The sequence below is a fragment of the Lygodium microphyllum genome, chromosome 6 (genome assembly GCF_053477565.2).
Source record: "Lygodium microphyllum isolate KBCC chromosome 6, Lygodium_microphyllum_v1.1.10, whole genome shotgun sequence".
NCBI lineage: Eukaryota > Viridiplantae > Streptophyta > Polypodiopsida > Schizaeales > Lygodiaceae > Lygodium > Lygodium microphyllum.
Window position 1 is genome coordinate 47500280 of NC_141140.1, and position 72089 is coordinate 47572368.

Sequence of the window (72089 nt, forward strand, 5' to 3'; positions counted from 1 at the left end):
ATTGGATGACATCACTTCATTAAGCAATCTGTACCTCACACCACCCCCCCTATCCACCATGCACCACCAGATGCTATATTCTATCCAACCTACTACCACACCAAGTATGCCCAACATGTTTATTATGCTAGGTAAACTACATATCATCTTTCCAATCAAAAATCATGGCCATACCCCTTAGTTCACAAGCATTTTCAAAATGCTGCCAACTCTTTTTCCATCAAGGACCTGGTGCCATTACCATGAGATCTATCAGAGCCATTCAAGGCCATGTTCCAGACACCCCTACTAGGGCATTTACTCCATCCAATTTCCATTGTAGAAATTCCCATAGTCTAGCTCTCTGGTTAGAATTATTAGGGGCATAAACCAAGCACACAACAAGCACCTCAGTGTAATAGGAGATGTTGACTTATACAGCTCCCATTACCTTCTCTAAACTCCAAGTAAGCCTTCAACTCATCCTTGACTAGCATCATGGTACCTGTTCTCCCTCTGGATGCAATGTCAATAAAAGTCTTATAGCCATCTACCACAAAGTTGTCATAGTCATCCTCTCCCTGCTTAATCTCCTGCAAGGCAATATCATGGGGTTTATGTTTTTTAATTAATCCATAAGCCACCTTCTTGTTGCGAAGGTTAGAGGAAAATCAACACACATTCCAAGTACAAAACTTTAGCTTAGAAGAGAGTGAACTTCTCTCATAGAAGTGAGGGAGGACCTTCAGTGAATTCATGACCATCTAGAGGGGCGTACACATTCCTGTCAACCAAATAAACCCTTGCAAGGCTTTTAATTGAAGGCTTGTGACTCTTCTTCTTGTCACCCTTTAGAGTCTTTGAGAGGCGCCTTGCCTACCAATTCAGTCTGTTTGCTAGTACATTAAACAAAAATTAAGAGTCACGTGTTTCAAGAAACAAAACAAAACAACTTTGCTCAATTATTTGAATTTAGTACACATCGCATGAGATATTATGTATATATAAATAAATATTCCAATGTGGCAGAGTATACAAAATGTTTTGGGCTTCCAAGATGTTATGGCGATGTAACACTCATTACAAACCTTGCATCGTTAATCTAGTAAACTATGGTGGAGTCCCCTTGCCGTGTCGAAGCCGAATGATAAAATTCATGTCTTTATCTGTGATTGTGACATGCATGGATGGCTGCAAGCTGTGTATCATCGAATAAGTCAATGAGAAACCCTCTGTAGCTGTTTGTAGGGCCTCCATGGCTGCAGCAGTCCACCTTCCTGCTAGTAGGCCATCCCGTGCTCATGCCCAAAATCTTCCCATCCCTTTCAGCTCCGAGTCTTGCATGACTTCTCGAACAACTTTATGAAAAGAACTTTTCAGGATGAGAAGCTCATATCCGCGTTGGATTCTCCTTATCTCTCAAAGGGCGACAGTGCCCAGTTTCCATCTCCTCTTTTTCTGTGGTGGTCCTTGTGCTCTATGGGGAGCACCTGTTGCTGCACTAGAGGAGGCTCCACCTCGTGCTCCAAGTGGCAGGCCTTGGCATTATGTCTTCCCGAGGCCAAAACAGCAACATGCTTGCTTGGTGCGTGCCATACAAGCTCAAGGAGGGCAAGATGGAGAAAAGACAGAGGTTGGGGGTGTGAAAATGGAGAAAGCAAAGAAATCAAAATGTGAAAATGAGAAGAAGAATGAACTTTTAACCCATTTAAATCCCAAAACCGGGTTAATGCAGCTTCATACGCACTGTCCATCATGTGATCGTAAATCCATAACCTTGTATCGGAATGCGACGAAACTTCACACACACACTTGTTAGGTGGCCAAGAGCCCAAATTAATGTCTTTTTGAAAAAGAAAGTGCCTGCTGCAGACCTCTGGTCCGAAGTCTGGCGTCTGGACCAGGGAATTGCATGCACTTTTTTTTCAAAAAAAAAAAATTGGGCTCTTGGCCACCTAGCGAGTGTGCGTGTGTGTGAAGTTTCTTCACATTCCAATACAATTTAGTATTTTAAAAATTATCCCACACCAAAATTATGGATGGATTGATAATTGAGAAATCAACATCGCGACTACTAGCCCTTAGAAACTTTGCACCACATAAACTATACAGAGGCATTAGGAGTAAATTCTACAACAAGAAATGGAAAATTTTTGCATGTTATTCCTATTGAAATTGACAGTGCTAACAAAAACTGTAAGTAAGAATTGAAAATACAGTGAAGATGCACAATCAAAGTTGAGAGTGAACGACAAGTGTAAAATTTTAATTCATATTTTAAGGGTGCATACAATAGTTTTGCACTGGGACATAGTCATATGTCCAATGCACGAGGATAACACTATGCCAAAAAAGATAACATTGCAAACTATGTTCATTCCATTCGAATGAATGCATCCTTCACTGCTTGAAGATTTCTTACAAGTTAGAAGTCGTTGGGAGTTACAGTGATACTGATGCCAGGAGGCATATTCCACGGTGGATTCCGTGCCACGGTGGATTCCGTGAGGTTTTACGGTGGATTCCGTAAACTTAGATGACCGGGGCTCATACGCAAAGAGGATTCTTTGTGCGAGAAGTTGATGGGGACGCCTGTCCTTTTCGGGCGTTTCATTAATTTAGTGTGTACATGGGTGATTCCATAGCGGGTGATTCCGCAAAATGCATATTAAATTAATAAACATTTATGAGTTTAGAGTGCGCACTCGTAATAAATTAAGGTTAGGATTTATTTCTAACCAGTTGATTTATTTATGTAGCTGAAGACTGCTAGGTATTCACTTTTGTCGGTTTAATTGTATTATTTTACTAACGATTGTGAATGCTTCAGTTGATGTGTAGAGATAGCAGCAGTGGCGGAGGAAAGCATTGGAGTCTAGCGGGTATTCGACATTTGGACTATATTTTGATAGGCGCCACGCCTATATTTTGTTATATCTATTGAGACATTGATTATCGATTATTATTTTGTATGCGCTTATGCGCCCGGATATGTTATTTTTATTTGGACATTGAGATTGGGTGTGCCAGACTCTATGGGCACCGTCCATTAGCTTTATTTTCCTATTTTTGTAGAAAGCAAACTCAAAAGCTAAAAGCTTGTCATATTTTTGTAATTGGGCTATTATTGAGCATGAAGATTGGAAATATACATAAAATACATGCTTTGTGAAGCGCTCATACAAGGCATGGGGGAGATTGAACCCAATTTGTCTCTTGCCTCTTGTCGTGCATGCTTTTGCATGGGTTTTTGTGCAAAAAGGTAGAGTACTTTGTTCTTGGGGACCTTCCGGGATTCACCACGTGAGCTATCTGCGACCGATCTACACACCAGTGGTATCAGAGCGGAGCAGAGATCAAGAGCTTCCAATCGCTACCAATCTCGGGCGAAGGCGGAGCTCCAGGAACAAACGGGCTCTACAGTCAATCTCGTCGCGAACCATCGACACAGGCAGACTTATGGCGATCAAGAACCCCTGTTTCCACTGTCAGATCGCGAAGGACCAAGCTCTGCAAGCGGAGGACCACGCATTCATCTCCAACAACAAGTCGTTGAAAAAACAGTGAGAAAAGTCTTAATCCTCTTCACTAAAAGCTTAATTACAAAGCTTTAAAAGCTTAAAGGAAGCTTAAGCTTCCCCAAATCTCCTCGGCGTATCACAAGATAGGCCCGAAAATATCGCGCGACCAAAAAATGCCCCCCCCTCCCCCACGAAATCAACGACGGCCTGTTAGACCTCCTTAAGCTTCATAAGCTTAAGCTTAATTACTTAAGCTTAAGGCTTTCTGCAAGTTACACAGGTCCGACAAGTTCGCAAACTCCAGGTCTCGCACTTCTGAAGTTAAGTTCCGCAAGTCGATAGTAATCAAGTTCTGCAAGTTTTGCAAGTCGACCTAAGTCCAGCAAGTCAACAACTCTGCAAGTCTGCTAAGTCTGCAACTCTGCAAGTCAGACTAAATCAGAACTGATTAGTGCTTAAAACTCATAGAAGACTTGTTCGTATGCAAAAACTCTGAACTAGAAAGTTGTTCGCAGCAAGCTGTTCTACCTATCTACAAGTTCGTTGAAGTACTTTCAGCAAACGGAGACAGAAATATTGCAAAATTTCTGAAAATTAAAGAAGAAATACCCAAAAATACATAGCCTTGTAACCCCAAATTTGAGCTACGCTCATCCCGCTAACCTGATTTTGAGTGAGAAAGGTTTGTTGAGTTTTACAGGATGACTACCCCACATATGGATGATCCTATGGCTGAAGACGACCTACCCGAGCCTACCATGGAACAAAAGCTGGATCTAATCATGCTACAATTGGAAGAAGAGCGAAGAGCTAGGCAAGCCTTGCAAGCGCAATTAACAAAGCTACAAAGATCGTCCACCGATAAAGAAGAACCTCAAGCTGAAGATTTGATTCGACGTACCATCGACGCCACTCTTGAAGCACAAACCATTCGCAAGGAATCCAAGATAAGTAAACGAAGTTTCAAGTTCCGCACTTTCAATGGCATAAGAGAAGGAAAGACTGTTTTATCATTCATTAGCCAGTTTGATGACTATTTCCATGAGGAAACTTATCCAGAAAAAGATAAAATCAAGTGTGTTACTAATCATCTGATAGACAGAGCATCACTTTGGTGGACTGTAGTCCGCAAGAGTATAGAATGTCCTGCTACTTGGGAAGATTTCAAGAAGAAGTTCATGCAAAATTTCCTTCCACCGCAATTTCATGAGAAGGCTATCAAACAATGGGATTTACTTCAACAACGAGATCGTGAGCCTATTCCACAGTATACAGAGCATTTTTGGAATGCACTCTTACAGCTACGCATGCTTGAAGACGTACCAGAGACGACACATAAGCGGAAGTATATGTCTGGACTTCTTGGACATTACTACGCTGAAGTGAACATGTTCAAGCCTGCTACCCTTGAAGACGCCATCTCCTTAGCTCACGACACGAAAGATAAGTTACGCGGAAGAGATCGACGACCACAACCATTCCAAGCTAACGGTAATTATGGATCTAAACAATTCAATTCCAATTTCAGAAGGTTTAATCCAGGACGATTCTCATCACCATCTTTCCGTAAGAATTGGCCTAAACCACCTGCATTACCATCCACTGTCAATCCAAATCCAAAGCCTATTCCACAAACAAATCCAAATGTACCCAGACTCCCAGCCATTGCAAATAATGTGACCAAAGCTAAGCCAATAGTATGCTACAAGTGTCACCAGCCAGGGCATCTCGCAGCAAATTGTCATTCAAAGAAGCCATCAGCACATATCAACTACCTTGGAGCCATGGACGAAGACGAGCATGAGGATATGCCGGATTTCACTGAAGAAGAGGATGATATTACTACTACTTCCGACACTTTACCAAGTATGCCTACTTCACATTCATTGTTGACTATGAAATGTATGGTGCATGGAAAAGAAAGAACTATATTGCATGATGACGGTAGTACCCATGACTTTATTTCAGCAAAATTGGTAAAGGAATTGAAATTGCATACTGTACCTACGCATTATCGCATAAAAGTTGCATTTTTAGGCACTAGATACAATGGCACACAAGAAGTACAAGATTTAGAAATTCAAATTGGTTCATATATTGAAAGAAGAAATTTCTTAGTTGTCCCATTACAGTCAAGCGACATTATTTTAGGAATGCCATGGAGACACCAGCATAATCCAAACATAGATTATTCTACGCACACAATGAATATTAATTTTCAAGGAAAATCTATTACATTATTTGGTATGCATGTATCTCATATTTTTCCACTACTTTCGCATACTCAAGCAAAACGTGCACTACGCAAGAATACTAAATCATATCTCATTTGGGTGAATGAATTGCACGCAAAGGAAAATCATATGCACCCTAGGCATAAGGAATTTCTTGCACATTTTAAGGACTGTTTTGCAGAAGACCTACCACCAGGTTTACCACCATCACGTCCAGAAGACCATAAGATTGATCTAATACCTGGCACACAACCACCTTGCAAAGCACCATATAGGCACAATCAAATAGAGCAAAAAGAAATCCAGAGTCAAGTTGAAGAATTACTAAATAGAGGCCTAATTCGACCTAGCAGTTCTCCATTCGGTGCACCTGTGCTCTTAGTCAAGAAAAAGAATAATACTTATCGTATGTGTATTGACTACCGAGCATTAAATAAGATCACTGTAAAGAATAGGTATCCTATACCTAGAGTTGATGACCTTATGGACAAACTGCAAGGATCTTCTATATTTAGTAAAATTGATCTTAAGTCTGGATATCATCAGGTGAGGTTAGATAGATCCGACATATTTAAGACTGCATTCAGGACACAGTTTGGCCATTATGAATTCTTAGTCATGCCATTTGGATTAACTAATGCACCTGCTACTTTCAGTAGAATGATGAACCGTATTTTTCTGAAATATCAATATTGTGTGATTGTTTTCTTTGATGATATTTTGGTGTTCAGTCAAAGTGAAAAAGAGCATTATGAGCATTTATCCTTAGTTTTTCAATTACTGAAAGAAAATCAATTGTTTGCAAATCCTGAAAAAAGTGAATTCTTTAAGACAGAAATAGAATATCTAGGTCATATTGTATCAAAAGAAGGAATAAAAGTTGATCCTAAGAAAATTGACGCAATATTGCATTGGCCTGTTCCTAAAAATATACATGAATTACGCTCATTCCTTGGTCTTGCTAGTTTCTATAGGAAGTTTGTACGTAATTTCTCATTACTTGCTTTACCATTAACAAAACTTCTTAAGAAAGAAATTGTTTATCAATGGACTGAAAATCAGCAGAAATCCTTTGACTTACTAAAACGTGCATTAACCAATGCCCCTGTTCTACAATTGCCTAACTTTAACAGACCATTCTTTCTAGTTGTGACCGATGCTAGCGGATCAGGAATAGGAGCCGTATTAACGCAAGACAACCATCCAATAGCATATTCTAGTTCTAAGCTGAAACCCTCTGAGCTCAAATATTCCACTTATGACAAAGAACTATTAGCAGTTGTACAAGCATTAAAACAATGGAAGCACTATTTAATGGGTTCAGAATTCATGATAAAGACCGACGAGCAAAGCATTAGATATCTACTTAGCCAACCCCAAATTTATGACCGTCATATCAGATGGGCTTCCTTCATTCAAAGTTTCCATCCTATCATTCAATACCAACCTGGAAAAGAAAATGTAGTTGCTGATGCATTGAGTAGAAGACCTGCAATTCATAACATTTCCATCATATCTTTTGATTCTTTAATTGCTATGAAAGACACATATCACCAGGATATTACTTTTCATTCTGATTGGCAAAAATTAGTTCACAATAATTTCATTCCTGTTGATTCATTGTCATATAATGATGGATTTATGTTCTTTGAAAAGAGACTGTGTGTTACTATTCCATTCCGATCTTTTGTTTTGAATGAAATTCATTGTCCCCCATATCAAGGTCATAGAGGTATCATTTCTACATTACGCATGTTAACTGAAGATTTTTATTGGCCGCATATGGATGCAGATGTATCAAATTTCGTTTCTGAATGTTTGATTTGTCAAAGAATAAAGAGACATCATGGTAAACAGTATGGATTATTAATGCCTTTATCTATTCCATCTAAACCTTGGGAACATATTTCTATGGATTTCATTACTGGTTTACCAAATACTAAATCTAACCATGACATGATTTGGACAATTGTAGATAGATTTAGTAAGCAAGCATATTTCATTGCATGTAAGAAAACTTTAACAGCATCACAAGCAGCACAGTTATTTTTGAAAACTGTTTTTACTAACCATGGATTGCCAAAAGTGATTATTTCAGATCGAGATTCTAGATTTTGTAATAATTTTTGGATAACACTGTTTGCAAATCTAGGCACAAAGATTGATTTCTCATCTGCATTTCATCCAGAAACAAATGGACAAACAGAAGCCACAAATAGCACCATTCTAGATCTTTTACGTGCATACACTATCTCTAAACCTCAGACATGGGATACTCATTTACATTTATTACAGTTTGCTTACAATAATACACCGCACACATCTACAAAGAAAGCACCTTTTGAAGTTATTTATGGATATAGATTATCTACACCTGTTGCATCTTTGTCTAATAGAATTCAGAGTGCTGATGATATTGCTGTTATGCATAACACTATTTTTGATGAGGTAAAGGATATGATTGCTAAAGCCCAACAATCATATACCAAACAAGCCAACAAGAAAAGACAAGCTATGAATTTCAAAGTTGATGATTATGTTTGGCTTAGAATAGAAAAGCGTAGACTGCAAAGTGTAGATAGACACCCAGTTGTCAAATTAGCTCCTAGATTCTATGGACCATTTAGAATTATTCATAAGATTAATGACAATGCCTTCAAGTTAGAACTACCATCTCACTGGAAAATTCATAATACATTTCATATTAGTCTATTGAGACCATTTAGAGGCCAATTACCTATCCACCCTGTTTATGAAAATCCACCTTTATTAGAGGAAGAGACTGAAATACTTGAACCAGAAGCCATCATAGACACTGACTACATGACCACTAGAACTAGCCGAAGGTATTCTAGATATCTAGTGAAATTTAAGAACCATCCTGTAGAGGAAGCACAATGGATGCACGCTAGAGACTTAAATGCTTTCCCCACTCTGTTAGCTCCACATTTAGCTAATAGCAATTGTGGTCAATTGCTATCCCACCCCAGGGGTATGATGCCAGGAGGCATATTCCACGGTGGATTCCGTGCCACGGTGGATTCCGTGAGGTTTTACGGTGGATTCCGTAAACTTAGATGACCGGGGCTCATACGCAAAGAGGATTCTTTGTGCGAGAAGTTGATGGGGACGCCTGTCCTTTTCGGGCGTTTCATTAATTTAGTGTGTACATGGGTGATTCCATAGCGGGTGATTCCGCAAAATGCATATTAAATTAATAAACGTTTATGAGTTTAGAGTGCGCACTCGTAATAAATTAAGGTTAGGATTTATTTCTAACCAGTTGATTTATTTATGTAGCTGAAGACTGTTAGGTATTCACTTTTGTCGGTTTAATTGTATTATTTTACTAACGATTGTGAATGCTTCAGTTGATGTGTAGAGATAGCAGCAGTGGCGGAGGAAAGCATTGGAGTCTAGCGGGTATTCGACATTTGGACTATATTTTGATAGGCGCCACGCCTATATTTTGTTATATCTATTGAGACATTGATTATCGATTATTATTTTGTATGCGCTTATGCGCCCGGATATGTTATTTTTATTTGGACATTGAGATTGGGCGTGCCAGACTCTATGGGCACCGTCCATTAGCTTTATTTTCCTATTTTTGTAGAAAGCAAACTCAAAATCTAAAAGCTTGTCATATTTTTGTAATTGGGCTATTATTGAGCATGAAGATTGGAAATATACATAAAATACATGCTTTGTGAAGCGCTCACACAAGGCATGGGGGAGATTGAACCCAATTTGTCTCTTGCCTCTTGTCGTGCATGCTTTTACATGGGTTTTTGTGCAAAAAGGTAGAGTACTTTGTTCTTGGGGACCTTCCGGGATTCACCACGTGAGCTATCTGCGACCGATCTGCGCACCAGATACGCTTCGCATATATTGCACAACACTGAGCATCAGTCATCAAGTCAACTAAAAAGGCCTCTATAGCACACTGTAGAGCATGAAGACATTCTTTTGTGAAGCGATCAGGTCTATCCTGACCTTGTACCAAAAACCACCTCCTACTTTCTGTGCGGTAGAGGTCTTGCACAATCTCATGACGAGAAGCTCGCCTTCAGAATGATGAGATCAAATGAGCGTTGATACCTGCTAATTTCTCTCAAGGCCGTTGTACCTGGCTTCCACTTGTGTTTCTTGTGGGGATGCTGAGGAGGACCCTTGTGAGGGCGACTTGAGGAAGGTGGATTAGGTTGAGAAGGGGGTGCATCTCAGCTAGTAGATGCTCCAAGGGGCTGAACATGATATGGGGCTCTGAGCAAAAGCTTATTTGCAACTACCTTAGACCTAGCCATCTTTCCTGCACAAGAGATGTGAGAAATCAATGAATAAGATAGAAAGTGAAACCCTCTTTTATATAACCCTAAACTGTGAGACTCATTCACATAGATACACACTCTTTCTTTTTCTCTTAAACTATGAATTGCATTCACACTGACTCACATTGTTCATCTTACTATCTTAGCTCTTTTCGAACCCATTTGCTACCTTGGTGAAACCTTGTTTCTAGCCACTTGGCATGGTTTTCTTTGGCACTTGAGGCTTCATAACGCACTCTTTTAGTGACACGACGTGATTTCATCATGTCTGTAGCCAATTCATCAGCACTTTCATTTGTTCTCTTTTGCGAGAGTTTAGCTTCATTCGCTACTATAATCCTATACCACCAAGATAGCAATTGGATCATTGGATTGCTACCATTCACTCTCCACCATGATCAGTTTTTCTTTGGTATATGCACCATGCACTATCCAATATGAATTTTTCATCCCTTGTGTGGACCAAATTCCGATGCTTCCCTTTTCTACAAAGTATGGCCCATGTGCCTCAAGGATATGCTACAAAGACACATATCACACATGAGTAAAACTATATCAATATTTTATACAATTCATACACTTTTAAAATATTAACTTAGTACGCACCATGTAATGTGTGATAGAGATTTTGCCCCATGTTTTCATAGAAGCTGTGCACAGCATTGATAAATTCTTGCTTATCTTCATTGTTAAACACTATCTTGCGAAGTAAGGGAGCCAATTTGTTAAGACTTATCCAAACCTTAGATTTGGCCAATCTTGTTTTTCCTCCATTACTTCGATCAGGAATTGCAAAATGTAACTTTTTCCACCCATTGTAGTCCTATGGCCTATGAACCATGACATTCCCTTCCTCATTGATGGGTACTGAGAGAAACTTCCTAGCCTTTGCTCCTCCAAAGCAAGGCTTTTTTGGCAAGTCACCAGATTTTCCTGATCTCTTCTCATCTTTTTCAATCGTCACTTGATGCTTGTGTAGCCCAATTTTTGATAGCACTCGCTCCACATTCCTACACTTTGCAATGGCTTCTTTTTCTAGATTTGTCCTATAAGCAAAGCAAATGTATTCATATACAAGTTTCTCCATGATTCTAACAAAAGCATGCAATGAATAAATGTGAATATGATCCAAGGGAATGTTGAAGATGGGCTTCCAAAGTGGGATCTTCTCTATTGTGTGTCAGTGCAGCACTTGTCACCTTTCACTAATTCTTATTTCCGTCCTTTCCTTCCACCCTCTCTGTCAAGCAGTATAGGCATGGATTCTTTGTATTTGCACCATTGGAGATTCCACACATGTGTTTTAAAGTTTTCAAGTCTCCTACAAGATGCCACTCAACCAAGTATTGACCATACCCTTCAACCAAGATCATCTCACTATGTTCCTGGCAATCGATGATGCTTGGAATGTTTGTGTGCATAAAGAATAGCTACAACACCTCAAATGTTTCCTTAGAAACTTCAAATGTAGTGAGCCACCACACATGGCACTCAGATTGAACACTAAAGTTCCCTGGGTTGTTCTTGTCGAATTGCAAAGCTCTATTCATCAGAGTTACACTAACTCTTTCAAGCTTTACTCCTTTGATGACCTCACTTTCATCTAATTTTATAACAAACTGCAATTTACCATTACATTCCTCAACAAACATATTGTAGTACATTACCATTGCTGAATGTACATTGTTCAAATCTGAATAGTAATTATTGAGCTTGGTGAACTTCACCTCATATGCATTTTTTGTCCCAACCTTTAGTATTTCCACACATTGAATAGTCATGGGATCTCCTATCAACTCCAAAACCTTTGTATTAAGTTGCCGTCGGGCCTCTATTAACTTTGAAGGTTGAGGAAGAGGCACGATTCTATTTCTCTTTAGCACATGACCAAACCCAGTCTTCACACCTTTGAATATCTTTGAGTAAGTCATTGTGCTAATGCCAGCCCTGTCACAAATAGATTGTGCATCCACAGCTGAGAACTCATTTGACACATCTTTTAATGTGCACTCAATCACATTTTCCTTCACAGCGTTAAACTTACGTTTGCTCAAAGCGTTTTCCAATGTACTTGCCTTCAGCAATTTACTAATACACGATCCAACCTCACCCTCACCTAGGTTCTCTTTCTGAGCTACTTTACATGCTTTGATATGTCGCTTCCCCTAGCCACTATTCACAATTAACTCATTGATTGGCTTCTTCTTTCGTTTGCGCTCCTGTGTTAGCTTGTTGTTGATCTTTCTCAAGTCTTCCAATTGTGCATTTGCCTTCTCATATGAGATACCAATGTCATGGATAGTGTCTTGCATTTTGAAATAATTTGATTGTTTTGTTGAATTACGGTGTCATTTAGTTGTACCACTTGTCCTATGAGCTGTTGTATATGAAGTTGATGTGCATCGATCACATCATGGCAATTTTTTATGGTTGCTTGGCAAGTTGTAAATACTTTGAATGCCTGATCATTGAGCCGCCTAGTATAACTAAGTAACCCATTTTCACCCTCGCACACATACTTCAGCATATTTGTGATTCTTGAGAAAGTTGGAGGTCTATTTTTTAAGGGGTCAATTGGGTAGATTCCCCCATCAACCCACAAATCCACATGTTTCAATCCCATTTGCCTGTAACTCTGCAAAACCTGATTGTTGACACTAGTACGTTGGGTTCTTTTGAATAATGGGGCATATTCAATCTCTACCTCAATATGCAGCTCCTTCTTTCCTGTATTCATTTTAGTATTAATAGAAATGGGAGCCTACTTGGTTGTCACAAGAGGTAGAGTGGAGATGTACAGAGAGGCACACAAAGGTGCCAAGGGAAAGGAGGGTGTAAGTAATTCACTTTGTTAATGAAGGTTGCATAAACATAGAGAAGAGGTCACAATAGAGCCATGAGAGAGTATAGATATGGGGGGAAATAGCTCAAAGGGTAGGGATGTCCAAGACTTTTCATATTTTAGATATTTCTATTTTGCCTCCAAAAACATCTCCAAAAAACACAAAATTTGACTACTTTGTTTGTTTTTTTACCAAAAGCTAGGATATAAAAAATCCCCAAAATATCTTAAAAGGAACTTCGGAAATTTCATTTTCCTTGTTCTCAATTAAAACATCAATTACCTCGTATCTACTAATCATTTTGCATTGAAAATGAAGCACCACACTCCTGTAACTAACTCTTTTTTAATATAAAATTTGGTTGAAAAAGACTTCTTGAATGAGGAGAGAGAGGGAATCTGAGTATATCTTTGTAGATAATATAAAAAAGGAAAAATGAGATTGCAAAAGTGGAGAGAGAGGAGGATTATTTTACTATTCTTCTCTCCTCTTTTCTTTGTTTTAAGGAGGAGAGAGGGGGGGCTAAAAGGCCCATTTGTGAGTTCATTTTTTTCCTAATGCAAGTGGTTCTTGAATGTTAGGCAATAATAGCCACACAAAAGGAAATTGTGAACTATCAGGTTCTTACTATCCAAATTGAATATGTAGGAAGGAAGCATGATGATGTCCTTCTTGATAGTGGTTTTAGAGTGAATATACTTCTTGAAGAGACATATTTAACCAACAGCCAAGGAGAATTACTACCAACTCCATTCTAGGTGAAGATGATAGACCAAAGGAGGCTACAACCATTAGGTATCCTCAAGAATTAGCAAATAAAGGTGGCTGGCCTGAAGTTTAGGGTAAGTTTTGTTGTATTAAGAATGTCAAAATTTGGAGATTATTATCACATGCTCCTAGGAAAACCATGGTTCAAACTTGCCAAGTTGAGGCAAGACTAGGGGGTTAATTATGTATGCATCCTCAAAGAAGGGATCAAATTATTTATTGTTAAAAAATTAATATTGAGAGGAATACTTCTAGACCTATGGTACAGACAATCCATCTTGTTGAAGAAGTGGAATATCATAAGGATGAACTATTTCTTCAAGCAAACCCTTCATTAGTTCCAATACTTGAGATAGATGTTGACAATATTATTTAGGGGTATCAAGAGCACCTTGGAACTGTTCAAAATGCACTTCCTAAACAACAAATTGTTCAACCTCTTGATTAAACTTGGTCAAGAGTACAACATTTTGAAGGTTCTTTTGGTAAGAGAAGATTAAATTGAATTTTAGGATAGGTCAAGAAGTGAGTAGTACAAAGTGGTTTAGGATCATGGAATTAGCCATCTTGAATCTAGGCAACAAGGAAAACATAAAAATTGGAAAATCGATGAGGACCAATATATGGACAGATTTAATGTGTTGGATGAGGAAGGATAAAATGCCATTATTTAGGTTGAGAAAAGATATGAACACACCATGAGAAATTCTACAAGAGTGGTAGAGGATGAAATGCAAGAAGTGAACTTGAATTTGGAAGGAGAGGCTAAACCTATCAAGGCTAATATACATGTGGAGGAGAACTTCAAGCAAGATCTCATTAAGTTGTGCAAGGTGTTTCAGGATATCTTTACATGAGAATATATTGATATGAAGGGGTTTGATCTAGTAGTATGTTAACATAGAATCAATCTAAAGAAGGATGCTAATCAAATCATCTAGAAGAGGTATAGGATGAACCCAAACTATGCTAACTAGGTCAAGGAAGAGATTGAGAAGTTGTTGAGAGTCAGTTTCATCAAACTAGTTAATGGGAAGTTTAGAGTATGCGTGGACTACATGAAGCTAAAGGTAGCCACAATTTCAAACTCTTTCCCAATATTGTTTACTGATTCTTTACTTGATGATGTAGTAGGACATGAGAGGTATAGTGTTTTTTATGGATTTTTAGGATATAATTAGATCCCAGATGACATGGATAAGATTGTTTTCATGATTGAAGAATGGAGAGCCTATGTTAGTACTATAATGATTTTTGGCCTTAAAAATAGACCTTCAAAGTTCCAAGGAGTTGCACAAAAGACATTTCACCCATGCTTGAAAACCTTCATGAGAGTGTTTATAGATTACTTTCAAGAGGAATAAGCACCTAAAGAATCTTAAGCTTTGCTTTGAGAATTGTAAGAAGTTTGGCATGTCCCTAAATCCATTCAAGTCAATTTTTGTAGCAAAGCGGGGAGTGCTCTTGGGCCATATACTATCGAAAGAAGGTATAGCAATAGATCCTAGAAAGATAGTAGTAGTACAAAAGGCCAAAGCTCCATCAAATATAAAAGAAGTCATGAGATTTATCAACCAGGTAAAGTGGCATAGTAGATACTTGAGGTATTTATCACATATCTATTCTCCTCTTACCACTTTAACCAAGAAAGGCATGCAATTTTTTTGGAGGGAAGATCAGGAGAAAGCTTTCATTATGCTTAAGAAAATGCTAGTGGTGGCTCCAATACTACAGCCTCTTACATGGGACCTACTTTTCCATGTATTTATCGATGCTTCTGATGTAGCCATGGGAGTTGTGCTCATGCAAGGAAAAGTACCTAGTTGGTTTAGATCAATATATTATGCAAGTAGAAGATTAAGTATTGTTGAAAATTATTATTCAATGACAAAGAGGAAAGCATTAGGGATGGTTTATTCTTTGCGAAAATTTATGCATTACTTGCTAGGTAATTGCATGATATTCTAGGTGGACCACCAGTCTCTTCTTATTTCTAATCAATGAGCCTCAGTTAATAGATGGACGTTTTTGTTACAAGAGTTTGGGTACAAAGTCATTTGCACTCTAGGGGAGAAACATGCAGTGGATGGCTAATTATCTTAGTAGGTTGAAAAATGATGATATAGAGGCAGGGGTTCCTAATCAACTACTTGATGCTAAACTCTTTGAAGTTCTGATTGCTATAGACCCAAATTCATACTATGACTAGCTACTACATGTCTTGTTGGTAGGAGCTATGCCTACACACCTTACAGCAGCTGATAAAAGAAGGAAGTTAGCAGGGAGGAGTACATCATTTCAAGTTATCATGATTGCATTATATAGAAGAGAAGTTGACAATGTAGTAAGGAGGTGTCCACCTGAGTATGAATGGCCAGCAATCCTTCATGAGGCCCATGCCAAACTATTAGGAGGTCGCTTTTTTGGGGAGATTACATGCATGAAAATTTTACACGACGCAGGTTCATGGTGGCATACTATCTTGAAGGATGCCCACCAATATGCCAAAGAGTGTCTACAATGTTTAAAGGAGGGTCACCCTCTTGATAGGGATAGGATGTAGAATCATTGTCTATTACCACTTGAACCATTTCAAAAATGGAAAATAGATTTTGTGAGACCTAACAAGTTGGCTACAAAGAGGACATGTAATCAATATATTCCAGTCTACACTGACTACTATAGAAAATGTGTAAAAGCTCAGTTTGAGAAAGACAATTAGGCAGCTAGTGTAGCCAAGTTTTTATATTCCAACATCATAACTAGGCTTGGATGCCCTATAGAGTTGGTTAGTGATAGGAGCAAGCACTTTTTGAATCAAGTTATTTAGGAATTGACAGCTTGGCACATGATTTCACACAAGAAGCCTAACCCATACCATCCACACACTAATGGGTGGGCAAAGAGTTCCAATAAAATTCTACTTCACATCTTGAAGAAAATAGTTGAGGATAATAGAAAGGATTGGGATGCAAAGTTGGATTTTGAATTATGGACATTCAAAAATGCATATAAGGTTACAATTAGACTCACACCCAGGTTGGTGTATGGCTTGCAGGCTATTGTGCCCATGGAGTTTGTAATTCCTAGCTTAAGTATTGCTATAGAGTATAAGCTCGATCTTGAAAGGTCAATGCAACATAAACTAGAATAGCTCTTGAAGCTAGAAGAGGATCGGGTATTAGCTACCTATGTATTAGGAATCACACACTCTAGAAGGCAACCATGGGTGAACATGCATGTAAAAAATAATATCTTTGAAGAGGGAGATTGGGTTGTGGTATATAACTCAAGACTTGGGAAATTTCTTGGTAAATTAGAACTAAGATATACTGGACCATTTACCATTTTTAAAGATTTGGGTCAATGAATACTTTTGTTGAACGATTTGAAGGGGAATGTCCCTAAACCTATTAATGGGTTTAGATTGAAAAGAATGGTACATCCATATTGTACCCCTATTCATCTTATTATTCCTAGTTGGGGTTGTGGTTTAAACAAGGATATATACTTGTATAAAGAGTCACGAGACTATGAGAGTGAAGTGACATTTTTCCCAAAGGGAGAAAACTTTCTATTAGACTTGGACTTAGGAGAGAAAATGAAGCATGTAAGTGCTCACTTCTCCTTCTCACCATCACATGTGCACATCCATTCTATTGTTGTTGCCATGACTCATACCAAGAGATCATCTACATGCAAGCTGGCTATGTCTAAATGTGCCAAACTTGAGTTCAACAATGAGGAAGATGTTGATGTTAGTGATGAGGACAAGTAAGGATTGCTCAAGGAAGGTGAAGTAATACCATAGAATGTCAATATTCTTCCCAATGCGACCAATATGGTAATTATGTTTGTTGATTCAACACTTGTACTTAACATAAATGATGCTGCAAACTGTGAATCATTAGAGAATGTTGGACTATTTTCATATGCTCAATTTCCATGGGATAAATGGTTAGCAAATATCCATGCATCTATCGAGTTGGATATTCTTAGGCAAACCAATGGTCTAATTGCAATCAAGATAGACATGACCCTAGAAATTGTGAGCAAGGATTTGCTTTACTTTTGAATTCTAATTCAACCAGCTAAGTTCTAAGGAGAAAATCCATGAGGCATTTGGGGATTCCACCAGGCCATGAAATATTTATGACATGAAAAAGCTTGATGCAATTCACAAATTGCAACTTCATTGGTTCATGGAGAGGCTTATGTTGTTCATTATGACCAATAGTATCACATGGGAAACATATGGGATTATATACTATGTTGAGCATGACATGGCCATGTTGAATCAATCAAGCTTATTGTTGGATAGGTTTCTGGCAAAGATTAGAGTGTCTAAATCAAGAAAGTTGTTTCAAAAATCGAGGATATGTTGATTTTTAGCTACTCTTTATGAGTATGCTAGATCATTACTTTAGTACCTTTACCTTGGTATTTTTGTATGCATCTAGGCAATTGAAATCAACATATGCATAGTGACCCTTATATGTCATATCATGTGACTCCCTTGAAAGGTGGTGATTGTCTTGATTACTTCAATTGTATCTTTTCATATATGTCATCACCTGAAATGCAAAGATCTTTAAAATAGTGCCCACCCAAGGTTGCTACTATCTAGTTCTATCATTCTATTTTCGTGTCCTGGAATTTAAGGTTGCCTATGATATGTTATCTATTCCACTACAAGATATAGACCTTATAGCGACGTTTAAAGCGACGAAAATACAAACAATAAAATTTGCCCCCGTCGTCCCAAAAAGTGTCGTTATTGACGACGCCACAGAATCGTTGCTATATTTGTGACGCATATAGCGAGGTTACAGAGAATTTGCGACGCTCATAGCGATGCCAATAGCGACGCGAGTAGTAAATTTGCGACGCAAATAGCGACGGTAATAGAGAAAAAAAAACTTGTGGCAGGGCAGCTTGCACTGTGTACTGTATGAGAGCCATACAAAATAGTTTCTGAACTGCTGCATACAAAGCGCTTGCAAACAAAAAGAATGTATACTAAAATCATAAAACTGATACATGAAATAAATACATGATCGCATAAAATGCGATTGGTACAATCATGAAACGATATCACTAATACATAGAAAATGTCTACATAGATCAGGTGACTAAAAACTAAAGGTGTTTGAGCTCTAAGGATCCAAGGGCAAGCTACAAATCCTCGTCCCCCGAAAGCTCGTCCCGTCGCAAAGGAGCATCAAACGGATTCTGCAGAAAAAGAAATATCAATCCACCATACAATAATGCATTCAAATATCTCATGGTAACTACGGACAAGAAAGATGAGTGACTTACAGGGCCGCCGCGTCTATACAATCGGTCGATCAATGCCCTGAGACCGTGCCTCTCTACATATCGAGTCTCAAGGCCTTGCGGATCGCAATTTATAATGGAGTGCTGCAAAGAAAACAAAATGCTAACTGTTAGAAACATGATTGTCAGTACAAAGAATATCTCAAAAAAACAAATAAGCAAAATAAAAGAGAAACTTACAAAGTCCTCCAAATATGTCGTGTGGCCGCCACTCCCAAGATGATGCACCGATCCGGCCTCGATTCGTGCCCTCGCCGCCTCCCGCTTGCTGACTCCAACGTCCTAGCGAATCTGTAGCCTCCTCCCTCAGTTGGTGCCAGTCGTCTGCATCTAACCACTCGGGCTTTGGAGCCCCACTCTTGATTGCCTTGCGTGCGTCGGATCATCTATGTGACATGTATGCACGCATGCAATCCATCATCCAGCTCGTAGAGAATCTATCTACTGCGGCTGGCACCGGGAACTCCTCGTGCAAGGATGCTACTATGTAGTCCTTGCTCCCCTCCGGTATGTTCCTCCAATGATCCAGGACGCTGTGCCGAAAAACTTGTTGGCACAACTCCCTCATGCGTGCCATCACCCTCCTCCCCTCATCATTCATGATAATGGCTCCTGACCTACTATCCACTAGGTATCCATAACCCCTAGGAGTCTGCCTAAGATGGGCCCTCTCCCATCTCCGTCCACGCTCCTGGGCATATCCAGGAGACCCCTATACATCCGGTGTACCGACGGGGGTATCCTCTCCCGGAGTGCCACTCAAAGGGGTGCCACCAAAGGGGGTGCCACCAAAAGGAGTGCCACCAAAAGGCGTGCCATCTGTCGACGACTGCGCAAAAGCCAGAGTAACTGGAGTCGACGTTCCCACAGGTGTGACAAATCCTGGAGGTGACGCAGCTCCAACTGAACGACAAGACGGAGACACCGCGTCCGTGTCTCCACAGCAGCACCCCCCTGATCCTCCTGCAGTCGCAGTCCCTCCCTCTGGCCCAAGTCGCGAGCATCGAGATCGTCTACTCGAAGCTAAAGCAACTGATCACGCTGAAGCAGATCTAGCAGAGCGCCCTGACGAAGAACGAGATAGCTCCTGGTCTATCTTCTGGACGAGCTCGTTGTCACACAAAGCCTTTCAGGGTTTTCATGAAGCGCTCCAGGAAGAACATCCATCTCGTATGGATAGGTCCAGCAATCTCCACTTCGTCCACAAGATGCACAAGAAGGTGAACTTGTATTGTGAGCATGCTAGTGGGCAGGTATTTCTCAAAGGGACAGACCGTCTCAACTGCTCCCCACCTTGCGGATTCAATAGAGGACGTCTTAATCTCTTTCTGTGAGATCCATTGCACCAAAGTCGACAACTTGTAAATGGCCCCGCGAATTTCTGGAGTAAGGCATCCCCCGATCGCGATCGGTAGGAAAAACTGCCACAAATGAGAAAGCATTATGAATAATGGTCACTTTTCAAATTTCAAAATATCCACGCTAATTAAAATCCATTCTGTTCACAAACCTAACATATCTTATGCCAATCATGGGATTTTAGCCCAGACATTTGGTCATCTTTAGAAAATGCGGACCTAAGAGAACGCATCATACCCGTCGGAGTGCGGATAGACTTGATTACTTGCTTCACAATGCGCTCTTCTTTGGTAGACAAAACCCAGGGAGCGCGAGGAAGCTACACTCCCCCTTCAGCACTTGATTGCGGCCAAAGCATCTCCATCTTACCTACCTCCTTTAAATCCATTCGTGACCCTATAGTGTCTCTCTTTCCTGTGATGTGGTCCCATAGCAAGCTGCCCACATTCTTGAAAATATACATGGGATCCAACAAGTGGTTGACCTATAAGTGGGTCCAATATGGCAACTCGTAGAAAACTGAGAATCGTCGCATTCCATTTGGATGTGATTCCAGATTTACCATTTTCAGCTCATACCAGCTTGCAGCGTTCATACGTGCTGGAGGTCGTCCAAGAAAACCTTCCCTGAGTTCATGATCCTCCGGCAAGAAAGCGGCGTGTCCTTGATATACCATATTCTTCATGGTTTGTGACCTTCGGGAGTCTAACTGTGGCCCACACAATGGACATGCATGATAACCTAAGGTAACCAGACCTGTAAGGCGAGCCACGACCTAGTGAATACTTGATTGAATGAAATAAAATATAGATATTACCAGCGAGAACAAAGGTCTGCTCACCTGAGCACTCTCCCAATCCCGGAAAGTCATGCATCGTCCACATGAGAATGGCTCGAATGTTGGCTGACGCCAACCATCGCGCCTGCTCATATCTTGCACCGTGACCCCCTCCTCCCACAAAATCTTAAGCTCATCGACTAATGGACGAAGATACACGTCCATATTTTTTACTTTGTAGCGGCCCGGGATGAGCAAGCTAAGGATGAGATGTCCTTTCTTCGTAGAAAGCCATGGAGGGATGTTGTAGTTGACAAGCACTATAGGCCACACACTGTAAGAAATCGAGCACAGACCGAATGGGTTCACACCATCCATGGCGAGACCGAGCCGAAGATTCCTTGGCTCTCGCGCAAAGCCTGGGAAGGTAGAGTCAATGTGGCTCCATGCGCGCGAGTCCGCTGATATTCGTTGAACTCCATCCGTGGACCTATTCTGCACATGCCACGTTGTCAAGCTTGCCATGGCAGACGTGCGAAACATGTGGTTTATGCGGGGGATGAGCGAAAAGTGTCTGAGAACTTTTTGAGGGATGGTTTGCCCTTGCAAGTCCTACCGATACCTATGAGCACCACACTTTGGACATGTCTCCATAGTCTCGTATTCATCTCGAAACAATATGCAGTCGTTGATACACGCATGGATGTTATTGTAGTCCATGCCAAGCTTCCGTAAAACATGTCGTGCATCATCACAAGACTCAGGCATGGTATTTGCAGGTGCCAATATATGATATTTCAATAACCTGAAAAAAATCATAAAACACCTTGAAAAAACACAAATGTTTGCAATAATACTATTTTTAAAAAAATCAATGAAGCCTGTGTGCAAGGTACCTGAATAACTCAGTCACACTCGTATCGCTCCAACTGTATTTTGCTTGCACACTTAAGAGTGCAAGCAATGTCTTCAACCGAGATACTCGGCACCCATCATATAATGGTATGGATGCTTCCTCTCTAAGCGGGTCAGATGTCTCAACATCCATGGGAATCAATGCATCGATCATTGCCTCCATCTCAGGCTCCAAGATTGTAGGCATGTCGGGAAGGTTGTCTGTCTCCTCTGGCATTGACGGTATAGATGGGCCTTGCGAGTGGTCGATTGGCTCCTACAATCCATCCATCGCACGTCCACGAACTCTTCTAATTGGCCGCAAAGGGTGCACTCCCCCTTGGGTCTAGACATCACCCCCCTGGATAGAAAATTTGCCAACAAGCCCCAATCTTATTGTGTATGGTTTTCAATTAGCTTGAGAGTACAATGCATGATTAATATTAACTTCAAATTACCGTTTGCTGAAAATCCGCAATCGCCTGATCAATGATCTCAAATTGAAACTCGCCAAATCATCGTACGTGTTCTATAGACAATCGGCGTTTTCGTCTAATTGCCAACTTGCATTGAGAGCAAGGACATGGGACACGCTGATTAAGATACGTCTCGCGGTCTTGAACAATAAGACCTTCTTCGTTTTCCATCTTATCTACATTACAGCAAACGAGGCTTAAATGGATAGCTTTATGGAGATGTACGTCAAGTTGCAAGTTGACCATAAATCTTGCATTGTATATAGTAGTTGAGAGATTTTCCGATGTTATATCTCGGCCTTGTATCATGCTCAAGGATTTGTTTGTCCCGGTAGATAATTATTTATTATATCTCGGCTTTGAGTATAAGTAATCCATTTTAAAATTAATCCGTGCCATCTATGAAATTTAATAACTATAGTAATAAAATTTATTTCAATCAATTCTACTCATAGTCATAAGACCTGAGAGAAATTATCCTATACTCAATTTAAGGGTTTCTTCTTCTATAACAATACTTCTGGGTTCATTTTGATGAAGTACCATAATGACCATTAGCTAGGGTATCATTTTCTTTTAGTCCTTCCGTTGACTAGTTGGCATGATTTCTAATTTGGCATGCCTATAAAGTTAATACAAAAACAATGAATTATGCATATCACAATTAGATCCCCTACTTGGACATTATGAAGGAATTGACCATTTTTAAGCCATCTTAAAGAGTCACCAATGTACGTGGCCCATGGCAAAGCACACTGCATACCATTATCAATAAGTCTATTATATTAAATTTCCTTCTCCTCCCTCTCCCTCTCTTTCTCTCCCTCTCTCTCCCTCTCCCTCTCTTTCTCTCTTTCTCTCTCATTTCCTCTCCTAAACAAGCAAAAAAGAAATTGATTCAAACAACAAACAACCAAACCCGTCGTGAGAGAGAGAATGCACTCTCTCTCTCTCACCCTCTCCCTCTCCCTCTCGTTCTCTTTCTCTCCCTCTCTCATTTCCTTCCCCTCCCTCTCCCTCTCCCTCTCCCTCTCTTTCTCTTTTTCTCCCTCTCCCTCTCTATCTCTCTTTCTCTCTCATTTCCTAAACAAGCAAAAAATAAAGTGATTTAAACATCCTCCAAGCAAAAGGGAGAGGGAGAGAGACAATGCACTCTCCCTCTCTTTCTCTTTCTATCCCTCTCTCATTTCCTTCCCCTCCCTCTCCCTCTCGCTCTCTTTCTCTCTCATTTCCTCTCCTAAACAAGCAAAAAATAAAGCGATTTAAATATTAAACAAGCAAAAGGGAGAGGGAGAGAGAGAATGCACTCTCCCTCCTTCTCCCTCTCTTTCTCTTTCTCTCCCTCTCTCATTTCCTCCCCCTCCCTCTCCCTCTCCCTCTCTTTCTCTTTCTCTTTCTCTTTCTCTTTCTCTCCCTCTCCCTCTCCCTCTCCCTGTCTTTCTCTCTTACTCTCTCGTTTCCTCTCCTAAACAAGCAAAAAAGAAAGTGATTTAAACATTAAAAGAGCAAAAGGGAGAGGGAGAGAGAGAATGCACTCTCCCTCTCTTTCTCTTTCTCTCCCTCTCCCTCTCCCTCTCCCTCTCCCTCTCCCTCTCTTTCTCTCCCTCTCTCTCCCTCTCCCTCTCCTTCTCTTTCATTTCCTCTCCTAAACAAGCAAAAGAGAACGATTTAAACCTTGAACAAGCAAAAGAAAGAGAGAGGGAGACTCACCAATGAGATATGGCGAGTGTGGGGCAACTTCTCTTTGCGATGAGGGCTCCTCCTCTCCTTCGCGAACAATGGCGGTGGCAACGGTGGCGGCGGCGGCGGCAGCAAGTCTTCTTCCTGTTCTTCTCTCACAAAGCCTTCTCTCTCTCCCTCGCTCTCGCTCTCAAAAGTCGAAGCAAAAGAAATGAAAACTGCGCTCGGGTTTTGGCCGCGTTTTCTTTCCTGCGGCGTCGCTATTTGCGTCGACGCAAATAGCGACGTCAATAGCGATGCCGATATCCGCCGTCGCTAATTGGCGTCGCTAATTGTCCAATTCCTTGTAGTGTTCAAGAATAATCTGATGGATATTTTTCAAGAGAATGGTATAATGATTATAATGTATGATGTATGTTCACATATCTGACTTGAAAATTAAATGTTAATTATGGCTATAAATCAACTCAAGAAGTCATTTACTATAGCAAGGTTATTCCAAGTAAATTGTTGTATTCTTTTGTTTTGTGTTCTTTTGGTCATGAAGGGCCATTCCACATAGTGAATCCTAAACAACAAATGATATGACAATAGTGAACGTTAGTACAAACCTTTCTACTGCAACCTACACTTGTACTAGGATAATGTTGTTTTACTGCTAGAAGAAGTATTTTGTCACATATGACACCTCCAAAAGTCCTTCATCTACCACTTTTATGACTCAAACCATGTTTTCCCCCTATCATCAACTAGAGAATTATAGCAACGACTAATTTCATCCATTTAAAAAAATTGACAGGTTGACAAGGTTAATTTATTTGTTTATGGGGCTAGATGTCTTGGACTCATGCTGCTCCATTGTGAGATTTGTCACTTCTTTGCTCTCCATACTAATGCTTGCTTTGTGTGGCACTATTTGCTCTTCATACAGATATTTTTCATGAAGGAATTCTCTTGCTAGGGAGATAGGACTTCTCTAATGTATAGGAGCAAGACAACTAGACAAGCAAGCAAAGCTTCATATGACTTGAAGTACTAATAAGCTTAGTGCATGGGATGTGGTGAGCCTTACCATTAGATGAATATCCTCTCTAGATTTGATAGGCATCCACCAATCAAACTAAGAAAAAGCATGGTTTGGTCCCAACTAGAGAGACCTCCACAGGGGAGATGCTTTTACATATTTCGTTAATAAGGAAATGCAATAACTTGTGATACTCTTGAGCACTTTCTTTCCTTATATTTACATTTCAACACTAGTGGCATACAATATTATTAGATATGAATTCAAATATTATTTGAGATATCTAGGGAAAGATGAAACGCAAGTGCATGTGTGCATATGACTAATGAATACAATACAATAGGATACAAGTGATAGTAGCATGTAGATCTTATCTCAATATTTTGATTAAGAAAAATACACAACATGACCTAAACAATAGAAAATAAAGCAAGGTCAAGACGTGGGCTAGGGATCACAAGAAGTGGGGATGCACGAGAAGTGACAATACCAAACTTCTCTGACAAGTCTATACTTGAAGATTCTTTTGATAGTCTCCAGTGGAAGCAATGGAGAAGGTTGGACAAGGCTATCTCAAGTGTGGGCATAGCCAAGGGCATTCCAGGGCAACTTCGTCGACCAGTCCCAAAGGGCAAAAGCTCAAAATGCTTTCCTCTTATATCAATTAAATTTTGATTTCCCAAGAATCTCTCAGGCTTGAATTCATGTGGATCATCCCAAACTTTTGAATCACGTCCTATGGCCCACATATTCACAAACAATATGGTATCTTTAGGCAATGTGTATCCATCTATTTCACTAGCCTCCATGGACATGTGAGGCACTAAGAGAGGTAATGGAGCATGTAACCGAAAGATCTCCTTTATCATGGCTTTAATATATACAAGGCTTGGTAAATCTGATTCTTCCACCATCCTTTGTCTTCCAACAACATTATCTAACTCATTTTGAATCTTTTCTAGTACTTTGGGATTGGATAGGGTCTCAGCCAATGCCCAATCAATTGTGACAGTTGTTGTATCTATCCCCCCTGCCATCATCTCCTGCATACATGAGAGTTAAAGTGACAATATTAGAGGTAAGTTGGAAGTTCTTTGCTCATGAATTAACATGCTTTGATTGTAAAATATAAGCTTCTACTTGTAAAAATTTTAAATTTGACACTAAGATTGCATTGCCACAAATGCTTCAAGTTGCTCAATTTCAACAAGGTTTAACACCCATGTAGACTAAGCATGGATTTGTTGGTCATATTCCATTTGAAGTTGCCTAAACATGATACAAACTTATATATTACCTGAATGTAGCACTTATTTGGGTCTACCTCATGTGCTAGAATATGTCATCTCATCTGCTTTTAGCATGTGGAATGCACCATCTAAGGGCTAATACAATGTACCTTTTCATGTTAAGGATCATAAACATGATACAAATTCATGTATTACTTGAATGTAGCACCTATTTTCTAACCCATGTGCTACAATATGCCACCTTTTAGCATGTGGGATGCATCATCTAAGGGGCTAATATAATGTACATTTTCATGTTAAGAATCATGGAGTATAATTAACTATAAAATGATGAAACAATAATGCTAAAAAGGACATAAAAAAGGGCAAACTCCCCCCTCACATTTCCCTTTCATCTCTCTCTTCTTTTGTTTAGGTTTTTGACTTTATGGATTATATTTTTTCTTTCAAAATTGAATATTCCTTAAAATCAATACAACTAGGTAGCTGGTTTAAAAAACTTAGAAGGCATTACATTTTCATTTTTTTGTTTTTTGCTACCTTTTTATAGGTTGGGATGGTTATCTTTCACCACCAAAACATTAATGCTGAACATACAAGAACATGCATTCCTTCCAAAAGTTTCATAAACTTACCACTAAAATAGCCTTGATGTCATCCTTTCCCATAGAATTAGATAGAAGCACATCAAGAAAATCTCCAGGCAAATCATCATCAACGTCCGCTATGTGATTGAGTGCACGTTCTTGGAGCAAGTTGTCCAATAGCATATCAAAATGGTGATGCAATTCATCCATGGAGCACTTCAATTTCTTGTCAAGGACACCCAACCAAGGGATAAAGTCTCCTACCACTGGTGCCTTAGCAATGTGGGGGGAAGAAAAAGAAAATGTTAGCTTTGCTTTGTTGAAGATCAACATTATGAACGGATGGACATTGATATTTTTCATGCATGGAACAAGTTTAGAATTAGATCACCCACAATGTGTACCAAAAACTTGTATAATAAGAAGAGAATTGAGTTACCAAGCTTTCTTGGAACAAATAAAATATTCATTTGAAAATTGAAAATTAAAGTTTTCATCTAACACTATGCAATTGAACCATAAGTTTTTGATTTTTGATCTAGAGAATGAAATGCCTATCAAATTTTGTTTTATCCAATTAAATGCAATCACTTCAAAATAATCAAATTTGATTAATCAAATGTATTATTGCAACTATTCTAGTACTTCCTTTGCTTTGATTAATGAAAAGGGAGTATCAACCTATTGACTTTTTCAATGAGAGACAGTCTACTTGGAAGATAGAGCATGGTTCAAACCCTCAATTGGGCACTACATGGTATCTTACCTTAAGGTGAATTGGATGCAAAAGCTTGAGATAAATCTCAACCATCTAGATTAACACTTGCTATGATAAAGAAATCTACAAATGCTAAGACAAGGGACCTAGATTACAAGAATTGTTACTTGTTTGGCATGGTACACAATAGTCCATATAGTAAATCTAACCTAGTCAAGGCCATTGCATAAGATCAACCGAATGTCATTAAAAGCCCCACACAAATAGAGCATTTATGTGGCAATCATTGTGTGAGATGAATCCTTTGAAGATTGAGACTTGTCCTTAGGGCCATGTTGTGCCCAATGATAGGGAGAGGAAAGCCACCCCATCCATCCACTATCAAATTGTATTAAGGTTTCTAAAATCCTTGCAAGCCCCTACCATCTCGTGTGAAGTTGCTGGTGCTACTAGTGCTATAGGTTATGAGAGCACTCAAGCCCTGTTTGTTCCAAAATCCAACTAGGAAAAATAAACGGACCTGTTTTTATTAATGCACACTCATTATTCCTACTTGTTTGGGTGCTCTTAGGCCCGGAGGGCCGTTGATCCATTGTAACTTCCAAGAACAAAGATGAGACCTTGAAATTGCAAATTGCAAGAATACATACTACTAGTGTAGATGTATGGGGAGGGCACCTGACTTAAGGTGGTCAACCTGCGGACCAGTTCCCTGAGAGTGGACGAGCCGTGGGGGCCGACCACGTCCGGCATCCTCTTGCTGGTCAGGACGCGGCAGATGATGCTCTCCATCAGTCCGGCTATGGCGGCCGTGAGGTCGACAACCCTAGAAGAGTCAGGGGCGCCGCACTGCTGCGCGATCTGCCTCACACACAGCCTCACCTCCTCCCGGCGTATGGGCTCGAAGGACTGCACCCTCCGGGTCGTGAGAAGTTTCACGGTGCACATCCGCCGCAGCGCTCGCCACTGCGGGCCGTATGGTCCCAGCGCGATGGACTTCTCCTGGCCCCAGCCTACGCGCACCGCCACCTCCGTCCTCGGCCGGCTGGCGAAGCAGCGGTCGGCGTCGCCCTGCAGGAACTGGCGCGCCAGCGCCGCCGACGACACCACCACCGCGTGCCGCGACCCCAGCCGCAGGTGGAAGACCGGCCCGTACTTCTGCGCCAACTTGGCCAGGGCTCTGTGGGGGAGCTCGCTCCCTGTCAGATGCAGAAGGTTGCCCAGTACGGGCAGGGGCACAGGCCCGGGAGGGAAAAGGTAATCGGGTTCACCTCGCCGTCTGGCGGCCAAGTGATAGATAATGATTGATACGATGGGTAACGTGATCAGTAGAGCTGCAGCCACTACCGATGGTGCAGCAATTGCTTCAGTGTATTTGCCTACCCCAAACTCCATAGCTGAGCGTTTGTGGATGCATTCGATGCTTCCTCCTCTAGTAGTAGGAGACCTTGGAACTGTCCATTGATGCCTTTCTATTCGCAGGCACAAGCGACAAGAAAATACAGATTCCATCTTTAACAGGTAAAACTAAAGGCCATCGTTTTATTTACAACATCGTATCCAATCTCAAAGTACCGCTCGGAGTCGGAGACTCCCACCCTAAGCGATATGTCATTGGAAGGAGTGGTCCAGAACTAGGGATATTTAACAAGCAAGAAAGTCAAATCTTTCTAAGAGCAATGCTGAATTTGAGCACTTGTGACTTGAAGTAATAATAAAACTAGTGGGTCTCCTTGGTTGTCTGTCTTTTGGGCACTTGAAGCAATTAAAAACTAGCTAGCATGTCCAATGTTGCCGACCAGGCCCACTGCTACACTTCGTGATGTGTGCATCATTGCAAAGTTCGTTGTAGCTTCGCTTCACATTTTCTCCTCAACATGATTATTTTTTAAAGGCACATTGCATGCATAAAGAAATGAATCTCAAACTTTAATATTTTCAAAGAAAAGTAAGGCCAAGTACTCATCGTGCAAACCCAACTTGAAGACTTCTTTCAATTAGTAGTTTGCATGCTCAATGCATTGAATAATACTTCCAATGGAGCAAAAACATAAAAGTACTAGACATAAGTTCCATACTGAATCTCTACAAATGCTTGATTTAAACAACCCAAGCATGGGCGAGTTGGTAGGCACTCAATAACACGAGCAAGGCTCATGCACACATAATAGGATCCGACAACAGAAATGTGTATTGTTCCTAGAGACACATTTGGGTTTTTGATATTGCAGGGTAATATGAGTAGACGGGGGTAGACATCTGAAGAAGTCATTGAAAAAAGATGAGAACTTGAGCATATCAAGGAGTGAAAAAATAAGCAAGAGAGGTCAAATTTTGCAAAGCAAATTCTACTTACAAACACATACGAAAACATTCAATCCATCATAAGCAATGGAGTATGAAAATTCTCAATGCACAATACATCAATGTTGAAAACAAATTTTTAGAAGAACATGTGATCCAACTTAACGTTATATAATTACTCTATTTGGTGAAATCAATAATAAAACATATGTATATAGATAATGTTACTTATAAACTTTCAAGGATACCTTTATGAATGGAAAATATTGTATTGATGATGTGATTTGTACAATATTTGAAAAATTACAAATGCATATTATCATAAGAAGCATATGTAATGGTGCAAGTGGAATGGAGATGCTAATAGATTCTGTTTGAAAAAATGGCATACTTGTTCCATAAAAAATGAAATCCACATTCTACAATTCTTCCTTGAAAGATTGTAGTCATTTTCATTCTCTCCTTCTATAATTGAATGTCAATCCACATTTGCAATAGCAATGCAATGATTATAACAATGAAATTCAAAAGGGCAATAAAATGTGAAAACAACATAGAGATATTCGCAAATATTTAAGAGCTAAATTCATGGCTCAATTTGATATGAGTCGCTGAGTCATTAGTGTCAACAGCAATAGACATTTTTAAAGATGCAACTTCCTTTTTCAAAATCATAACTTGCTCAACATTCTCCTCGTTGGCCAAAGTGTTTGTCTCACTCTCTGATCCCCTCGAAACATGTCTCTCCCTATTCAGCATGCTATCCACTAATCACCTTATTTCATACACCCCCTCCACTACACCTTTCAACTCACAAGGCAACTCTCCAACAATGTTATGGAGGAGTTATGTGTATGTAATTAACAAAAAGGTGACACAATATATGCAAGCTTGTGGTACATAAGATGGACATGTAAACAAAAATACAATTAATTATATAAGATACCCTCTAAAACATCTCTTAATGCACTTTTACAGTGATAAGCCTTTTCACATTATGCATAATGAAAACTATTTGATTTGAAATATCATGGTAAAACACAAAATCGTCTAGCTTTTTGCAACACCTTGAGGTACATAATGTTTTTAGTGGAATGATAGTTCACACTCCTTTGTTCTAACAAAACCTTTATGGAACCAGTACATCTTGCTCAACTGAAAGTAATATACTATTGGCAATGAGAGAACAATGACGTCTTGAGATACAAACCCAAGAACATCAATGTTTGTCCCTAAGTGTAGAGGTGACCTCAACCTCAATCGCCAAGACTCACGGACTGCTTATTGATCAAGCATTTCAAGCAAGCACTAATTGCTACCTCTCACATAGTCGACGTGTTATCCCTCTCTATGAGTGTAGTGAGCTTACCTTAATGCCCGATTGAGTTACTTCCTCTCTCAAGCACTCCAATAGCTCCATGATTCGTGATGCACACTCAAGCATCCTCAAGCCTCTTCCTTAAAGCTCCATCCTCCACATAGCCATGCATGAGACGATAGAAGAGAAGAGAAGAAGAGAAGAAGAAGAGATGATGGAGTGCTTCACCTCCAAGATCTCTCATCCTCACTCACTCTCTCCCTCACTCACTCTCACTCCCTCCCTCAAGCACTCACAAGCAAGCAAGCAAGAGAAGAAGAGAAGAAGAAGAGTCCACTTTACCACACACCAAAGAATGAGTTCTCATTCACTTTTTGAAGTTTATATACAAAACCTTCTTTCCCTTGGGCAGTCATCCCCTTTCTACATGGTCGACTATGGCTTAGGCCATTTTTTCCATTGTTCTCATATCTTCCTAGCTTCCTTCCTACTGCCCTTCTACCTTTACAATTTGCACGGGTGAGAGCCCTGGCACTCTTTTATAAAGGTTTTGGCTACGCCTTTATATTTAAAGGTGCACCTTCTTGCTTTTGGCTTCTTGCGGCTTCCATGGTTGCGTCTTGTACTCCTGGTGGTTGTTCCCATGCTTTTAGATTTCTTCCGGGCCCACTCTCTTACAGGGCACCTTTTCCTTTTTCCGCCTTGTGCTTTTCCTCTTGATGCCTCATTTTCCACTTCCTTCACTTTACAGTAAACATTACCCCCTCCTAGTTGAGTGCCAGTACCATGGCACTGTTGGGTGGTGAGTCGTCGGACGGTGTTGTTGGGGTAGCCAGGTTGCTTTTTGAGTGTGGATACGAGCCCTGTTGGAAAGTGTGTTGGAGGGATTTGTGGAATTGGAAGGCCCTTGTGTGTGGAATGAGCCCTAGTGCTGGAGGGATTTATGGACCTGTTGGAGGGATTTATGAAACTGAAAGGTCCTTGAGTTTGGAATGAGACCTAGTGTTGGAGGGATTTATGGACCTGCTAGAGGGATTTATGGAATTGAAAGGCCCTTGCATTGGGAATGAGCCCTGGTGCTAGAGGGATTTATGGACCTCCTAGAGGGATTTATGGAACTGAAAGGTCCTTGAGTTTGGAATGAGCCATGGTGTTGGAGGGATTTATGGACCTACTGGAGGGATTTATGGAACTGAAAGGTCCTTGAGTTTGGAATGAGCCCTGGTGCTGGAGGGATTTATGAACCTACTAGAGGGATTTATGGGACTAAAATTGAATGTTATGTTGGACGGATCCCTATACTGGCCCTTTGCGCTTGTTGTCTCTTGCGTTGTTCCAAATGAGCTTCTTCATTCACTTTTTGATTGGGGCTATCACATCCACCCCTTGCTTTGTTGTGCTTGCATGGTGGCATGTTTCATAAGATGGGGAGTGCATTGCATGGATGATGGGATCTCTAGAGCCAGTGGTCAAGGCCTTTGTTTGTACCTAGAAAAAAAAGAAAGGTGCACTACCTGGGGGTGTTTTTGCCCTACCGTGGAGTGCATGGTGCCCGTGCTTGCAGAGCTGGGAGATGGGTCACCTTGGGCAAGCCTGTGGTAGTGTCCCACACTTAAGGACCCAGTTTGTGCATAAGGGAGGTGCGGTGCAAGGGGCTTAGGGTGACAGGTGGCCAGTGTTACCTCGATAGGTGTGTCTTGCCCTTGATGTGCCCTAATCATGAAGTGGGGAATCAAAATGACACTAAGGGGTTATGGATGGAGCTGACCACCGACCGAGGCCACCAGATGCACCTCACTTGAGGACCCCTAGGTATAATGAGCGTGATCGATGTGCATCTTGCGGTGTCTACATGTGATATCCTTTTTTTCAAAAAAAAGTTACATAGTCGTGACAAAAGTTAATCTTCATCATCGGAGTGAGGTGGAGAAGGGGGCTTAATAGATTTGTTAAGATACTAGCATCTTTGGAGATAGCTCTTGAGGTTTAGGCAAACCTCAAGGGTGGTGGTGGAGAGGAATGGATGATTACAATGGATGAAGCAACTATCATTCATGTCCTCTAGAAGGGCTAAGAAAAATGAAGGTAATAGAGCACCTTGCATCATTAGTCGGATCATCGCATAACTATCTATAGTGTTAGCCTCAAAATGGACCGAAAGGCCGTGCTCTTGCGGGGTGAGGTCTTACCTAAGAAGTATCCTAAGCAGTCTAAGGTAATTACTAGTAATAAAGGTGAGGTCAAGGCATGAAGAGAATTCGTTAGTGAATTGGATTAGAGTATCATACAAGTTCTCTGATGTGAAGATGAGGACCTCTTCATATGTAGTACAATGAGGATTATAGATTATAGGGAAGTCATAGCGGCCATGGACACTAGAGTGAAAATCCACTCCCACCCTTTAAGGGTAAGGCATAAAGGTTGGGTCATTCTGCTTGAAGGGTTGAGTGTTGCAAAAGGCCATCCAAGCGTCCAAGTTGGAGTCACGGAACCTTTTTCTCCATTTAGGTTGACATTTGTAGCCGGGCCACCGACCTTGGCACTTCAAAAACCTTATTCTACCAAAACTCAATATCTTTAGTGGCCCATAAGGTGGGATTATGTTCTCTCTCCTTCAGCCATTTCTGTCCGAGCCTGCTTCTGATGTTAATCACTTCCTCCACCACCTTGATGGGCAAAACCCTATGCAAGGTGGGTGGGGAACTGGAAGTTAAAGTCGAAGGGGCTCCTAGATATATCTTTCCTCTCCCAAATTACAAGGTCGGCGTGAAAGCTCCATGGGGCATCATCCTCACATGGTGAGATAGGTGCTTGGGGCACCCTGACTCCATTGGCATTCCATTTTCGCCTTGTGTCCTCCACCATTTGTTTCCTTCTTTCCCTCAGTGCCGCCTTTCTTTCTGTGGAGGTGTCTATGTGTTGCTACTCCTCAGGCCGTGGGGAAGGAGACTGTGGAACAATCTCTTCCTTATGTGATCCCATTCCAAAGTTCACATCCACCTCCCTCTCTTGGCTTGGCTCCTGCTTCTCTTCTTCGATGAACTTGAGTGCATCCACTTCTTGCAAAGTTAGGCCTGCCAATAGGAGATAATGGTGTTGCTCTTCCAGGCTTGGGCCAACTCCACTAGGTTGTGGTGACATCTGCAATCCCGCTTTCAGTGCTCTATGAGTCATTCCCAATTTCTTTTTTATTATTTCTATGGGCTCTCCCTCCTCTGCCTGGGTGACGTCTAGTAAGGTATCCAAGAAGACACGTTGATCAGTTTGGAAGCTCACTTGGGCGGCTATCACTCTGCTTTCAACAAGTATTTTTTCTTTTTCGACCTGATCAAGACGGCGTGCCAAGGCTTTGACCATTTTCTTGTTCTAGCTAGCCCATTCTTCTACCCTCTTATTCATCTATTACAAGCCTTCACCTTACCGTTGTGAGAGGGCCACTATCAGCGGCTCCTGCCTTTTCCATTTTTGTACAAGGTCCTCTTTTTCTTCTGTTAGGCATCCAATATCCTTTTCTAGTGTTGCTTGTTCATTCCTTTGTCTTTGCATTCCACTCTCTACTTCTCCTCTCTCTTTTTTCCATTCTTCTTGCTCATGTGCTCTCTCTACTTCCAGCGCGGCAAGCTCTTCCATGCTCTCTTGGAGTTTTCTCACCTATGCTTCGAGCTCCGCCTGTTGTAGAACCAAGAGTTTGTATTCCCTTTACATTGTGACTAGGTCGTGGTTCTCTTCCTCTAGTCTTTTTCAACACTCTTCTTCATCGTCTTCCTTGACCCTTAGCTCCGCTTTCAGCGCATGCAAAAGTGTGTGGGGTTGGCCTTCATAAGGGGTGAGCTTAGCATTCGTGGACTGCAACTATGGTTTGCCAATTTGGATCCAATGGTCATGGGTTAAGACATTAAAATCAGCTCGCTCATCAATCAATGCATTGATAGTGCATGTGTGCTTAGCAATGATCGTCATGCTTAGGTAAGCAGTGGTACTACTTGCTCATCCTCACCATCCACCTCAGTGATAGTGGCTGCTCGTATGTGGACGGGGGTGCCAACATTGGAGGCTCATGCAAGGGATGTGAGAGGGGAAAGTACTTCTTTATGCGGCTGCCATTGAAGAAACCTATGCCCTCACCTTCCAGAGTTTCAAGCTCTACATTGCCAGTTTGATTTATGGTACGAACCTTAAAAAGTCATAGCCCCCGAAACTTTAGCTTTTTCTTATGTCCTTATACCGAGTACAATAGTACTAAGTCACCCTGTTCAAAGTTACGTTGCTTGACATGATCGTCAAACTAGCATTTACGTCTTGCCTTTTCGCATATTAGAGCATGGGTTGCTAGAAGCTTAGTTTCCGATAAGCATTCGAGTTCCATCAAGTGTTTCATCCATGTTTCCTTCCCATCCCATCTCTCTTGAAGGGCTATCGTAAGGCTTGGTATAAATAATTCCAAGGGAAGGATCGCCTATGTACCATATGTCAATCTAAAGGGAGTCTGTCTTGTAAGTTGTGCGATAGGCCCAGAAGGCCACCATCAGCTTGTTATCCCAATCACTACATGAAGCAGAGATGACTTTGGTCAAGACATTTATTAAGATTTTATTCGTGGATTCGGCTTGACCATTTTCTTGAGGGTATTAAGGCAACGATTTCCAATGAATGATTAGAAAGGAGGACATGAGGTGAGCTATCACTTCGTTGATGAAGTGTGTGCCTCTATCAATACGTCATGAATCTCATGCTTACACATGCACTTGCGCAGTAACCCACAGTCTGTAAAGTTGGCCTGCCATCAACTGCTAGGGTTGGATCTTTAGGATGAGCTGCCTAAGTTGGGCCTTTTCTATTAGTCATTCTGGTAGTCTATGCTCAAGCACTTAAACTATGTCATCTTCCCAATACGGCATCATCAATTTTAAACAAATCTTTTTCACTAGATAAGAAGAATAGATGTGCATCTAGCAGTTCATCCACAATGCCTTGTCCAGCCACTTCTCCCATGGGGATACAAGATAGATGGTTAGCCATGTAATGCTGCTTCCCTTTACGCACCACCACAGAGAAGTAAAACTCCAAAAGTAGAAGAATCCATCTAGCGATGCATCTTGTAGCGCATGGTTTATACAACAATTAACAATATACAACAAGGCTTGATGGTCAACAAAGAAAGTAAAAGGCATAGCCAAAAGATAATGTCAAAATTTCTTTACAACAAATACACCATGGCCAAGCCCTCTCTCTCCATTGTTGTGTAATTTATTTCGGTCTCAATGAGTTGTTTGCTACCAAAGCTCACCAAGTAATCCGAGTTGTGTTCACTGGGTTGGGACAACATACCTCCTAAGGAAAATTTTGAAGCATCGATGTGCACATGAAAGGTGAGTGTCCAATCTGGATGTCATAAAATTGGTGTTTGTCCAGTGCCTTTTTAAGTTTCTCATACACGCTTGATCCATTGGAATATGATCAATAGCTTGTATAGAGGTCTAGTAATCAATGCATAATTCAACACAAACCATCGATAATACCCTATGTGTCATTCTAAGAAGAAATGAACACCCTTGAAATCAGTTGGGGGTGGAAGATCGACAATGATCTTGATCTTCAAGAAATTTGTGGCAATGCCATTCTTTGACACCATGTGTCCTAGGATACATCCATGCTTCACCCAAAAATGGCACTTCAAGGGGGTCAAGGAGAGACGGTATAGTCGACATCATTCAAAGACCACTTGCTAAGTATTCTCGCCAACTATGAGTGAACACACAAGTCATCTACGAAGACCTCTCATCATTCAAAGACCACTTGCTAAGTATTCTCGCCAACTATGAGTGAACACACAAGTCATCTACGAAGACCTCTAACTCCTTCCTCAACATGTCTTTGAATATTGTACACATCAGTCACATTGGAAGGTGGTTGGCACATTAGTCAACCCAAAAGGCATGTCTATGTAGGCAAAGATGCCCCATTCCATAGAGAATGCAATTTTATGCCTATCATTAGGATGTACTTGTACTTGATTGTATCGAGAGAAGTCGTTTAGGAAACTGTAGGCCTCTTTGCTAGCCACTCTCTCGAGCATGTGCTTAGTGTATGGCAAGGGGTAGTTATCTCTCTTTGTAGCTATGTTTACCTTCTTGTAATTAACACACTCTCTAATCGTTCCATTCTTCTTTAATATGATGACTATGGGGAAAACCCGATCCATGTGTTCAATTTTGTAGATAAGTCCTACTCTCATTAGCTTTTCGATTTCTTCCTTGATAGTATGGGTGTGCTTTGTATTCATGGGATATGGTCTTTGCTTGACTGATGTTGCATCGTGTCATAAATATGTTGTGAATCACCACACTCGGATCTTCTACCCCTTTGAGCTCTTCTAGGGCCCAAGCAAAGATGTCTATATACTCTCGCAAGAGAGCAATGAGAACTATTTCCTCTTTCTTAGTCAAGTCATTGTCTATAAAGACCCCCGGTCATGGGGTCTCCTCTTCCCTAGCTAAATTGACCTCCTTAACTTTGGTGAGTCACTTGATTGGTTCACTTGCTTTCCCCTAGCAAGATCACCACCATTTGGCTTCTAGCAAGATCACCACCATATCTCCCTTTTTGAACTTCATGAATCATTTTGGCAGGTCTTGCAATTTTTGTTGTTATTCTATCTACGTTTCTTTAGGTAGCTTTCATCATTCCTCCCTTAACTGTCGATGCCTTAGGTGGACGGGTAGGTCCCCCTTGGTGCATCTAGTCTTGGGGGATCAAGGTATTTCAAGATCACTATCTGAGTTGACTTCTGATTCAGAATCCAACTCTTCATCTTTGCTAGAATAGAGGCTCTCTCTTGGTGGTCGTAGCTCAGAAGGTGAGTCTGTTCGTAGCAGTGGTGCATCACTTGGCGGGGCCAGGCTTGCCTGCTCATGGTTGATTGCACCTGTGTGCTCCAACCAAGTTCAATCGTAGTCCTTGTGTTGGACTCCTTTCACTACTCTAAGGGCACTCTACTTGCATGGTCTAGGGTCTACTCGTATATGTTCAATCATATGTCCCCGAGTGTCGTATTCTAGGGTGTTGATTTCCCTTTCACTCTCGTCATTGAAGGAACAACAGTCTTCATATTTGTCATCTTTGTTTGGACACTCATCATTCTCCATGTTCTAACATATCTCTTCTTGCTAGTCGAGGATTAAGGCCTAATTGTATCTCAAGTTTAAATCATGCACTTTGGACCATCACCATTCAGGCTCATCTAAGAGATCTTGGAGTGGCTTAAGATTTGTTGATGGATTGCCAGCCAACTTGTCAGTCAAGTACCCCAGGATCTCCAGGAGCTCTCATCTACTATTCGGGACTTGGAATGCAAGAGGGTTGGTTCTTCCATGTAGGCTTCCAGTCATCATGTAGACTGGCAATAAGGGTGTGTCCTTGGATTTTCTGGTTGCCTCGATGGCTTGTTCGCGTACTCCTTAGTGTCTAAGAACGGTAGGTCAATGGTAGCAAGAACATGCATCCAGTCTCGCTCGTCTTTAGGTCACGGGATATACTTGGTAAGGGCCCCATAGGATCCCCTAGTCTATTCATTGACCTTCAGCATGGTGGAGATGGCATCCAGAGATCGACAGGCATAGTCTTCCATGTGTCCATCTCCACCCTTACGGCCTCCATTCAACTACCTAGGAAGATAAGATCATTGCCCCAATCCTCTACGTCTCTCGCATTGCGTATCCAAGGTTAACCTAACAGGATGTCATAATCCACTCCCTTCATGACTATGAAGTCAACAGAGAATTGGATTCTCGTGATCTTCACTAGCCAATTCTTCAACACTCCAAACGGTTTCACCTTCATTCCATTACCCAGTGTGAAGTTGAACCTAGTAGTCTCAACCTGTGGGTTACCACAAGTTTGGAGTAGCGCATGGCTTAGCACACTCACTCCTACCCCCATGTCCACAATCCCCTTTCAAGTAACGTCCCCTAATGCTAAGTCTGGCAGGCCTGCATGCATTTCCATGCCTTCCCAAAAGGCATTAACATGCATGGATCTAGGTATGGAGTGCAGCGTCAGACTTGGTATTTGAGTTTCTACATCATGCTTAGGCAAGTCTATGATAATTGGCTCAATTGGTTCTTCAACCCACTGTTTCAACTCTATCCATAGCGTTGGATTCTACCTAAGTAGGTAGCCTAAGCTTAGAGTTATAGGAATGGTCACCAGTGTATTGAGGAGGTTGCTAGTCACTTGCCTCTCCCCTAAGTCTGCGGTTCTTAGCCAATGGCCTTGAATAGTTTATTGCCTCGGAGAATTTAGACTTTGTCTAGGGCGGCGGCCCAGCTTGTGGTGCCATCACCTCCCTCAATCTTGGTCATGGGAGAGAGATTGGAGCGCTTATGCTTGAGACATCATCGATCTTGTCTTCTAGTATGGGCTCAGTGTCCTTTAGGTGCTTTTGGGCCTCCTTCACCCACTCTTTCACCTTCTTGATGGCTTCGAGGTGGCGCTTTGGGCTAGGGGACTCCCCGACCTTAGTACTTTTCTCTTCATTCGTTTGTGGGGCCCACGTTTCTTCCTCTACATCAATGACTTTCCTTCCAACTGGCAATGTTGTGGCACTTTCGGTTTTGAAGGTGACCTTGGCGTTTGGTCTTTTCTTCCTTCGTCTCCAGATCTTCTTTCCAAATGAGGTTGTGTCAAGGTTGCTAGGCCCTAGCAATGATATGCCGACCTGCTTCATCTACATGCAGGTCATGACATGCAACAGGATAGGCATGGCCTCCCCATCAAGTGTCTCGACATCAACCCTAATGAAACCGATGGCTCCTTTCCTAAACTAGAGGATGGCCTCTTCCTAGGGAAATCAACAAAGAGGTGAGTGATTCCACACTCAGTGCATCTCAGGTCAGGCTTATTTCTATTTGCATGCTTTCTCTCGGGGCATCGTGAAGAAATGTGTCCTAGGTGAGTGCAAGTCCAAGACGTGATCACCTCTTGGGTCTATGCTCCTAGGCCTATGCCTCTCCCCTACCTAATGCCATCACATGCACTGATTGGTAGTCCATAAGGATTGTGTTGCCTTCCTCATCATACGACACATAAGGGTATACATAAGGCTCATCGTAACTAGGCTCATCCACATAGTGGATTAGGGTGTCACTCGATGGGTGGGTTACGTAGGGTCTAGATGGTCTAGGGATATGTGTAGGATTTATTTCCATCCTAGGGATGGGTGGCTTAGCATCATTAGGTGCCAGGAGAGCCAATGGGGTTCCCCTTCCAAAGAAGTTTGGTGGCCTATTCTCAAGGTAGGGTTGACCGTAAGCCTGCAGATATGGGAGTCTTGGAGGTAGTCTACAGTGCATGGCATCATGGCTGAACCTACCACAATTAGCACATGATTGTGGCCTAGGGTCCTGGCACTCGACTGGCAAGTGGTTCCTGCTACAATGCACACATTGGACATGTGGGCACGTTGGCCGTCTCATCATCTCCTATAGTTTGGTTATGTCCATCCTAATCTCTGCTAGCTCCTATGTATCAGTGCCCTTTCCTTTTTCATGTGCGCTTGGGCCTACTCTCTCACTTTGTGTTAAGGCCGTTTTGGAACTTCTAGTACTGGACTCTTCTCGATTCGAGCCTTTGGAGCTTCTTTCCTTCAACTGGTCATCCACTCTAATAGCTTCCTCAAAGACCCTTGCCAATGCGTCTCGCTGCAAGCTCTAGTTGCCGGCCAAGGCTTTGTAGAGCTCTTCACTTTGTATTCTACTGATGAATACCTTGGATATTGCTCTTTTAGTTAGTCTCTCACCCATTGGGATTCTCTTGAAGAGGCTCATCACATGGGTCATGTAATCTCGAATATCCTCTTTCTCTCTCTGCTTGGCATTCATGAGTCGCACTAGCAAGTTATCAAAGTACCCAAGTTCAGAAAATCTCTTAATGAATAGATTTTTCAAGCCATTGAGATTGACACGCTCTGCAGCATCCAAACTCATGTACCAAGTCCGGCCCCTGTTACCTAAGAAAGGTCTAAAAGCTTGGGAGCATTGAGTAGGATCAGTAAGGCCGTTGGCCTCATAGACCTACTCAAACTATTTCACAAAGGTGTACAGGTCATCGTTTCTCAGCTGCTTTGCCACCACATGAATTTTTTATTGGCTCTTAGAGCCTTGGTTAACCCCTAACCTTGCTAAGTAGTGATGTTGCTAATGTTGTAGCACTTTGCTCTGCTGCCGTGTTATCTAGCAGTCAATTCGTCATAAGCTCGCTCAATGTGAGGTCTCCCTCTAGAGCTCTCTTGCTCTCCGATCAATTTCTTCCTACTAGGGCTAGCACTCTTTGTATCTCTCGCATTTCCATGTACTAGCACAAGCTCCTAGTTTGCTGCTCCTAGTTGTATGCAGCTAGGCCTTGTAGATCTTTGTGTGCCAGTTTTCTCTCCTCCTCGATATCTGCTATGATGTCGTCTACAGGTCTACCTTGGTGTTCTAGTCGGGTTTGAACATCGTATTTATGCACTAACTATTGGATGGCCTAAGGAAAATTGCCTAGGTTTAGCTCTTCTTTGCTTTTACAGCCTAAGCTACCCTCTTCCATGTCCAAAGCTTCCTGTTCTGCCAATTTGTCGATCAAGTTGATAAGGCCGGGTAGATCCACTTCCACGATAGTTCCTGTCCTTGTTATGTTTGGCTTTTTGGCTGTGTTCTTTGCTTGGGCCTACCTTTAGGGATTTGATCACCCTTCTATATCTCTAGGTCTTCTCTTACTAGTGGTTTCCTTCAAGTTCTTAAGTCTAGGTGAGTTCCTTGTTAATTACAACCAATCCTCAACTTACCCTCACTATGTGCGTGTGTGTTGTTGAGATTTTTGCAATCACACCTACTTAGCCTCTTTGTATGGAGCAGTTGGGGTCAAGGCTAGAATCACATAAGCACAGTAGGAGAAGTGCTACCATCCAGTCTCCTATAAAGCATTGTACTTTCTCTCTTTTCTAATGCAATGTCATAGTACTTTTGTCCTTTAGTAAAGTCTCTATGTCATTGTCAGTCTATACACAAGATTGTGTTTATGAGTCCAAGCTTCCATCTTGAAACCTAATTCACTTGTGTAATAGTTAGTCATGTTAGTGTCTTTATGAACTCACTCTTTCTCTTCCAACCTCCACAGCTTCCGCCTCAAGCCATGTCCTAGATCCATGTTTTTACATGGTATCGGGCATGGTTCAGCTCGGCTTAGCTCTTCTTTGTTCTCTCTCAATCCCTTTTCAAGTCTGGTCAGCTCAGTTTTAGCCCATGACTTCATCTCTCAACATGCATGTGTGTGTTCTTTTCTGTACACTATGCAAAATTAGGCTTTTAGCTCTTTTCAAGTGTGCTTTGAGGGCTGGAAATCGGAGTGAGTGAAAAAACAAACTGTATGGAAGGCTCTAGCACTCTCGTCGTGGGTTTATCCTAATAGGCTTTTATGCTCAGTTTTTGGTTGTCCTCGCTGGTTCATAGGGTTCTTACTATGCCCTCCACTCAGCCATGATTCGCTAGCGCTCTACGACTCTGCTTGATGTGGTTGACAAGCTGGATCACTAGATGGTTGACTAATGTCACCTTTATGCCTGCATTTCACTGCTTCCTTTGTTCTTTGTGCCAAAAAGGTGTCTCAAGTGTTTGTATGGTCTTCGAATGTTCGTATGACCAGTGTCTAGGTGGTCTGGTCCAAATTTCGAAAATTCTAGGAAAAATTAGACTCAACCCAACCGGTCTGAATTGCAAGGACTGAGTGACTAATTCAGACAGGCCAAGTGACTAATTCGAACGGGCTGAGTTACTAATTTGAACGGCCCAGTCTAGTATCTGAATATGCTTGGGCCGAGTGTTTGATTCGAGGGCCAAGAAATGGGCATCTGAGTCGAGTGGGCAGAGGGCTGAATATAGGAACACGGACCGAGGTCAAATTTTCATGTGTCCAAGAGAAGTGGGCCGAGGGCCGGGGGGCCGATTCTAGGACTTGGCCCAAAATCAACAAGCCGAACGCGACGTGTTTTTTTTGAGTCGACAAAAAATTCGTTGCACCGAGTGATTATGGACTTCACACTAGGTGAACACCTCTAGATCCTACCTATGCATGAAGGAGAAGATGTGGGTATACCTCTAGTGTGCAACAAGCTTGTCAGCGACGTGGTTGAAGCAGGTCCATGCAATGGAGCTCTCTCTCTCTCTCTCTCTCTCTCTCTCTCTCTCTCTCTCTCTCTCTCTCTCTCTCTCTCTCAAACAACCAGGGTTTCAAATGAGCTCCCCCTTGGTCTCATGGTTATTAATTCCATGTTTCACAAGGTTCTTTCCACTCCTACCCCCTCGCTTGTCAACCTTAACCTCCTTGAGCACTCCTTCTTCCCATTTTTCCCAGATCTAGCCTATTTTATAGCAGCAAACCCTATACTTTTCCATCCAATCTCTTAACCTTAACCTACTCTAAATGCAACAACAATCGAAAGCAAGTACTGGGATGATTTCTCCTACTCAACCAATCATCCAAAACCAAAAATACTTACTTGTAGCATGGATTAAAAACCCAAAACCTCCTATCTATCCCAAGCTTCGGTTTGAGGATGAAACCCTTACTTCGATGCTCGATTTGAAGTGCACAAGCACTTAAGCTTGAATTCGTTTGTCCCAGCGCAATGGAACCAAAATGTAGAGGCAACCGCCATGACTCATGGACCGCTTATTGGTCAAGTATTTCAAGAGACCACCAACGTCTACCTCTCACATAGCTGATGCGCTATCCCTCTCTACAAGTGTAGTGAGCTTACCTTAATGCCCGCTAGCTGAGTTGCTTCCTCTCTCAAGCACTCTGATAGCTCCACGATTCGTGATGCATGCTCAAGCATCCTCAAGCATCTTCCTTCAAGCTCCATTCTTCATAGCCATGTGCGATACAAGAGAAGAGAAGAGAAGAAGAAGAGATGGTGGAGGGCTTCACCTCCAAGATCTCTCACCCTCACACACTCTCTCCCTCACTCACTCTCACTCCCTCCCTCAAGCACTCACAAGCAATCAAGCAAGAGAAGAGAAGAGAAGAAGAGAAGAAGAAGAGTCCACTTTGCCACACACCAAAGAATGAGCTCTCATTCACTTTTTGAAGTTTATATACAAAACCCTCTTTCCCTTGGGCGATTATCCCCTTTTTACATGGCCGACCATGGCCTAGGCATTTTTTTTCTTTGTTCTCCTATCTTCCTAGCTTCCTTCCTACCACCTTTCTACCTTTATAATTTGCACCCAATGCTCTTTTACAGAGGTTTTGGTTGCGCCTTTATATTTAAAGATGTGCCTTCTTGCTTTTGGCTTCTTGCGGCTTCCATGGTTGCGTCTTGTACTCCTAGTGATTGTTCCCATGCTTTTAGATTTCTTCCACGCCCATTCTCTTGTAGGGCGTCTTTTCCTTTTTTTTTGCCTTGCACTTTTCCTCTTGATGCCTCATTTTCGAATTCCTTCACTTTGCAGTAAACACTAAGGCTTGAAGGGAGTGAGTCCTGAAGTGGAAGTATGGATCAGAAGCAAGAGCTATGGTGGAAGGAGTAGGAGAGAGAGAGTGAGAGAGAGAGAGAGAGTGAGAGAGAGAGTGAGAGAGAGTGAGAGAACTATGTGGGAACCGCGATAGTCACAATGTGTGACCGGTATTCCCTTTATTTAAATGTAACTGAAAGAATAAAGAATGAAGTGACTATGATGGAAACTTGCCACCTGTAGTGTACGTGTGTGGATATGTGGGTACTATCAATGTAACTATTACTATACATGTAGCTAGGCATTGGCGCCTTTATCCATGACAACCTCTTACTTAAAGGTGAATGTGCCCCTAGTGAGGAGAGAATGAGAAAAAAGTGACAAAGTATAAATGTACATAAGTACAACGGGATGAGGAAAGATGTTGTCGAAGGGTTTTTCGAAAGTAAAGTCGCAACCACAGAGGTTCTTGAGAAATTCCAAGATAGAAGATTAAACAAGTGAGATCAGGCTATGCAACAGTAAACTCCAGACTCTTCATATTGAATGCAAAGATTGTTGTTTTAACATGCATCTGTTCAATAAACTTGTTGTTCACAGCCTGAAGAGTTATTGAATCCAAGCATCACCAGTTCCAGTAATCAAAGGCCAGTTTCTGATCAGAAATTATTAAACCCTGCGCGAGTTTAACATACTCTATGGCAATGCTTTACTGCTGGAATCTATGACTCTGCAGAAGGCTAGGTTTGTCTCTAGCAAGCTCTCTAACACCATAAGATACATATAAGATTTCCAACAAGGGCTGCCACTGCTTTTTCCCAAAGAGATCCAGGGCACAGTCACCTATACCATGTTGAACATACCCTACGATCATTGTGTTCCATGTTCCTCAGCAGAATCAACTTAATGCTGTCTGCTCTGCCACACAAGCTTTCAAGATGCTGACGAAGGTAACATTGTCAATGTCCACACCTATGTCAACCATTTGTTGATACAACTTAAAGGCCTTATTACTTTCTCCAATTGATGCATGTGTAGCAATCAAGGCATTCCAAGATACATTATCTGGTTTGGTGACTTCATGTTGCATATACTCAAAAAAACTGAATGGCTACATGAATACAACCACATTGAACATAGCCTGTGATGATTGAATTCCATGTAATCCTATTGCGATCCTCAAGAAGGTCAAACACTGTTGCAGCATCCAACAGGCTTCCACATTTTGTATACCGTCTTGACACATTTGCAACAGAAAATGAAGTGCTTCCTGAAACTGCCCTTGATGGGCATAAACTCCAAGTACTGCATTCCAAGTTACAATGTTTGGCTCTATGCCCTCGTCCTGCATCTGATGGAAAAGCTTAATAGCTGATCCTTCATGGCCATCCTGAGCATAGCCTACGATGAGTGTACTCCAAGTCACAACATCCTGATTAACTGATTTATCAAACACATTTTGTGCATCTTGAATCCTTACGCATTTTGTGTATAAATCAATCAAGGCATTGGCTACAACAATGGTGGATGACTCAAAACCATTTTCTATAATGTGCCAATGTATCAATAGTCCCTGTTTAACGTCTGCTAAATTAGTGCAAGCTTTGAGAATGGCAACAAAGACATGCCCATCTGGTTGTACAGAAGATTGTTGCATCCGATGATATAGCTCAATAGCCTGCTCATTGTGCCCAAGCTGAGCTCGTCTTCTTCTTCATTCTAAGCTCTCATGTGTCTCCTTCCGCTTCATATATACCATATGTATCATTCTCTTATTCCCGAAATCCTTCTCGATTCCGATCCTCTCCGTTTTCCTTCCGTCCAGCTCCACTTCAAAGTTGCAGAGATTACCCCTTTTCTCCCTCTCTCTGGGTCTCTCCGATGTTGGGACTTGAAAGCTAAATTAGCATATGTCTCAGTCCCCTACGAAGCCACAAAGCATTGATTTGAACAGGAATACTCGACTTATGCGTGGCCACTGGTTCTCGATGCCGTTTACCAGCATGCATAAGTTGATGTACTTGGGCGTGTCCAATTCCGGACAATATGCTCTTGACTAGAGTTCACTGAAGGAGAATCTGGTGACATTTTAATTGCACTGATCTGTGCTCTGGATTGCGGGCGGAGACTCCATGGCTGCAGAGCAGAAGACAGTGGAAGAGGATGACGATGTGAAGTCGGTAAGCTCATCAATGGAAGAACTCTCTCCCCTCTTTCCCCATCCAAAAGTCGAAGAACAGGCGAAATCCCCCATCGGTTTTTCTTCCCTCTTCAATCAGGATTACCTTCCCCTGTTCTTCCTATCCTGAATTTCACCTCTTTCAAGTTGCAGAGATTCCCCTCCAATTTCAATTCATCTCCTTTTTGTCTCCGTAGCTCTCCTCTGATTGCCGAAAATCCTTCCTTTTCTTCTCCTTTTCGTCGAGCTCCCCTGATTTCTTTCATTCCTCTGCATTTTGCTCTCCTTCTCCATTAAGCTTCTTCCGCCCAAAAAGCCCTTTTCAAAAATAGTCATCCCTTTCCAAATAGCATCCGTCATTTTTCCTTCCCCAAAAACATAAAATGGCACAAAGAAAAGCAGCCCCTGCTATATCAATCATAGCATAAATTTCCCGGCCCTTATTGACTGCTCATGTGCTGCCACAGGCTGTCAACATGCAAGCAAACACAACTGCATTTACAGAAAAGCGCACAAGTTGCATCCGTTCAAAAAAAAAACTCACTACTACTTCAGCATAACCTTGTTGTACATATCCTAGTATTAGCACACTCCATGTAGCCACTTCTCGGACTGGAAGTTTGTCAAATACTTCTTGTACCTTTGCAACTAAGCCACATCTGGCATATATGTCGACTATAGCATTGCCAACAAAAAATATCTTTTTCTAGCCCCTCTTTACTATATTACCACACATAATAAAGATGCAAACATAACAACTAAGTATGTACAAAGTATCAAATCCCACACACACAACTTTTGGATGGATTTCACACCTCGGATGCGCAGCAATACGACAATGTCATCTCATCCAACACCCACCATCAATTTCCTAAGAAAGTCAAAGCCACAGGGGATTCACTAGTAGTAATAAGGAGATGTCACCTACGTGTAAGAAATATGTAAAAATATCCCTTATCTACCCCCTATTTAAGGGACCTTACCTTATAAAATGTACCTTCCTTTCCTTAAATAAACCCCCTCCTTTACACTCATGTGGTACCATACGGTAAACCCTAAGGGACCCCTCAAGGTCAAAGCACTCCATTGAGAAAATTTTACTGAGCATATCTATAGGATTTTGGTCAATTTGAGATCTTGACAAGCTTAATGGACTTGTCCTCAATGACCTCTCAAATAAAGTGATAACGCACCTTAATGTGCTTCATCTTTGCATGAAAGACCAAATTCTTAGCCAATTGAATAGCACTCATAGATTCCAAATGCAATGTAGAGACCACATCAATAACACCAAGGTTTACCACTAGAAAGCATAGCCAAAGAGCCTCCTTGCAAGCCTTGGCTACAATATATTCTGCCAAGCAGAATCAAACTTGTGGTACGATTCCCTAGGTTCCTGCTTAAGGCCATAAAGACTCTTTTGAAATCTACACACTAGGTATTCTTTGCCAAGGTCTGCAAAGCCCTTAGACTACTCCATGTAAATCTCATCATGCAAGTCCCCATGAAGAAAAGCCATCTTAACATCCATATGATAAAGATCTAAGTCAAGCTGAGCAACCAAAGCTAGTACCAAGTGTAGGATAGTCATCTTTACAACAAGAGAAAAGACTTCATCAAAGTCCACACCATGTTTCTACTTAAAGCCCTTAGCACCAATCTGGTCTTGTTTCCCAACTTGGGGCATCTAGGGGTACTTTTCAACTTGTATACCCAGTTGCATGGCAAAGCACGCTTGCCCAGTAGGCAAAGGAATCAAATCCAGTGTATGAGCCCTTTGAGTACATTTATTTTGGGAAAGTAGAACAAGCTAATTGATACATCAGTTTGGGAAAAATAGGATTGTGTTACAATCGGCTATAGGGACTGAGTAATAATATGGAGTGGGGTCGTGGATTTTCAGGAAATGATAAGTCATAGGAAGCTCGGGGTATCCCTTCCTTTGATACCCGTTCTTCTCATAGCGCCCTAGCACTTTGATCCTATCGGCAGGGATCACTCAGGTCACTTCTTCATACACATACTTGTTCTGCTTGACTTGCCGACCACCAACTTGCAGGGTTGCATTTGCGTGAGCTTCAACAAAGATGAACAGCTTCACGATCTTTAAATCCTCCATCCACTTGATTCTCTTCAAGTTGGTCTGAAGGTACGCGAGTCGATGGGCTGCTATGTAGTATATTCCTGATTCTCCCGTCCATCTCCGTTCTGCAATATATAGGGGTGAAGGATTATAGATGCGGTCCAGAATATTCATCATGCCTAGCATCTGTCGATAATCCGAAGCACGCATTGCAGTCATAAACATGACCTGGAATACCAAGAACTTGCTCCATGCTTCGTGACTCTACAATCCAGCATCCATAAGTGAGTAAAGAAATATTTTCAACAGAAAACACTACTCTATTCCACTCACCTTCCCCTGACTGTTCCCTTATTCCCTTTATTTTTCTCCATTAGGTTCCCTTGTAAATCTTAGATCCCGTTGGTTCGCTCTGATACCAACTGTAACGTGTCTGCTTGTCCGCTTGTGGGACACATCTTAGCAGCCTATCGGGAGGAGGATCTAGAAGGCTCCGTCTGGTACTCGCAAGGAATGACACAGGGTTTGTGATCTAGGTCTTCCCGAGTCTGCCCCGAGCGGAAGTGTCCGACCGTTCCCACTTGGGATCGACCTGAGGTCAGGGTTCCTTTCCTATCAGCAAAGTCTCTAAGAAGAAGCTAGCATCGAGCTCCAGATGTACGACTTTGCGTAGGAACAACAGAGTCGAAGTGGATTCACGCTGCACTTGATTCATGGAGAATGGAAAACAAGAGGGATGCAAAGCTCAACCTCTCTACCATATGGCATAGTCTCATTCCTTTCCCCTAAAACAGAATAAACCGGGATTTTACATCTATTGACACTAGGTCTTCATAGTCTTATTATCTCATCTTTTGAGAAAAGTTCCCAGCTAACCAGGACCACCCTTCTGTAGGACGGACCTAAGTCACGTCCACCGCACTTTCCTCAGTTTGCTTTAGTTATCTAATTACCTACCACATTATGTTTTGACATGCAAAAACAGCTTCCTTAATTAATCACGGGTTCCTTCATACAACTTAGGCACTGACACAAAAACAATGCCAAGCAAGTTTCTTTTTCTCCAATATCTGCTCTTTATTTATAAAAATCCTGGAGTACATCTAATATCACGCCCGAAGGCTATCCCAGCAATCTACAGGATTGCTGCTCCAAGTTCCACCCGTTGACTAGTACACGGGCCTTGAGATCCCATCTCGAGTCACATTGGCCTCTTGTACGGGATCCGAAGGCAAGGGATTTACAGCCAGAGCCTCCCCTAGAACCAAACGTCCTCCCGCTCTAAGCAACACCCACGGAGAGACCTCTCACGGCACATTAGATCCATATACCCGTCGCGGCTAACAACCCCCTTGGATAGGGCCAAGCATACAGTTGGAGATAATTGTTCATGCCTCTCCCTCTAGGCTTTTAACCTGAAGCATTAAGTGTTTTTCCTTGAATTAGTTCCTTGAACAAAGAGATCAAATAATGTACCTAAGTGTACAATCACAAACACTTCGGAGGTCATTTGTACGACCAACTACTAAGGTGTGATTCCTTTTTTTCAAATGCTTCCAGCATCCGATCCTGGCTCCCAGCATCCTATCCTAGATCGTTCGCAACTTGGTGAGATCCCAATAATCTCAAACAAGATTACGCAAGCAAATGTACATTAACTTATTTTGAGTTGCTCTTCCCTTGGGTTCTTCCTTATGGTATCTTAACCTAACCCAAGCATTAACTGGACAATCAAGGCAACGGTCATGCCTTCATTCGCAACCCAACCAAAGGTCTTTTATTCTTCTAGTTCTAACCAAGTTTGGTAATTACACTTGGCAACACATGACTCTTCATTTGGGCCTTCAAGGTATAGTCTAAATGCATGTGTTTCCTCCATTTCTCTTTGTGTTGTTCCATGCAGAATTTTCCAATCAACCTTATCCATCATGCACATGGTGCGCTTAGTAAAGTTGAACATCCTAAACAACCTTTATCTCTCTTCATTCCTGGCAACGAGTACTTATTCCTAATGCACCGGATCACATGTGACTTGTGTATATGAAGTCTAGGATTTTGTCCAATGGTGCAAGTGTATCTCATGAACAGAAACCAACATTTCATGTGTTTCTTTCAACCATGATTGCGAAATGTGAATTCTAAATGACTATTCATGCACTGAACTGGTTAGGAAGCTATCATTTTATGTGAAGTAAGGCGATAACCTCATCATTTTATGTGTGTAAAAGCTATCATTTCATGCATATAATCTTATGTGAATTCCATACTACTCTACCATTTCATGCATGCAACTTAGTGCTTAGAGTAAACAAAAACCCTAAGACTCGTTCTTGTTCCATGCACGTCACCAACCCTTTCATCTCTTCCACGAGAAATAATACCTAATTAATTATAACACATAAAGAACCTGGGTTTGATTCGTGTTCGTAGGGGCGTTTATTGCGTTGGTCGCTCCGCTCACCTCTCCCGCATTACCGGTACCAATGGTAGCTTTGGCACCTACGCTTCCTGTGATTTTCTTCTTGGGTGCCATTCCTACTCAGGGTTTGGGAAGTCCGGGCCTTAGCGGACTTCAAGATGATCGGTTCGGGAGGGAAAGGTCACAGAAAGGGAATCCTTCGTCAATGAGGGGTAACTTGTCTCCAACTCTCTTCCTTTCTCTTTCTCCTTCTCTCTCTCTCCCTCTCTTCTTCCTCTTCTCTTCTCCTTCTTTCTCTCTCTCCTTCCTCTTCTTCTTCTTCTTCTACTTCTCTCTTCCCTCCTTCTACCTCTTCTACTTCTCCTTCACTTCTTCTTCTCTTTCTTTCTCTCTCCTCTTTCTCTTCCTCTTCTTCTTTTCTCTTATTCTCCTACTCTCTTTCTCCCTCCTCTTCTTCTCCTCTTCTGCTTCTTCTTCTTCTTCTCTCTCTCCTTCTCTTCTCTCTCCCACTCCTTCTTCTTCTTCTTCTTCTTCTTCTTCTCTTCTCTCTCCCACTCCTTCCTCTTCTCTCTCGCACTCCTTCTTCTCTCCTTCTCCTTCTCTCCCTCTTCTTCTCTTCTCTCTCTCACTCCTTCTTCTCTCCTTCTTCTCTTCTCTCTCCCACTCCTTCCTCCTTCTCTCCCTCTTCTTCTCTTCTCTCTCCCGCTCCTTCTTCTTCTCTCCCTCTTCTTCCCTTCTCTCTCCCACTCCTTTTTCTACTTCTCTCTTCCCACGGGCCCGCAGCTGCTTGGCAAACGGGGGGGGGGGGGGGGTGGTGACTTGAATCGTAGGCCCAGGGGGCACTGTCGCGGCAGATCGGAGGGGGGTTGAAGACTCGACATAAGGATGAGGGACACTGTTGCAGCTACGATACAAGTGAGGAGGGGGGGGAAAGAGTCATCGACGGGGGCCCATGGCCGCGCAGCTGTCGACGGAGGGAGAGGTTGTAGCAACAGGGAGGGGGGCACTCTTTCCTGTCTGTCCCCGAGGGAGGGAAGAAGCCTCCCCTTATATAAGGGGGGAGGAGGTGGGTGGCATGGCCACCCCTCCCACCTGGGGGGCTGCATGCCCCCCATCACCACCACTCCCTCTCTCTCTCTCACTCCCCGATGTGCTGTCGACGGGGAGAGAGAGGGGGGTTTAAAAAATTTGAACTGTTGATAATAATTTTTTTTGAAATTAAAAAGGGGTGTGTTCCTATGGGGGGAAAGCACGGGACTATTACATCCGGAGGTCTTCTTCTTCATCTTCTTAATTAATGAGTGCCACCTTTATGCCAGCATCGTCAAACTCCTTATTGTCTTCAACCGCTCTCCTTCTTCACTTCGATTGACAACTTCAGAATGCTCCAATTCTGTCACTTTCGTCAAAGATCTCCATCCTCCACTTCTGCTTGTCAAATGTTCATCGTCGGCCACTTTTTCGTCGTTGTCACCACCTTTTGGCTTTGTTTCAACCGTCCTGCCGAGCTCCGTGTCGTCCGTCATTGCAGTCTTCACCGACTCCATCAGCTGCCCTTGTCCACGTTTGTCTTCTCCTCTCCTCCTTCGTTGATGTTTCTTCTCACAACCTCCTCCGTCGAAGCACAAAGTCAGCTTTCCACTTCATCTTCCTCATGAAAGGATAGCACTCGCGATCCGTGGTAGTAAGCAGCTTTTATTTTTCCAATCATTAATGGCCTGTTGACATCATTGATTATGTCAATTTTGCTGCCTCCAATATTAACCTGTTTTGTCCAACGTAATTCCTTTGGGTAGCTTCTTCTAGAAAGAAAGGCATTTGTGAAGTTCGGATGCTCAATATGGTAGGTTGTTTTACATGTTATCGATGCTCATTTTGAACATACAACAACATTCTTTTTGTAGAGCTTGTTTTATCCATCTTCACAAAGAATAAGCGGATAACTTTTAGCTTTTGTAGGTTGCTAAATGTTAATCCAATTTCGCTTAAGAAGAGACATATCATCTGCATTAGTAACATCCAAATTACAAGTCTCATGGGGAAATTCCAAGCAAAGGATCAATACAATCTTTCCCTCAGAATCCCTTTATGTGAATCAAATTTTCCATGCATTGTGCCCTATCAAGATCATGCTTTGAGTAAGAAATTTTGTGCCCAATCACTCGTACAGTATGCAAATTTGGTTCCATGCAATGCAATCAATCAAGCAATGTTCCATGCAAAATTATGAATGCATTGAGGAATTTGTGCCTAGCCTAACTATATGTGCTTGTACTTTATGCAGATGCAAACACAAAAGAAACACACAACATAAAATAAACTCATAATGACGCTGACTTAAGAGTTCGAAAACTTGGCAAAAAATTTCGGCCTCAGGTTTGCAATGGTAGATACACAACGTCACGACATCGTGCAAGCTTGGTCCACCCCACATCTTTGCAACCTCAAACAAAGCCTTTGTAGTTGTACTATATCGATGACGTTCCTTTGGATGTACCATGTTTGTAGCTATGTCTTGTAAAAAGTCCCATAAAGCATGCTTTCTACCAAATTTTCCTAGTCTATGAGCTTCTACTATATTGTTACAAAATCTCCTGACATCTTTTCGATTTAGAGACTCCATGTTGGCTTCATGTAAACTCCTTAATTTCCCTGAGAGAACTGCAAGCCAAGACTTACTCATCCATAACTTCAGTGTAAGATCTCTTACATGTCGTTTGGCAACAAGTGTTGTTTGCCTAAGCTCTTGTCTAGTGAGGTAGTCCAATCTTCTACCAAATCATGTTCCCCTATTTTCTATCTTCTCTTGTACTAGCTTCTCCCTATATATTCTCAATCTAAAGTCATTAAGCTTGAATAACTTTTTCAATGACTACAAGAGAAGTATTTGAATGATTGCCCATTGGTTGAAACACACTGACAATCAACATGACAAAAGCAACCATCTATTTGAAAACATGTTCTTCCATCATCCAAACTTGCCCTAGTAAAAGGTTCGTGAACCAAAGTTTACCACCACATTGATCATCTAATAAAGGCTTCACATTGATTTTCATTTTATTCACTTTAATAATATGGCACCATAAACCTCAGCATAACAAGTTTAAACTTATCAATGGATTTCTATTATCCATCATCATGTGTCATTCCCTTTTGAGGACATCCATGCAAGCCTGTAAGTCATGGCTTGGATTTCTCAACCTCCTTTGAAAACGCCTTTGTGTGCAAGATTGACTTCGTGTGTTCAGTCAAATTAGTATTTAAATCAAACCTTGAAAGGCACAAATGTAACCATGTGTCATGGTACTTGCATCTTACACGAGCAAAGCTTTTGTCTTTGAAGTCATGTGATGTAGCTGCAATGACTTCGAAATCCCAACCTACATGAAAAGTAAACTCATATTATGCAACAAGTTTGATATTAAAGAATCACATCTAATACACAATCTAACTCTTTTTTTTAATATATTTATAAATTGGAACGAAGAAAAAAAGTAATACCTTCATGTTTCTCCATGTAAGAGTTCAACTTTTCTATTAAGGCCTCCATTTCTTTCCTATCATCTAATTCTTATTCCACTAATGTATGTATTATATCCATCCTTTTAAGCCCTCAAAACATAAGATAATTTCTTTCATGTCGTTTACTTTCCAAAATGTGTGTTCTCATGAAGTTGGAAAGACAAGTGTATGTGGCATGCTTCCCTTCCAGTGCGCCCTTTCCATACAATGAGTTACATTCATTGCACCAAATTCAAACTTGAGATTCTCCATTAACATCTTCATTGTGTAGTTCAAACCTGTCATTCCTTGGGATTATTGATTGTTCTAACTTTAGCATTATTCTACTACATTCTTGTCTCCAAGTCTCAAGAATGCTTGGACTCAACAATGTACTTGTTAACTTGGATGTGTCATTGCACATTTTGTTCCTCTACAACTTGTTCTAAACATTGTCTCTTATTTGAGGAAGGAAGTTTGTTTGTGATATTGGCACTTCTCTTAATTTGAACTTGAAATTTTTCACCAACAGTCCACCGCTCCTCTTGTCGTTTCTTGACAACATAGTTATCCTCGACGAAATCAAAAGATCCATATATAAGCTCATCACCTTCAATTTGCTCATAGATTTGAGAAAATGTAGTCTCACAAGACCTAGATCTTCTTGAGTATCATCAAGAATTACTTTAATCTTGTGAAAAGATCCCATGAAGCCCAAATACTGGATCTATTGCTCAATTGCGAAAGGACTGCATTCAACATTGAGAGGGTGTTACAAGAACGAGTTGATTAGATTAGAAAGCCTAATGTTTCTAACTGTTATGTTTACTTTATATATTGCAACAAGCACTCTAAGTCTATGATGAAAATGCCAAGATATAATTATTAATATTTTTTGTTATGTACTAGCCTAGTCACCAATGTTTCACATTTACTAACTAGAAAAGACTTACAAATGCTAAGTCTAAACCATAATAAAAGCTACAAGACAATATATTTAGTAAAATTTGATATCTTTGAAAATTCTTTCAACCAAGTAATACATCTTAAGCCACATAAGAACATGGAATCTCGGAATGATTTCTTTTGAAAATTAAAACCATGTAACCAACTAAATCTTAAAGAAACAAAAGCATGCTTGAGCATTTCATCTAATGATATTTGATCAAACAACCCATGACAATCAAAGTGAGATTTAAACATCCGTGTTACCTATAAAAATTAAAATAATGATTGCCCCATTCCAAAAAACCCCGATTTGCAAAAAAGCTAGTAACATCATTTCTAAATGATCCACGCACAATAAAGAGTGTATTTCCAACATCTCGAAATGATTTCTCTTGAAAATAAAATGACATAACTAACTAGTTCTTGAAGCACTAAAAGCATACTTGAGTATTTCATCTTATGATATTTAATTAAACAACCCATGACAATCAAAGTGAGGTGAAAAAATTCGTGTTACCTATAAAAATTAAAATAATGATAGCCCCATTCCAAAAAAAACCCATTTGCAAAAAATCTAGTAGCATCATTTCTAAATGATCCACGCAAAATAAAGAGTGTATTTCCAACATCTCGAAATGATTTCTCTTGAAAATAAAATCACATAACTAACTAATTCTTGAAGCACTAAAAGCATGCTTGAGTATTTCATCTTATGATATTTAATCAAACAATCAATGACAATCAAAGTGAGATTTTAAAAAATTAAGTTACCTATAAAAATTCAAATAATGATAGCTCCCATCGAAATAAAAATTGATTTGCACAAAAGCTAGCAATATTATTTTTAATAAAAAATAAAAAACATATTTTACTAACGTCTAAAGGCTTTCAAAAAGATTTTTATACATGGCTAATCAAGTAAAATGAGTTACAAGGCATGTGATATGGTATTGATCACACAAGTAATTATTCAAATAAGACTTGGCTCCATTTCTTCCAAGGGGTGCATAGCTAATTCTCCATTCATACCATGGCGCTTACAAATATGTTTTTTTCCTCATCAAATGAAACCCTTTTTAACGAACTTTCCTTCATCATTTGATCTTTGAGAACACCGGGGACAAATGTCTTATCAGTGTCAAGGATGGGGAGAAATCTTTAGTTACATCAAAGTAATCAGATGCATCCTCATAGAAATAGCACATCTCTTGCAGTATCCAACCAAGAGCATAAACATCAATATGTGGATTGTAACAACCCTTCAATGTAGTATCTTGTAATTCAGGGGCTAACCATTTTCTTGTGCATGGTCTACTTTACATAGTTCTAGTTTCTATGCATACACTTTGTCATCATCAATATGCTCTCGATGTGGCTTAGAAAACACCTTTCTTCTCTCTGAGAAATCTAAAGCCCATGCCCCAATATATAATCCCCACATGACAAACATCACCAACAAAATCTAATGCAATATTACTAGGGTGCAGATTAGTGTGTAACCATCTTACTTTATGCAAACGACACATTCCCAAAATTAATGCGTACATAATGGACATGATACATTTGCAAAATATATTTATTTGCAATATTTCATCACTCCACAATTGATTTTCTTAATCATTCTTTCTTTTGCATGCCCCCCAAGCATAGAATAATCTTGTGAATTGCCCACGAGATGGAGGAAGTTGAGTCATGAAATTTAAAAGATTTCCACCATTGAAATACAATGTGATTGTCCACAAGAGCTCTTATGCAATGGTTGCGATTACCCGTACTAACACTAGATGTCTGATATGCATCACTATCTCTCTTCGTTGCTCTACTTGCCTTGTGTAGTCTTTTCCTCTATAAAATTTTCTTGCATAAATCTTATTGCCGTCAAATCCTACCATACCTACAATCTTCACTTTGAAAACAACACCATAGGCACCTTTTCCCAATTGTTCCCCTACAATTATCTCATCTTCGTGCAGGTAAGTCATAGAGTATACATGAGACATATGTGCATAATTACTTTGAAGGACCTCTACTTCAGAACATGTCAATGAAGTGGTAAAATCTCGTCCAAGAGCAACATATGCAGACCGCATCTTCTTGTCCCATGATATTGACTTAGTGATGCTCCTATCAAATTCACATTCTACATCTCATGCTTCTACATATAATGCATCCCATGCTTGAACTTTCTCAACATCAAAATTTTGTTGGAAGCTAGGGTAAGCAGCATTCCAACTTTCCACAAGACTGCCAATCATGCTAGAGATCCATCTAGTGGCAATAGCATCCAAACCCACATCTTCAAGTGAATATGCAGTCTCTTTATTTTCTACATATCTCTTTATTTGTGAAATCACTTTATATCTTAGTATGTCTCTTTTCCCAATGTTCCAACATGCATCTCTCATCTCCTCCTCTTTCATAGAACAAATTTCTTTAAGGAGCTCGTACCTACATCTTTCCAAAAGTATTTTTTTATCTAATTTACTTGTTTTTCCTTGAGCGCTTGCTCTTTCCTTATTATTCATACCTACATCTTTCCAAAATTATTTTTTAAATCTAATTTACTCATTTTTCCTTGAGCGCTTGCTTTTTCCTTAGTATCCATACCTGACAAATTGAACCAATAGAGCATATTAATATTATTTATCTTTAATCGCCCTCACTCACTTACTCACTCACTCACTCACTCACTCACACACACACTCTCTCTCTCTCTCTATTCATGTTCTTTAATATTAATTCAATTAATCATCAATAATTAATCACTAAAGTCAATATAAACAACAAAGAAAGAGAAAATAGATAAATGGTTTATAAATTCACAAGAACTAAAAATGTATCTTCTTGTCCTTTAACATTGATTCAATTAATAATAATCTAATGATTAATCACTAAATCTAATGTAAATGACAAAGAAAGAGAAAATAACTTTATTACTTTAAACTCAAGAAAAATGATAAATAAATAGAATATAGATAAATGTCGAGCTAACGTGTGGAGACACACACGCACGCACGCACACATATAGTCTATAGACTCCAAACGACCAAGGGTGCTCACCAGGATGATGTGATCTACACTAAGAAAAATGTTTAGTTTTTAATTTAAAATCTCTCTCTCTCTCTCTCTCTCTCTCTCTCTCTCTCTCTCTCTCTCTCTCTCTCTCTCTCTCTCTCTCTCTCTCTCTCTCTCTCTCTCTCTCTCTCTCTCTCTCTCTCTCTCTTTGTGTGTGCACAACTCAAGAGGAAGTGTGAAAGTATTCAAAATTATTTGCTTATGTCTGTCCAGGGGATGACCAAATCTTTGGCACGAATTGGGTCGTCTTCTCTTACAAGCAAGTAAAACTTTCTCTAGATGAGTAATTATTCTTAGATCTTCTATAAATCCTTAATTTTCTAGCAAATCTCGTTGGTGCATGGCTAAGATTTAATGGCACACTACCCAAGACAACTAAGAAACCCTGATCACAGCTGAAATTAAGTTTGAATACAATAAACAAGTGCTAAAAAGCTTCAGATTTGCAAAGGTAGAAGAGAAGAGTAGCAAAGAGAGAGAATGAAATCTTTAGCTCTATAGACTAGAGTTCCAACAACAGTCATCTACTACCACCCAGTGCCAAAATCAAGACACCTGATGTCCTAGAGACCATGAATGACATTGCTTGCAGCCAAGATGTCATCAGATCGGGTCACTTATAGGGAGGTGGTGATCAACAACCTCAAAAACCTCTAGATCAGTTGTCACCTCACTGAGTATGATGTTTCCCTGTTGTCCAAAACCCTAGATAGCAACCACCCAACAAAATTGCACTCGCTCTCTTTCTCTCTCTTTCCCCTCCTCCCCCAAAACTAAAAAATATAGCCAGCTTAAAATTTATCTCCTTAGCTGCCACCAGCCTTCTGTGGCATGTTCTCCTACTATGTTCCAAGTAGCAACCTTACCCATGCATAACCTCAGCCTCTAGAAATGAATTTTCAGAAATTAATTGATTGTTGAAAATCAAAAATTTCTTGGCTACCCATCCACATTTAAAATCCTACACCCTATGGCCTTGAAAGCATTCAGACTCCCATTAACCTTAGTCCTTAACATCAAATGTTTCAATTATCTAACCCCCACAACAACAAAAATCATGGCACATCTAATGCCTAGAGCCAAGATTTGTCACCATGCACCCACTCGCACCTGTCTACCACAACTTCTACCAATATCCACCACTACCCACCATCAAAATGTAGAGGGTCTAAATTACCAAAAACATTCGAAAAATTCGGACTAAAAAATGGGCATCCAAGCTAGCATCACAAGTTGGCATCCAATCACGCAATTTCACTTGTAAACATCATGAAGGTCAAATGCAAATGTAAGATGTGGTTTCCATTAAAACTTCAAAATTTCTATAGCAAAACCAACTAAAAATTGCAACAATAAGCATATCTAGTAATTTATTTGCTAGGTATAATAGAAAATTCATAGCATGCTACAACAATAAATACTAGCAAAAAGTTTACTATGACAATTGCCAGCACTCACTACTTTTGCCAAAACCCTGGAGCAGATCTAAAAACAAAGTCATAATAAATGTTTACTTGCCACTAGCAATGAAGCTAAAAGCCAAGCTGCAAAAAGTAACCAATAATCCAAACCATCAAATGGGTTTCAGATTCTAACTCCTGTGTGCCTTAACAACACAAATCAAATGGAAAAAACAATGACAGACTTAACAAAGAATTGATCTTCATAACGAGTTTCTAGAGAAAGGCATGAAACATGCTTGTACATAGAGTAGGATAATTTATTGTGTAATACAGTGTATATAAAAAAACAAGAAAAGACATGCTAGTTCTTGAGACTTACTTTTCTAGCTGACTCCCTTTTCTCAAACGCCTTCCAAAGATCCTGCACATGTAGATAATGTCCCCTCAAACACTAATGAAAATCCATATACTGATACTCGTGTCAAGTTTCTTTTAGTGCTGATTGCTGTCATTTTAGTTTGAACAACCCGGCAACTAATGTGGAATAATATGGACATCCATGACAATCAGGGACAATGACCGAATGTTGTCCAGGGCATTCATTGTACACATTACACAAGCAATACTACTTGTCTTTTTCTTGTTACATGACTATTATAACATTCAAGATCACACAATTGTAAAATATTACACGGCGCAATGAACAGAATCTGAGAAAGAGATAGAGAGAGTACACAACAGATAAGAGGAGAATCAATAAATTCTTTAACTCCAAACAACTGATACAAAGATGGCTCTGTCCACCCGTGCGCTTCCACTGTGTGAAGCTTAGATGGTGATCTAGACAGAAGATAGGTGAAGAGCTTAAGGCTAGCTGGAACAACAACTCTAACTGGGTGAAAGATGAGTGAGTGATGGCTGCGAAGGGGTTTAGCTTTTATAGCCTGCGAAGGTCGTTAGATCCCGACCTACCATATGAGCCTCCACTAGTCGGCCAGGGAATATTTTCTTTACCATCGGGCCGCGGGGGCGCTACCCCCAGACCCCCGCCAGGGGGGCCGCTGGCCCCCCTGGAACCCCCCCAGCCAGGGGCCACTTCCGCGGCCCCTGGACCCCACAATAGGGGCCCCTTTTAACTCCTTTACACCACAACTCAATGCAATGTGCCTCGAGTTGCTACCAGCTTAACCACTCCATCTAACCCAAAGATTAGACCCACAACAGTCACCTTTTTGCCATCCGGTCACATCGACCTCATGTGATATACAAGTCAGGACTCAACCAATGTCCAGGCTCACATTTGGCTTCTCCTCATAATGGGGGCCTTACAACTTTGAGCACCATGGATCATTGGTAGCACCTAATGAGGGTGGGGCATTGATCATATCTAACACCCCCCCTCAATGTCCACCCATAGGTGAACTATCTCCTTGGCCCAATGTCGAGTCTCTGAAGATGAACTTGAAGCAGATCCTTTGTAAGTGCCTTGGTGAAGATATCTGCTCCATTCTCCTCTGTTGGACAGTAGACCAGTTCCACTATCCCATCCTCCATCAAATCACGCACATAGTGATACTAGATCTCTATATGTTTGGTGCGTGCATGAAACACTGGATTTTTGGCAATGGTGATGCAACTCTGATTGTCACATCTCAGCACAGTTGGTTCTTCATCCTGCACTCCCATATGCCATAGAATCCTTCTCAACCATACGGCTTCACATGCAGCAAAACAAGTTGCCTTGTACTCTGCTTCGGTAGAAGACAATGCCACTATTGGTTGCTTCTTACTAATCCAAGAGAAAATTCCTGAACCCAAAGAGAAACAATAACCAGAAATGCCTCCTGCCCAATCTGAGTCACAGTTCCCCACAAGAGAAGTTCCGAAACTGTATGTGATACCATAGTCAAGAGTTTCCTTCAAGTATCTAAGCACCCACATCCCAGCCTTCCAATGACTCTCATGAGGTTTGTTTGAGAACCTGCTCAAAACACCAACAGCAAAACTGATATCTGGTCTGGTGTTACACAAGTAGATCAGACTGCCGACCAACCTCCTATACCTCCCAATGTCTGCTAGTGCTGATGTATCCTCGACGGATAACTTTGCATTCACCTCCATAGGTGTAGCTATCTCCTTGCACTCGGTCATGCCAAATGCCTTCAAGATCTCCCATGCATACTTCTTCTGAGAGATGAAGATCTTTCCTAGCTCCTGCCAAACTTCAATCCCCAAACAATAGTGCAGCAAGCCCAAGTCTGTCATTTCAAACTCCAAACTCAAAGCCTTTCGAGTTTGGTTGATCATATCTTCATAGTCACCTGTAATAAGAAGGTCGTCCACATATAGGACAATCACTACAGACTTTTTACCATCCCTGTAAACATACAAGTTAGCATCTGAGGCACATCTTTTGAAGTTTAGGTTTAAAAAGAACTTATCTATCCGCTGGTACCATGCCCTGGGGGCTTGTTTCAGTCCATATAATGCCTTCTTTAGCTTACACACTTTGTTCTCAGAATGGGGGGCCTCAAACCCTAGTGGCTAAGCCACGTACACCTCCTCCTTGAGGTCACCATTTAAGAACACTGACTTAACATCCATTTGGTACACTGGCCACTTCTTGTGGGCAGCCACTGCAAGTACCGTGCGAATAGTAGTCATTCTGGCACTTGGGGCAAATGACTCTTGAAAATCAAACCCTTCAACTTGTGAAAATCCTTGGGCAACCAGTCTAGCTTTGTATTTTTCTAAGGTACCATCAGCCTTGTACTTTACCTTCCAGATCCACTTGGTGCCAATAACCTTCCGCTTTGCTGGTCGATCCACTAGCTCCCAAGTGTCATTCTTCATTATGCTGTCATACTCTGCCTGCATAGCAGCCTTCCATGATGGATCTGCAAGTGCTTCTTCTAAGTCAGTTGGCTCCTTTACTTCTCTCATAATCTCAACCATCAAGGGCATATTGACTATGTGAGCAGAAGCCCTCCTTTGCTTCTCTATTCTCTGAGACCTCCTTGGTCCGTCTGCCTTCTCCTCAACAGATGCAGGCATAGGATTATTGTGGTCATAGAGCTGCTTCACCGAGCGCGGCAATGGCTTTTCCGGTGGGGTGATGTCAGGTTGGTGAACTTTTTCCTCATCATCTGAAGATGATGCTTCCTCCTCCTTAAGGATAGGGACAGCTCTCGGGATAGGTTCATAGTGGACTACTTCTTCGCTTGATGATAAAGTGGAAGAACTTGCCTTCTCCTCCTCCACTATATGCGGCTCCTCCTTGAACACCACATCATGGCTCGCAATAATCTTCTTTGCCTCTTGGTCATATAATTTGTAAGCCTTCTGCTCATCACTATAACCCAAGAAGATACATTTTCTGCTTTTTTGTTGTAACTTGTTTCTCTTCTCGTCTGGAACATGTGCATAACATTCACATCCAAAAATTCTGAAATGTGAGACAGATGGTTTCTTACCAGTGTAAGCCTCATGGGGTGTTTTTCCCTTGAGAGCCTTTGTGTAGCTCCGATTTAGAATGTAGACTGCAGTATTAACAGCTTCAGCCCAAAAATGGTTAGGCAATCCCTTGCCCGTTAGCATGCATCTTGCCATCTCCATAATGGTGCGATTCATGCGTTCCACAACACCGTTCTGCTGAGGTGTGTGAGGCGTCGCCAATTGACGCTTGATCCCTTTGCTCTTGCAAAAGCCTTCAAACTCCTTTGAGTTGAACTAGTAGAAGACCAACTATCCATAATATCTATGTTATATCTTTTGACTCCCTTATCCCTATGAAAGATACCTATGATAAAGACCCCAGTTTTCAAGCTAATTGGAATAAATTAGCTGCAAATAACTAGATTCTAATAGATTCATTGTCTTATTCTGATGGATTTGTGTGTTATAAGAAAAGGTTGTGTATAACTACTCCATTTAGATCATTTCTATTGCATGAAATTCATTGTCCCTCATATCAAGGCCATAGAGGTATTATTTCTACTTTACGTACATTAGTTGAAGATTTTTACTAGCCACTGATGGAATTTGATGTTTCTAACTTTGTATCTAATTTTAATTTGTTAAAGAGTTAAGCGACACCATGGTAAGCAATATGGTTTGTTAATGCCTTTACCAATTCCTGAACAACCATGGGAACATATTTCAATGGATTTTATTATTGGTTTACCTAACACCCAAGCTAATCATGATATGATTTGGACTATTGTAGATCGATTTAGCAAACAAACATATTTCATTCCATGCATAAAAACATTAATTACATCTCAAGCTGCTCAATTATTTTTTTAAACTGTTTTCACTAACCATGGTTTGCTGATAGTGATTCTAGATTCTACAATAATTTTTGGACTACTTTGTTTGCTAATTTAGGTACAAATATTAATTTTTCATCTGCATTTCATCCTGAAACTAATAGGCAAGCAGAAGCTACTAATAGTACAATTTTAGATCTTTTGCATGCATACACAATTTCAAAACCACAAACATGGAATACACACTTACATTTACTTCAGTTTGCATACAATAATACACCACATATAGCTACACAGAAAGCACATTTTGAAATTATTTATGAAAATATATTTCCTACACCTGTTACATCATTATCAAAAAAAGTTAAAGCTATTGATGATATTGCCAATATGCGTGCTACAATTTTTGTTGAAGTCAAAGACATGATTGTGAAATCCCAGCAATCCTACACTAAATAAGCTAACAAGAAAAGAAAAGCTATGACTTTCACAGTTGATGATTATGTTTGGCTACGCATTGAAAAGAGAAGATTACAAAGTGTTGAGAAACACCTTGTTGTTAAGTTAGCCCCTAGATTTTATGGACCTTTCAAAATCATTCACAAAATCAATGACAATGCATTTAAATTGCAATTATCCCAACATTAGAAAATCCACAATACTTTTCATATCAATTTGTTATGACCTTTTAGAGGGCAATTACCTGTACACCCTGTCTATGAAAACCCTCCTTTGTTAGAAGAAGAAACTAAAATCCTTGAACTTGAAACTATTCTAGACACTAACTTTATAACCACTAGAATTGGTCATATATATTCTAGATATTTGGTTAAGGTTAAAAATCATCCTGTTGAAGAGGCCCTATGGATGCACGCCCACAACCTAACTGCTTCTCCCTCACTACTCGCTCCACATTGAGCTAATAGCAATTGAGGATAATTGATATCCCACCTCAGGGGTATGATGCCAGGAGGCATATTCTACGGTGGATTCTATGAGACCACGGTGGATTCCGTGAGGTTTTGTGGTGGATCTCGTAAAATTATATTTATTTTCCGAGGCTCGTACACAAGGTGGATTCCTTGTGTGAGAAGTTGGCGGGGACACTTGTCCTTTTCGGGCGTCATGTTAATTTAATGTGCACATGGGTGACTCCAAAGCGGGTGATTCCGCAAAATACATATTTAAATTAATGGACGTTTATGAGTTTAGAGTGCACTCGTATTAAATTAAGGTTATGACAGAGTTTCAACCTATTTATTTATTTTGTAGCTGAAAACTGCTAGGTATTCACTTTTGTTGATTTAATTTTATTATTTTCTAACAATTGTGAATGCTTCAATTAATGTGTAGAGCAGGTGGTAGTGGTGTTGGGAAGCACTGGGCTACAGCGTGTATTCAAATTATCTAGAAGAAATTATCATTTTTTATGGACACGTATCTTATTATTAAAGGTGTGGCACTAATATTTATTTAGGTGCGTTTATTTATTGAAGTGCTTGATAAATATTTATTATTTTATATGTGCATGGACATACGATTTAAATATTTTATTATTGGACATTATATTTGGGCATAACGTGACTCTTGGACTGTCCAATCGCTTTATTTTTTATTTGAACAAAAGCAAACACAAAAGCCAAAGCATGCTAATGTAAAATTGGGCTATTTTTAAGCTTTGAGGTGAATAAATTTATAAATACATGCCTTGTGAAGTGCTCACACAAGGCATGGGGGGAGATTGTACCCAGTTGGTCTTTTTGCCTCATGTCATGCAAGTCTATCTTCTTGATTTTTTAGCTTAAAGTAGAGTTCTTTGTTCTTGGGGACCTTCCGGTACTCGCTACGTACGCATCCAATATCTGATTTGCTCAGCATTTTTTAACCCTCTCCCTTATTTGTATAGATGGGGAGGAAAATTAATGGGGGCTAGCCCTTAATATGGGCAAGTATGGACCTAATATATAGACTTATGTAGTATTTGAGGAAACCACATACCCTTGCACTAATGTGATTTTATAAGTATCCCATAATGAATCCCCTAAGGACTCTGTAAGATCATGACTTGGAAAAGTGGACTTATTACCTTGAAAAATAAAAGTAATATTTTTACTTATCGAGGCTCATCATACCCTTTTGTAAAATGATCCAGGTCAGTTTTGTAAATTAACAATACCCTTCTGTAAAAATCATGTATATGAAATATAAAAACCCCTTCTGTGAATAAATTTATACATCCTAAAATATTTCATTATGTGAATGTATATATGTAAGCTTGTTTAATTCCCCTTTTTTGAACTCACGTGATACACATTTGTAATATCCCCATTACTTAGTTTATTTTAAGGTGCGTATACATGGTGTTGCATGTCCACACATGGGGGGGGGGGGGGGGGGGGGGGGGAACCTGCAAAATCTCTATAGGATTTACAGGAAGCGGAACTAGTTTACTAGAATAGTTTGAAATCTCTAGTATCATGTTTAGATGACTTATTTTCCACTTCAGATGGATTCAAATATATACTATGACTTATTTTGAAGGGAATAAGTCTTCCAACACAAAAGATAGATAAAAATAATGTGATTTATAAAAATTATTATTTTTATCTATTTTTTATAGATTTTTGTAATTCTACCAGCGTAGGCTTGTCGACCTAATTCGTTCTGATCGTTTTAAGTATCCAAACGTCTATATTTGGAGTTCATACAACGAAGTTATGATCCAAATAAGCTGCAATGCAGAAAAAAATGAAATCTTGTCATCGATGATATCATCAAAAACGCCAAAAAGCATGTGCCCTCTCTTTATACCCCCCCTCTCTCACTACTATATAAACAGGGGTAGAGCATCACATAAGAGACACATAATGACCCATGTAGAGGTCTCTCTGCTGCTGCTCTTGACATGACAAAGCTCTGTTGTAATCAGATGACCCTCTCTCTCTCTTTCTCTCTCTCTCCAACCCTACACGGAAGCGTTGCCCAAACCCATCAGGCTTCTTCCATGGCTACCACACGAGAGTGAGAATAATACTCGTGACGAGGACCAAACGCTGATCGCATCGAGAATCTTACACCCTTACCAACCGTTGGAGTTACGAGCACGGGAGTCACTAACAGAGTCACGGGTATGAATAACAACCCTTTACCAACCACGATACCACAAGTTTTTCTAAAAAAGTTCTATCCAAATAAGATAAGTCTCTTGAGAAATACTAACTTAAGGCCTAGAAACATGGTTACAAGAACTGAGAAGTTGGAGATCCCAAAATCTAGATGCCCCTAGTTAAATTCCAAGGGAAAGATTTCATTATGTGAAACTCAAGTGTTGATTGCTACTAGAATTAAGCATCACTTGAAAGTTGCATGATTGATTGAAATCATAATTGCTTGCAGACATCAATCTTGTTTGTAATCTTCTAGATTGGATCCTGATTGAATTAAATATTGGAACATATAAGAATGGAGGAGCCCTATATCTCCCCCAAGGATAGGTGTTGAATCCCCATACCAAGGGTAGATGTTTTTACTACCACAGAAGCATGGACCGGCTCCGATGGTGAGAGGTCTCCTAGCATGGATCGTATTAAGTAGGAGGTGGAACGGTGCCAGGGGGGCTTTGGCTAGTAAATTATTTTTTTGCACTTAGAAACTACTTGGTCCCCTATATGACCCGAGTTCTACTTGGGACACCTATGAACACTAGCTATAGGTGGATTTGATCTTGGTGACGTACAGATGCGCCGGAAGAGGCAGCACTTGAAATTGTAATTTTTCTCCTATATGGGCGAGAGAACACACATTATGGAACATAATCAATGAACTTGTTTTATTCTAATTGTATTTCCGTGAGTAAATTACGTAAACGAACAATTGTGCATAAAAGGATTTTAATTAATAAAGCTTTTTTTATATGTTTCACGTAATGTGGTAAGTAATTAGATAACTAAGAACTTCCATAGAGAGAAGTGGGTGGATGGATTCCCGACGAATCCAATCCTATGGCAAGGTAGTCTCGGTTAGCCGAGAGGTTTTCCCAAAAACAAACGCTAGGAAAAAACTCTAGGAAGGGCCGATTCGTTGACTTACCTAGGGTTTGGTCTTAGAACCTGAACTGTAAATTATCTTAGGGGAAAGGTACGGCGATTGTGCCAGAGCATTGCAAGGCATTTCATAAATCCTTAGTCCGCTACTAGAAAAAAGTGTTGTACTCCATGAACCAAGGGTAATGGCAGTTGCTCCTTCCAGACAAGAAGCCTCTCGAAGGACACCTCCGGATGTGAGTTAGTTGTTGATAGGTGATTGTTAGGTCAATTAGGAACCTTCAAGTTGGTCCTCCGTGGGTAACGGGAGGATGCTTCCCTTGTGGGGTGGAGAGTAGAGTTTTGAGCCCGGGATGTGCCTAAAATTTGCCAAAAAATCAGGAATTTAGGGGGAAAATATTCAACATCAAACACGGCGGCTCCAACTAGGATGATTTTAAGCACCAAGTGAAATACAACTTTTAAAAGGCGCCCAAGCGACACTTGTTGATTTTTGATAATTTCTTAGACTGCCGTGCGGGTTGTCAGGAGTTACCAGTCAATGCGGGATGTCAAGCCGAATGCGCAGAAATTTATAGCACTCAAATCGGATGCAGGACGGGGAAATGGCCACGAATTGGGCAAGATTTGAAAGGGTGGACACTTGGGAGGACAAATTGGGCATGACCTTTGGGACATTTTAACCCCCTCATCAAGATTGCATGAAAAAAAACATGAGGAGCAAGAAGATGGAGGTGGCAACACGATGGCGCAAAGTGCACCCTCTCTCCTCTCTCTTATGATTGGGGGTTGAATACAACCCATGGAGCAGACATTGGCCCTTGATTCCTCCCTGTGGGCTGAGCATATCGATGTCCTTCGCTCATCCAATGGTGGTCTGAATGAAGAGCGTCAATTCTAGTCTTTCTCTCTCCTCCCTCTCTTTCCCCTAAGGGGCTGTTCTTGTGTGCAAGAGGAAAATGAAGAATGGTGAATGAAAGCTTGTCGGGTTGGTACCGGATTGCTTCCGGATCAATGTAGACATGAAGATTGCTGATTGTGAAGATGTTGGACATTGAATAAGGGTTGACCCGCAATCCCGCACCAAAACCGAGATCCCGAGACATGGAGCCTAAGCTGTAATTCAATTTTTATGAAGGAAAAATGAGTGTTTATGTTATTTGATTAATGAAACATTGTTCCCATGGGCTGGATATTCATTATGATATTGTTTTCTATGAGTTCCAATAGTTTATAATCTGAAAATCTGAAAATCAAAGTGATATGGCTGAAATTAATATTATAAAACCCGAAAAACCATGCGGTTAAGGGGTAAAAATGGGATTTTTGTAAAGTAAAAGGGAAATATGAGACATAACACCAACAAAACTTGAAATTTTGCTGTCAAGGAACCTAAGGGCCATAGCCCACAATCAATATTGATTTTTAGTCATTTTTTATTGAAAAAAATAGAAGAAAAATACCCAAAAATAGTGAAAAATGGGTTTTAAATGGGAGAAAATTAGGAAACGGTAAAAGGAAAATTTCAAAAAATTATATGTGTTTGTGCAGCATATAATGAAGGTAAAGCACAAGGTTGGCCTCGGTTTACCCTCGTTTCTATGTTTCTATTCGTGTTCATTGCTTTCTTTGTAAGGAAATACACATAAAATGACTCTTTCACCTATCAATGAATGCAAAACATTAAACGATACGGTGAGAGGGGAGGTTGAGCATCAAAATATAAATTAAAATCTGATTTATGTGTTGCATCATGCCTATAGGATGTTGTTTTTTAAAATAAAGGGAAAGGCAGCATGAGCGTAAGGCTCTGTGTCTTTTCTCTTTGCACTACATAAACGCTAGCATGGAAATCATGAAAAGACTGGTTTCGCACTATGCACAATGCTGATTTTATTTTTTTTGTGGCTAAACCATTCACATTATGCACTATGCATAGTTCATGGTATCAAAGGAAAAGCTCCTGGACTGCATAGCAATTGTTTTCTTAGGAATTTGACCCACGATTGAGAGTATAGGGTTATCCCTTGCCGTAGGATAGAGGGCGGTTTCCTAAGGGACTGTTAAGTAAGGACACATGGTATATCTCCTGGAAATACAAGAAATATGAAAGAGAGGAGTTTGTGTTCGTTTGTGTTGTATGTTGAGCAGCAGCGCATCAAGGGGCTAATCCCTGCGATGTAGGAGAGCTGCAGTGGGGCCGCGGTGTTTCTACCGAGAGGTTGCCTCCATGTATGTGATCGTGGCATTGCCAATGTGTATGGGTTCTCCCTCTAAGGAGCTTATGGAAAGGGAAATGTTGGACTACAAAACGATGGAACTATAAACGCATAGATTAAGCTTTAGGGCAGTTTGTCCTTTAGCATTAGATTGACGCTCCTGGTCCGCGAGGCCATGAGGGTGTTTGTGTGTCATGAGCATGAGGTCCGACTAGTGCCATAGCTAGTGCTGGCCCATTTCAGGTCCCATCAGTGGTGCGTCTGCCGGGAGCTGCCAACAAGTGGTGGTTCTCGAATCTAGAGTTTCTAGGGACCAAAAGAAAGTTGGTTTATGTCCTCTGACAAGGACCGTCAAGCCGAAATACAAAAAAGCAGAACGTGCTGAGAGGGCTAGACGGCGGTTAGATATTGTAAGTCTTTATTCTACTCAAAGGAGTAGCCTGATACACATAAGAGGCAATGATCTTAGTAACCCAACTGCTGCACATAGTCTTCTAGGTGCAGGAGGAAGCACAAGTTCTTCCTCTCCTCCACCAAGTCAACCCACTTCAAGTGGGGATGTGATTCCATCAATCCAAACTCCTATTGTCAATCCGATTATCTTCATGGCACAACCCATTGCAATTCCTGCAAGGACGTCGGATTTACCAGCTTTAGGAGTTCCTTTGCCCATTTTTAATGGGTTAGCTGAAGAAGATGCAGAGTTTCACATTTATAAATTCCAAAGATTAATGTTTAATTACCGCATCCAAGATGAGGGACATCTTATGATGTTCTTTAATATGACATTAAAAGGAAGGGTTGCGGTATGGTATCATAGCATAGAATCTAGAACCATAACCACAATTGACCTCTTTTATGCAGCTTTCCGAGGAGAATATGCCCCTGAAAGAGGTGGCCAATATTGGTTGCGCGTGTTGAATGTAACACGGCAAGACCCCCATGAGAATGTTAAAGCCTATGCTTAGAATCTTAAGGAAGTGTTTCGTAAGTTACAAACTTACATTCCTATTCCATCGGCTGCCCAATTGCAATACTTCTTGCATGGATTGGATTTCAA

At 40.9% G+C, this 72089-nt stretch overlaps 1 protein-coding gene across 1 annotated transcript; it reads right to left on the minus strand.

Moving 5' to 3' along the window:
• Nucleotides 1–25524: 25524 nt before the first annotated feature.
• On the minus strand, nt 25525–29330 carry LOC148034526 (cytochrome P450 71AU50-like). Its single transcript, XM_087679465.1, has 3 exons — nt 28458–29330; nt 27110–27334; nt 25525–26267 (listed from the first exon to the last, which is right to left on the minus strand). Exons 1-3 carry the CDS (start codon nt 29289–29291, stop codon nt 25635–25637), a joined length of 1692 nt encoding a protein of 563 aa, XP_087535591.1. The 5' UTR covers nt 29292–29330; the 3' UTR covers nt 25525–25634.
• Between the last annotated feature and the right edge of the window lie 42759 nt (nt 29331–72089).

Excerpts from the sequence above, each read along its gene's own strand:
- LOC148034526 (XM_087679465.1), bottom strand. The coding sequence starts at position 29,291 with ATGGAATCTGTATTTTCTTGTCGCTTGTGCCTGCGAATAGAAAGGCAT. Across the intron at positions 27,335-28,457 it reads GGTTGACCACCTTAAGTCAG|GCACCAGTGGTAGGAGACTT; the intron begins GTGCCCTCCCCA and ends CACATTGCTAAG. Across the intron at positions 26,268-27,109 it reads ACATCAAGGCTATTTTAGTG|GAGATGATGGCAGGGGGGAT; the intron begins GTAAGTTTATGA and ends TCATGTATGCAG.